This window comes from Cyanistes caeruleus, chromosome 1, assembly GCF_971803275.1.
Source record: "Cyanistes caeruleus chromosome 1, bCyaCae1.hap1.1, whole genome shotgun sequence".
Classification (NCBI taxonomy): Eukaryota; Metazoa; Chordata; class Aves; order Passeriformes; family Paridae; genus Cyanistes; species Cyanistes caeruleus.
In genome coordinates, this window is record NC_141701.1 from 16,155,843 (window position 1) to 16,227,931 (window position 72,089).

At 36.5% G+C, this 72,089-nt stretch overlaps 4 long non-coding RNA genes across 4 annotated transcripts; 3 read left to right on the top strand and 1 right to left on the bottom strand.

The window, feature by feature from the left end:
• Positions 1 to 12,286: 12,286 nt before the first annotated feature.
• LOC147655333 (uncharacterized) lies at positions 12,287 to 27,020 on the top strand. The gene is made up of 2 exons (XR_015284192.1): positions 12,287 to 12,970; positions 15,301 to 27,020. It is a non-coding gene; the product is annotated as an uncharacterized LOC147655333 (long non-coding RNA).
• A 4,110-nt stretch (positions 27,021 to 31,130) lies between these two features.
• LOC147655334 (uncharacterized) lies at positions 31,131 to 33,855 on the bottom strand. The gene is made up of 2 exons (XR_015284194.1): positions 31,978 to 33,855; positions 31,131 to 31,812 (listed from the first exon to the last, which is right to left on the bottom strand). It is a non-coding gene; the product is annotated as an uncharacterized LOC147655334 (long non-coding RNA).
• Positions 33,856 to 40,303: 6,448 nt separating this feature from the next.
• LOC147655335 (uncharacterized) lies at positions 40,304 to 48,989 on the top strand. Its single transcript, XR_015284193.1, has 4 exons — positions 40,304 to 40,554; positions 41,786 to 41,892; positions 46,240 to 46,342; positions 46,659 to 48,989. It is a non-coding gene; the product is annotated as an uncharacterized LOC147655335 (long non-coding RNA).
• A 16,973-nt stretch (positions 48,990 to 65,962) lies between these two features.
• Positions 65,963 to 72,084, top strand: LOC111925042 (uncharacterized). The gene is made up of 3 exons (XR_002862027.2): positions 65,963 to 65,995; positions 67,084 to 67,180; positions 71,742 to 72,084. It is a non-coding gene; the product is annotated as an uncharacterized LOC111925042 (long non-coding RNA).
• Positions 72,085 to 72,089: the final 5 nt, after the last annotated feature.

Below are 72,089 nucleotides of genomic sequence, written 5' to 3' on the forward strand. Positions count from 1 at the left end.
ATGTTCTTTTCTTTTTTTTCCCCTCACTATGTTCATATTTTGGGTTTTATTCATAAATTTTAATAATTAATATATTTAATAATTAATATTAATAATTAATTCTATTTAATAGAATTAATTAAAATAATTTATTCCAAAATAATCAGTATTTATATTTAATAATATTTTGTATTTTGGGTTAATCTTTTATATTTTTTTTTTCACTGTTTTGATACTTAGCAGAGCCATTTCTTCTTTAAGGTACTTAATGTATGATATCAATATTCATAGATGACTTTAGTGGAGTAGGAAATTCACTAGATGCCAGAGTGCTGTAATCCACCTGGAATATTGACTTTAACTGCGTGCCTTGGCAGCCACGAGGGCCAACCATATCCTGGACCACAGCTTAAGTCCTGTGTACATTTCTGGGCACAGCAATAGCCGAAGGTTATAAAGCTGCTACAGGACATTCCAAAGGAGGGCAACAAAGAGAGTGAAGAGTCTAGAGGGGAGCTGACTGATTGCATGGTCTGTTCACCCTAGAGGAGACAGGGGAGACCTCATTGCAATCTAGAGGTTTCTCATGAGGGCAAGCAGAGGGGCAGACACTGCTCTGTTCAGTGACAGGACCCGGGAGGATGGCCTGAAATTGTGCCAGGAGAGGATAAGTTGGATATTAGAAAAAAGTACTTCACACAGTGGCTGTGCACTGGAACAGGCTCCCCAGGGAACTGGTCACAGCTCCAAGCCTGACAGAATTCAAGAAGTGTTTGGACAATGCTGTCAGGTACATGGTGTGGCTCTTGAGGTGTCCTGTGCAGGACCAGGAGTTGGACTTAAATGATCCTTGTGGGTACCGTTCCAGATCAGGATATTCTATGAATCTTGGACTTTGAATCAGTTTCCCGGAGGGGTGGTGTGTAGAATTAACTCAGTTCAGTATAAGCTGTAATTTTAAATAAAGTTCTGTGAATGTTGGGATTTTCAATTATTTAAAAAAAAATAAAAATAAAAAAAAAAGGTTTATAAAGGTTTATTCCCAGACTAATATCAATTGCTAAAATTAATGGTATAACATTCATAAAATAAACAAAATAAACCAATGCAAAATTTAAGCGCATTTTTCCATTAGACATAAAAAAGAAGGTGTTTTCCCACTTCAAATCTCTCTTCTGCTTATTTTCAAAGGATATCTTTCCCATGTGAAACCAACACTTTTACTTCTGTGGTAGACTGTTGATGAAAGAATTTCTTCTAAACCTGTGTTTATGACAAAAAAAGTTGTAAACTATCAAATGTAGATATTCTTTTTAGAACTAGAAATGAGATTCTGACTAAAGTATAAATACTAAAAGACAGCTCTAGAGAATTTTCAGAGATTAGAATATCTGAGAGACTTGGAAAATATTTATCCTCCCATACCTATAAATCCTCACCAGTTTTGCATTCTGTCTGCCCCATTCTGGGTATTTTAATCATAGGTAAGTATAAGAGAGCTCAGTTGGTTCTGTAAAGTCTATTTCACGTTAAATGACAAAGTCAATTCTATATTTGAGGCATCTGACTTGTTCCATTTAAATCAAGTGCTCAGTTTGGTTTGTTTGCAGCAAGTCAATCCTAAATTTGAAATGATATGACAATGCTTTGTTTTCTTTTATTGCCTCCAACAAGTAATGCTTTTAGACTCATAATCTTTGGATTTAATATGTCATATGAATTCTTTCTTACTTTTACTAGAATGTAAGGCACTAACATCATGGTAACTGCAATGCTTAGCTAATGTGAAAAGCATGTTGTATTTTTCTGTTTTAATCCATATTTCAGGAAAATCTTACTTATTCAGTAAGTACCGGTTTAAATTGCTAGAGTTTAGTAGACTCTTAATCTGTGTAAATCCAAGAAGATTAATTACTCTTGTCATTCAAAAAAATTATATTTTGGAGGAACCCAATGCATTTAAATATCACATTCTTAAGGTCATACGCATATTATATTTCAGTATACAGATCAACAAAGGTTTTGTTCCCAGTTGAGAATGTAGCAAAAACCATAAAAATGTGCAAAAAAACCCTGTATGAAAATAATCCAGATCCTTATCTAGAAGAGATATGTTTTCAACAATCCCAAAGCAATGACACACCTCCAAAGTCTTGTGAACTTCCTTTGGAATAAAAAGAAAAAAAAAACAATAAACCAAAACCAGAAACAGAAACAACAGAAAACCCACAACCTTGATCCAATAAACCTTAATTTAAAAGTGGTTTCAGGCTATAATCAGCAGCATGACTCTAGTGAAGAATGTGTGTATCATGTTTGAAGGAAATATGAATTGGAATATAAAGTAGCTTTCTTATGATTGAGCAGCTTAACTTGACTACCTCCCTGACAAGTACCTTTATGGAAATACATGTAGACTTCACAGTGAAATCAACACAGATGGAATACAATAATCAAGTTATTTTTAATTACATTAGAAAATTTGAGTTTTGTTTTTGTCAACTAGTCCCTTTTATTTTTTGGCTTGAATCCCAAATGGTTTCTACATTTTTGCCCTTCAAAAACCAAACATAATAAACAAAACCAAGCAAAATACCCCACTCCTATCCTCTAAGGTACTCTCTCTCAACTCAGTTTCTGTCATATGATGCAACACAGGTCAATATTATAACTCATTCTGAAAAGATTCTTTGGAATTAATTGCAATAAAAGTTAGCATACCTGATTTTTTATAGCTTCATACTCTACATTGAAAATATTCTATCCTGTTTAAAAACAAGACTTCTGCTGAAAATTTATAACTTTTATGATGTCCTGCTGATAATTATCAATCCCTTAAGAAAGGTAAAACAAGTAAGGAATAAAAAATATTTTAGAAACCTGACTCACTAAAATCCATAGTTCAGTGAATGGTCTTGGAATAGGCTGTACAGTAGCCTTCACAGTGAGGTTTTAATCTGTGAATGGTTCTCATTACAATGTAAATAATCCTATAAAAAAAAAAAACCAAAAACACATTACTTTCTCTTTCAAAATATTAAGAAGGAACACATTTTCCCCCAGAAATTCTTCCCCAGTTATTAATAGGTTTAATAGTTCTTGAAGAACTACAGATTCTCCAAGTATCATCACAATAAAACTCATATGCCTGCAAGTTTTGCAGCATTTCACAACAAAGATATTTTGTTGAACAAATGTACCTATCATAATTTAAGACTTAAAAAAAGGAGAGAAATACATTCTAGTCAAAGTGTGTCAATACAGAGTAGTTGACTTATCAGCTTATAGGAAAAGCTAGATTTACAATTGTATGAAAAAAATTACATGAAGTGTTTGCCTAATACCATTAAAATTTATCATCCTCATATGTCAGTTGCATTTTTCTATTCACTCTCTTCCAAGATATTATTAAATATCTCCTATGAAGTTTTTTCATTCTTCAGAAAAATACTTTGTTAATTCAAGAAAAGAAGTCATTGAAAAACATGGGATAATGCAACCCCTTTTCTTTATTAAGCCTGATGTGCACATAAGTCCTTGCTTCTATCATAGACAAGCAAATGAAGGAGCTGTTCTTGGTGGAACATAAGACAAGGTATAGTGACAAGTGAAGGATTTATTCTCCATTTACCTCAAGAATAAAACTCCTGTTGAGCAGGGAGAGCCGAGAATTTCACGAGGAGTGGAATTCAAATTCAGGGAGAGTTAAATTCAGACATGACACTGCTTGTCTTGAATACATTACTAGGGATCAATGACTTTCCCAGGCTGAAAAGACTTTCTTCAGAAAATTTTTTATTCCATAAAATGCATTTGGTGGTTATAGCACAGGCTGATTGTTCAGGTATAGACCCTTGCTGTACCACAGACTCTATATATTGCCAGTATTTCTCAGGCTGTTAATCAGCAAAAATTCTCCATCTGTCATTAAGGCAATTTACGTTTTTATTCCAGTTTGGACTTTGTGAGCTAGTTCCAGGGAAAGAAATGCAGGCCTAAGGATTCTGGATTGTGACTGAGTTCTTCTGTTAAAGGGGAATACAAGGAGCTTGAGCCACATACCTCTGCAACCCTGAGCCTTGCAACCCTTTGCACCCTTAACATCTCCTCCTAAACCCCAGATACCAGATCTGGTACCAATGTGTCCTTGGGATCTGAGGTGAAACAGCTTCTTTCTGTTTCAGTTCCCTGTGCTATGGTACAGAACAACAGCACTTCTGCAGTTTATACGAGTGATATTAGAATCCCATACTATCAGAAGATTTTCCATACTAAAATACTGTGCTAGAGAGAACCATGCATATAAAATCCCTGAGCAAGAATGAGAACCATAGGAGTCATAGACACCGCTGTGAGAGTGGATATTGGAAACTAGAAATGAGTAATTTCCACTTCTCTGGTTATCCTCAGGGACAGGAATTATTTATGAAATGTGGCAAGGAGCTTTCTTTGACTTAGCAAGTCTGTTTCTTGAGACAGAAAAAAACAGCAAAATTGAAAAAGAGACCAATAAGCAAAAATAGCATTTTCAGTCTCCAAAATGTTTATTTGTTTGGGGGTTTTTTGTTTGGTTTTTTTTTTTTTTTTTTTTTTTAGCTTTTTGCACAATAACAGTCATGTCTGCTCTGATGGTAAAGGATGAAAGGAAGGGGAACAAGTTCAAACCAGAGGTACATAATAGTTTACTAACTAATCAGAACTGAAACAAAATGGAATAAAATGCTTAGCAAAGAAGTATGCATATTTCAAAACCAGTTTTTAATACCTTTTATTCTATCATGACCGATACAATTTTGTTTTTAAACTCTTATCATCCTTATCCCAAATACTTCCCAATATAACTAGAACTGAGGTTAAGTGTGTTAAAATTTAGCAATCTGATTTGTATTGTTGTCATTCATTTGAAAACTAGGAATACAAGTAGACTCATTAAACTAATGAATTTTGTGTGAATTTCTAAGTATGTATATATAGATATATAAAGATATAAAAATATATATATTTTCAAAATATCCTGGTTTTAAATAACTAGTACAAATTCTAACATTAAATCTTTAATTACTCACATGTCACTGAACAAAGAATATATCTGAAATGTGTGTGAACTGCTCTCAGAAAATCAAGGAATATACCATGTTGAGATTTGTTTGCTCAGGTCCACTAAAAAGCTACACATAATATTTACCATAGTGGAACTTTTGGACACCTGTTCTTGGTTTCTATGGTGCCCCAGGAAAGTTATAGATAAATCACCAGAGATACAAGAGCAAACATAAAAGGTAAAGATTTTATTCTTGAAAAATGGGTCTCAAAGAAACGAAGCCACTACTTGTCCCACCCCCTAAAATGCCTAAACCAGAAAATTTCAAGCCTCTCATTTTTTTGTTTAAAAGACTTATGAGGGAAATTTTACAGCCCACAATTAAATCACCTGTACTAGAAAGAAAAGTTGAAGGAAGATATGTGTAAAACTTATTTTATCATCAAACATAATTTTAATATATATATATATTATCATTTAATATATATATATTAATATATATATATCAGGTTATGACTTATTTTTGCATGTGATGAACGCATTTACTGAATGATTGCATATCTGTTTAATCAAATTGCAAACACACTGCATTTGGAAGAAAAGAATGGTGTGACTAGAGAGACACTGTCAATCAGAAATCTTAAATGCACGCAGTCGGAAGAGCTCGTCCATGAACCTAGTCTATCACCTTTCTTGAGGATGACTGTTTATGAATCATTTGTTACACTGTTTCCACAAAACTTTCAGTAACAGGAATTCTACAACTCATTTATTTCAGGTCTTTATTTTCTTGTTTTGTTTTTGTGGGATTTTATCTCTAACATGTGATTTAAATTTCCCTTTCTGACACTTGATTCTTGTGCTTCTCAAAGTAAACTCTGAGCAGAAGACACTCTTAAACAAACACTGTTTTCTTTTGGAATGCTAACACTCTTCATACATGCACATATTCTCTTCTCCAGCCTAAACAACTTCATCATTTGGTTTTGCAGAAATCTTATTTTCAGAACTTTTATGTCTATTATTCACAGATTCTTATATGCAACACTTGTCTTAATATGTCCCATGAAAAAGTTTTCTGTAATTACTTCAATTTTAAAACATGTTTAATCCATTTTCCCTCTATAGCATAAACTATTTTTTCTGAACAATATTATTGCACATTAATTTAATCTGCTTTTCATATTAGTTAACGATTCTTTTCCACAAAATCTTCACTGAATGGATTAATTCTGGGACACCACATGCTGTTTTGTTTTGAAATTTTAGAGAAATCTATTACTTATTTTTGAGTAAGTTTTATGAACTGACTTGATAAAATATATCTTTGAAGGTTTTATTTTACTCCACCTTTCAGAATGTTATCTATCAGAAGTGTGATTAAATTCAGATATTTCATAATGATTCCCTTTCTGTCCAGTAAGACATGTACTTGTCAGTGAAATAAATTCTATTCAATTAGTTTCAATTATCCACATAGACTATAAATCTGTAAAAAAGTACAACATTTGAATAAATAATAGAACTCTGCTTTTGTTTGTGTATAATCTGTTAATGCAGACCTATAGTCCTTTATATATTTTGGAAGCAGGGCTAAAAAATATTGTTATAAAACTTAGGTTAATTTTCAAAGATTGTTCATAGATACTTAGGAAGTTACTATAAGTAATTTAGTAAGTAACTTTGGTTGAGTTTCTCAGCCAATGCTCAACCTATACTGTTTGTAGCCATTCCCCTAAAAAATCCTTGTTTTACTACTAGTAAAGGTAATGAATCTATAGAAGTCACCATCACGATAGGAGCTTTATCTTCAGTCATTGATTTCTCTACAAAGAGGAAATGAAGCAATCATACAATTCAACTAATATATATTACTTTTGACCTAACCAGGAGATACACAACAAACTCTTCTGTGGATTCTGTTAGCTTACATGATTAAGTGCTAATTTTTCCCAGAGAAATCTTATTACCCTGAGTCAGAGGCATAAGCCCCTGTTCCCTTGTCCCCTGGGGCTATCCCAGGAAATCATTATGGGCTTGGTGAGTCCCGCACTGAGTCCACAGGGGCAGCCCCCTGGTTTGGGAGATGGCACTCACTGTGCCAAGAAAGAGTGTTGGGGGACTGCACAAGATAAAGAAATGTTCGGGAAAGGTGCCAAAGGTGGGGCAAGGGAGGGATCAAGGTGGTTAGAAAAGTAGGAAATTGAAGGATAAGGAGATAAAATGAGCTGGTCTTTTGTAAGAAGACGATTTATGCTTGTCTAGACCTGGCTTGTTCCTGGTCAATGAGGTCAATTCTCTCTTCCAAATAAACTGCCTATCTACTTTCCTAAGTGAGGACTCTATTAGGCATGTATGTGCAAATGTGGAAGTTTGAGTGCAGCAGCTGGAATGCTCAGAGGGTCCTTGTGTCTGTGTGCCAGAAGCAGAAGAGACAGGAACATATGCACTCTATAGTGTGTGTGCACATAGGTGCCTGCAATTTCCTAGAGAACTTCTGGGTGGACTAGATAATGTGTGGAATAAAAAGGATGGGAATCAGTTATCAGGAGTGTCATAAGTTTACTCAAAGACAGGAGAATACAGAGTTGTTGAGACTGACTAAACTGGACCAACTGGAGTCAGTTGTTCCAATCCAGCTGCTGAGATTAAGAGGTCTCAGGGAGGGCTGTGAGCAAGGCCAGAGATCTAAATCACCCTACTTGTGAGTTCCATTCATGCAGAGTGCATGTTTGGGCATGAAGAAAAGGGGGAAATGTGGGGACCCATGGACTAGCTACTAGATAGACTAAGGTTTGTTACTGGAGGAAATTAAAGGGCCCTGTCTCTTGGCATCCATGTGGCCAGGGTTTGGTGTTTATGTCTGGGTATCAGCTGGAGTGGGGCTGTGAACATTAGAGGATTATGTGTTGATGTGCTGACCATGCACCATCTTAAAATCCAGAGGCAACTGCTGTTTATATATGTGTGTAATTTCCACTGACATTTTCTCCTCAATCAGTCAGGAGGATCAGGCCCTTCATGCTTGTATTTTAGAATGGTGTGGTTTGCGTATGTATTGATCTATATGTATTGAACCATGCAAATATATGCACATGGAAAGAGAGAGAGAGAGTATACCTATTTAAAATACAGGCTCAGCCTGCTGACTGCTGGACATAAAATTATCGAGTTGCAACAGCCTTGCCTCTCTTGGGCTGCAAAACTTGGTAGTTTCTAAAAGACTCACCTTTGGAGAGTGAGATAAACAGGTGTTAAAATCTGCATGGACAAAATAGAGCTGATTGCTCAGCAGCACAAATGTACTTTCCATTGGTACAAATAACTATCCTCAGTTTGTTGCAGATTTATACCAAAAAGTATAAATAAATAACAAATAATAATTAAATTAAAAAATTAATTTAAGATCTTCAGTCTAGTCTTCAATGTGCAGGATTCTGAGCTGGACGTTCTGCAGAGGCAAATGCTGAATGCAGTAAATCTGAGCTGCACTGAATAATAAGTTTTGGGATATTTTGTCTTTGCTGTGGGGTAATTGTCTATATAAACATTGAACAGATATTTTCTGGATTTTTCTGGATTTTCTCAGCTTTGAACTGTATAACAGGTTCAATAAGTAGAAACGAAAAAACTAGAAAGGGCCATGTAGATAATTTTGTATAAAGATGACTCTAAATACTCCACAGGAGTAGAAACTAAAAAGAAAGTTGCAAAGTGATCAAAATATACAGGTCATGAGGATTAAACTCAAAAAATAAGTATTTAACTCTACCAATATAAAACCAAAACTCAGTCCAGATTTGTTAAAAAGGTCATGAACCATTGAACTGGACTTTTGACTCAAACTAAGCTTTTGAAAACTCCATTTCTTCCCAGAGGAGTAATGAAAGAGGATTGCATTAGCTTTTGATATACTTACTTGCTCTCAGCAGGGATTCAGTAGTATCTGAGGAGTTTTGCTTTGAATTTTCTCATTTGTTTACATGCTTCCAAAAGCATTAAAAAAGCCCACTTTTCCTTTTCATAAAGATTTATCGTGTTCTCTGGTAAAGCTTGGATAATTGATATCAAAAGGTTTAATCTTCTCTGAGAGTTCACCACAGATAAACCTTTCAGCTCCAACATTTGGCTACTTCTTTCTGAAACAGCACAATGACAAAGCCAGTCTAAGAAAAAAAAAAAAAAAGCAGGAGTTCCTATTCTGTAGAAATGCCCCCACCCCCACTCTCCATTACATTATTTAAAAAGAAGCTGGACTAATATGCACCTAAGAAGAATCGTGGAAATCAGAGTGAATCTCAAGATATCCCTTATGTAGGCCAGGTTGTCTGTCTTCTAGCTTGGATAAAAGAGCTCTATGTATTACAGGCAGTGTGTGCAAATTTTGACAAGATGGGGATATTATAGCAACAAAACTGTATAAAAAATGGCAATTATCTTCAGCTTTCAACAAAATCTACAGCTGAAGCAGCTCTTCAAAAAGTTCGTAACAATGCAATACAAAAACTGGGAGAAGAGCAAATGGAAGCAGGAAGAGGCAGTTTCAGCTGCCTCCAATAATGGTGAAAAAAACAAAATTTAAAAGTTCATTAATATAGAATGCTATAAATAAAGTAATATCATTAATATCCTCACATTTCAAATAAAAACTGGAAACATTTCAAGTCTGGGAAAAAAATGGCAAATATAACAACAATCTAAATTTGAGCTGTGTTTGGGATTCATCTGTGATGAATCAGCTGTCATACAATGCAAAGATCACTTGAAGTAAAGCCAAGTATACACCAATTCCCCCAGCCAAACAGAGTATCAGCTGTTTTCCTGAGTGAGAAATATGATAAAACTACTTCAGTACTTCTAGTAACAAATGCTGTGAGTGAGCATATTTGTAGGCCTTGGTGAAATTTTATGACAATGGAGAAATTAAAATCCATTTAGTCATGGCCTTTTTTCACTTAAAACTTAGAGGGCTCACAAAGTTCCACTCTAACAGTACAGACATACATTATTATTATTTGGAAAGATAAAAATTTCCAGATTTATGTATTAATTTATTAATTTTGCTTTTTAAAATAATCGAATTAAATATAAGGATTTTTTTGCTGTTACTATATTAATAGAGCAGTGGAAAATGAGAAAAAAAGTAATGACGTGACATGCAAGAAAAAATATATAATTCTGTGCAGCCTAGGCAGCCAAATTATGAAAAGCCAGTCACTACAACACTAAAATATGCCACTCCAGCAAATCAGTACACATTGGTCCACCTGAACCAGTGCTCACCTTACACACATGTAATTTTTGGATTTCTGTGATTATGTGTATTCATACACAGTGGTATGCTCAATACACATACCATTGGAGTCTCTATACATTTTTCTCTGAGGATTCTTCAGGAGAGCTGCTGAGCTCTCAGACAAGCTAGATCTGCTCAGAGGAAATTAATTATATGGGCAACACCCCTAAATCTGTTTTAGATCCCCTAAGATTTATAAAACTAAATTTTTACTGCCCTTTTGAAGGTAGGCCAGGAAATGGATTCATAACATAGATGTTGATTAAAGGAAATCACATGTGAACCATGCTGGATATGATTATACTGAGATAATTAAGTTTGTAAATGTTTACATTTTTTATTATTATTTTAAATCTCAAAAAGTCACTACTTTAAGAAATTGGCTTTCAAGGTCTCTGTCTTTATGTCAGCACTGGAGTTAAAACTACTGGGGTATAAAATAGTTTCATGCATTTGAACACATGATCTTCCTGGAAGGTTTCATGCCAGTTCTTTATGGATGTTCTGGAATATTCTTTGGAATGGACTTGAGATTTTTAGTTTGTGGTCTTCTGCATCATGTCACAGTTTGTCAGTGGTGCTTAAACCATTTGTCCATTCACATACACAGTGGGTATACACACAGTATAAGGCAGGAAACTCTAATTCCCATCTTTGCTTTAGAAAAAATCCTGAAAACGTATTAAGTGACAACTATGTTACCTCATTTTTTATTCAGGAGCATATGTTTTCTCACTTTCCATCTTCTGTGTCCAGGTTTCTGATTCTACTCCTCAAGGTTTCCTTCACATATCATGACTATATATACTTAATATATAACAGAAGTTTCAGCTGACAAATTTGTTAGGTTAAACTAGCTTAAGACTGAAATTCCTGATATCTGGAACTTTTAATTTTCTTCTGTACACATAGAAAGTACAGAAACAATTTTTTAAGTCAGTAATCAGCTGTAATGGTTTAGATTTGCCAATTTCAGTTTTCCAACCAATGTGCCAAATAATGTGGTGGGTTTTAGTGCTGGCTAAAATCATCAGGGCACTTACTCATTTCTCACTGTGAGATATGGATTAAGAGAAGGGCAAAACAAGCTTAAAACTTAAAAGAAATAAAGAAACTTTATTAACAGGACTACAAGAATAAGAAACATCAGAATAAAACCTCCAGAACCCCTTTCTCCCCCTACACAACTTTTTTCCTTTCCCAATTGATACCATAGAGACAAAACCTATGTTAAAACAGTACCAACTATACAACAGTCTTTCATCAGTCCTTGTAGGGAGAGGAGTTTTCTCTTGTCATGCCGTGGAGAGTTCTCCACAAGAAACAGTTCTCTCGTGGCTTTCATTTCTACAAATAGTAGCCACCCAGGCAAAAATTCTGTCATTGTGCCATTCCCTCCCATTTTCACAGCCCTTCTAATGGTGTATTCATGAACTCAAGGGGTATTGTTTTAAGGATGAGTTATTCAAAGGCAAAGGTTCTCTCCATCTGTCTCTGTGATCATCTCTGGGAACAGAGGTAATTTCTTCTTCTCTCCCTGGGGGCAAAGGGTCTTCATCAGCTCTCATCTCTCTCTCTGTACAAGCGTTTCATGGGATCACAGCTACTCCAACATCTGCTTAGCTTCATCAATGGATGCCTCTGCTCAGATCTACAGCTTGAATACTTCATCCCCCCAATACTCTTTCATGAATTAATAATAATTGTCCATCTCCATGACCCTACCAAAAGAAAATTTCAGCCTCATTCAGCATCTCCTCATCCCTCTTCCATCTGAGTCTTGGCTCCTTCTTTTACTGACCTTGATGTTTTCATGCTGCCTTTCTACGTGTCACTCTGTCCTTTTCTCTCCCTGGAGAGAGGAACCAGGTCTGCAGGTCTCATCTGTATAGTGAAAGGGTTAAATCTGGCTCAGACCTGTGGATGGTTATGTGATCTCTGCCGGGGCAGCGGCCGGAGCCGTTTATGCTGGAGGATTTGTCGGTGGCTGCAGTGGGATCTCAGCAGCCAGGCCAGCCCTCAGAGGCAGCACACCGCGGGCCGATTGCTTCCCCTCCCCCTGCCTGGCAGTTTCTGGTAAAACTCAGTGGCAGCAGAATTTCAGCCGAGCCGGGGCTGACCCAGCTTGGCAGCACTGCTGGAAAGGGCTCAGTCCCCCTGGGAAGGGGTTTCGGCCACCCCACCAGAACGGGACCCAGAGGGCTTCCCGGGAAGGGCCAGTGCCGCAGCAGAGCCCGGCTTGGCCTGGAGGGACACCCTCTGCCTCCATCCCCTCAGTCTTCATCCCCTCAGTCTCCATCCCCTCAGTCTCCATCCCCTCAGTCTCCATCCCCCTCAGTCTCCATCCCCCTCAGTCTCCATCCCCTCAGTCTCCATCCCCTGCCCGGGAGCCGCTGGGGTCTGGCCCGGCCTTTCCCCAGGCCACACAGGCCGCGGGGGCGCGGGGCTGGCCTCACCCGAGCTCCGTTCCCTTCTGAGGCCAGAAACAAAAGAGAGAAAAGTTCCCGAGCTTGGCTTTTTTAAAAGGTGGTATTCACAGAGGTGGACCTAATTTTCAGTGGTGCAAAATGTTGTCAGTTCTCAGAACTGGCCAGCTATTGGCCTCTCAGACACAGAAGAAGCTCCCAGCAGCTTCTCTCAAAGAAATCACTTCAGTGAGTATCTCTTACTTCTTTCTCTAAATATCAATCAGTGTCAAACTACCACATTTAATTTACTTTAATTTAATTTAAAATTTAATTTAGTTTACCACAGTTAATACTACCCAATCAAAAGTTCTTAGAGACTATGTTTGCCTTAGTTTTTAATCTATGTGCTAAATGGCTGCACAATTTCAATATTTTAAACAATTTTTGGAGCACACCTTACTTCTTCTCCTGCCTCCTGTAATGCATCTCTGATATTACTGAACTGGTCTTTTTTCTTCTCTTAGAAGCTATTATTTTCTAGTTAATTTTACATTTTGTGAATGGAACAAAAGGCAAGACAGTAAGGTTGTATATTAAAATGGCATCACAAAATCCAGTGGGCCAATATAAATGAAATAATATAATTGGAAAATGGAGAATAAAAATAATCAAAATTTAGAAATATGATTTAAATTTAATTATAGAATTAAACATTTTGTTGTTGTCTATAAACAAAAAAGGAGGATTTATCATAGGAATGAAAAATATATTTTGTTCAGCAATCAAGTTACATAAACCCCAAGTATTTTGTGATAATATTTTAATCTTTAATTTTTTACATTCAAATTTTAAATGTGATTATACTGAAATTTGAGTATTTTTCAGAAATTAATTTTCTCTGCTATCACTATTTACTTTTTGTCTTCAAATATTCAACAAAAGTAATATTATCATTATTTTTTAGTTTTCTATTTATGATTAAACAAAATAGTACCAGAGATGATGCCTAAAAATAGCTTACTTATATAAGCAGTGTTAATAGCTATTTCCAATAATTTTATACAATTTTGTGCAAACTTCCTATTTACTAATTGCTTGCAGAATTTTAATAAGTAAACAATAATCTGATGGATGTGAGATGGCTGTGTTGACAATAATAATTTGACAAATAGGTCTTGGGAAGGAAGCACTTCCTCATGTAATTTTATTGTCAGAATGCTCAAAAATAAAGTGCATCTGAAGACAACAATGTCTCAGAAAAGACCAGTCATAAAATTGATTTGACAGGCTTGTTTTTGGCTTGTTGCCCTCAGTCTCTTTAACATCTTAAATCAGCCTCCAGTTTTTCCTCTGACTAAAAGCTTCAGATTGTTCCTCTATTTTTCTTCTTTTTTATCCTTTTTTTTCCCCCATGTTGGAAACAATATTTTTACTTTTTGAGCGTTTATTTAAACATAAGCAGGTACTCTCTTTCCTCAGGCATGAACCCTAATTAGGATTAAAAGGTTTGTAATTAATGTAATCTCAGTTCCACCAGAAACCTAGAGCTCAATCTGACAGAGGCCTTCAATACCAAAAATAGAATGTGGGTGGAATTGAGTTACCTATATTTAAAGTTGCTATCTTAAAAGCTTGGCAACCTGCACCTTAGCCTACTAAAGGTGAGGGAATGAGGTGCACTTCTGTTTAACACCACTGTGGGGGCTGAGCTGCTCCTCAGCATTTCAGTACCGCGACAGACTCCACATAGAATGACAGTCTATTTTAGCAATATGGCAATGATGTTATAATCCTCCTTTCAAATCATTGTCTCAGGTCTAAACCAAGTTTTCAAATCAGGCACTAAGGATCAGCATCCTTCTCAGTTTAATAAATTCTATGAGAACCACTTGAGATTAATTTTATTTTCTGGAAGACTGATCTACTTACCAAGTACATTTAAAGTATGTGAAGCACCCAACTCCTGACAAAATTGTGCAGCAAAGAAAATAAATTATTAAATTTGTAAAATTAATCAAGCCCTTTACATTGTCAGAATTCTGGAATATTTAACTCTGGAAATTGTTATCCCTGATACAAGCTTGTTTGTGTATCTCAGCAAATGGATGTACATCACAAAAGAAATTCCCAAGTGCATGCAGGAACCTAGAATATTTTCCTTCCATATAAGTGCAGAATACACTAAGCTGAAAAATCACATACTCTCTGGTCTAGAGAAGAAAATATGGATTATCTAAAAATATTTGGATTCTTCATTGTATGGGGGAAAAGCTACAAGGGAATAAAGAGTTGTCCATACTTCTAACACTCAGTCAATTACTTCAAACATAGTCATTGATGAGAGTAGATTTGGGTTTCAATGCTCATTTTAGACATCTCAATTGCTAGCTTGCCTTCAGTCTAGCTCCATTCTGAGCCTAATTCTTAACCATGTACCTAACTGGATGCAGAAAAGTGATACCATTTAGTCTCAACTATGACGCCAGTCTAGGAAGCAAAGTGGAATTAATTACAAGCTATTAACTGGCTTTGGACTTATTGTTTCACACCCCTGCTCTGTTTTTTTTTCCCCCCAGGTCTTGGAGAACATAATAGAGGAGTTGAATGAGAACCAAAATGTGACAGAGTTATCACGCTCTAGTAAAGGTTATGTCTTTATTTAAAAAAAAGATATAATAATCATCAAAAAAGTTTACTAACTCACAGTGTTAAGCTTGGTCATTTGAAATGAGCATACATGAATAGTGTTTTCATTGCTATTAACCAGAAAATTCTATAGCATTTTGTCCCTATACACTTCTATACACTTTACTATGAGCACTGTAAGAATTATTTTATTATAGATTATTTCTTACAGTAATTGCCTTGGGTTATGAAGTCTCAAAATGGGAAGAGTCAACTAATTTTTGAAATTTTTTTAATGAATGTCTATTGAAAATGAAATGTTTATGATATGTATATTTTGTCTAAAAATGCATGTTTGTTGTCATCCATCTTATTTTAAGAAGATATCTATATGTTGGTCATAGATACAAATTTTCATACAAACTAATTTTAAATGACCTGATATAGGGTTTGTCTTGTACCTAATAAATTATTTATGAATGCATTACTGATCATTCTGAAGCACATATAACTTCAGTTATCTTAAGATCTGTCTGTTTACCTTAGAATAGTTCCAAGGAGCTAGAGCTATTCTCTGTGATCTAGTATTGAGAACACATGTAATTATTATCCATCAGAATACTCCTCCATAGAGCAGTAAAATGGGGTTGAAAGCTATATTTTTTCTCTTGACAGAGGAAGTGAACTTTTAAAAAATACCACCAAATTTACTACAAGATTCATTTAGAAGTTTTTTTTTTCTGTGCATCTGTGCATATGTCTGAGCACACAGAGGTGGGAGCTCTCTATCCATATGATGGTTTCATCTGTATTGTTAGAACTGCAGTGCACAGCTCTGCTAAGAGAAAAGATGTTTGCAAGACCTATTTTATTTTTCATATCTTTTTAGAATACTACACTTCCAGTTTCATTATTCCTCCTTGTTGAAATAGATTTATGGCAGTAGCAATAAAAAGTGAATAAATGGCCAAGAAGTAAAAGGCTAATAACTAATGTTGTATCACTGCCATTACCACAATGATGAAATCCAAAGCAGTAATCGAAGGACAGTAACTAGGAAAGCAGCACACACAACCTGATATATTTTTAGTTTATATGAGATGCATCATATTTTGAATATTTTTTCATATAATTCTACTTTCAATTAGTAAATATAGCTGTGGAAGAAAAGAACTTTTCTATGAAAATTCTTCTATGCAATTGCAAAATAGTAAATGGTGTGCATGTACTCATTCGTGAGAGACAAGGGAGGAGGTAGGCAAGGAATGAACAGTTATCAGCTCTATTGTTTATCAAATGTAATGTATGAGGTGAGAGAGAAAAATAATTACCACACATTGTTGTCACTGTTTTTTGGTTGGATTTTTTTTTAATTTTACTACAGTAATTCCATTGATTTGAAATGCAAGTCTGAGCAGTCAGCTGAGTTTATATTGTTCTATCATAACATGATTTTACATCTCATGGGAGGAAAGACTAATATTTCCATAATCAAAACCTGTTCTGACACTCCCTGAAATGACCACACAAATGGAATATTTTGCTCTGAAGAAACTTTTTTCTCTGTAAATGGAGATAGTGCTCCAAACAATGAGCTTAGACCAGCAGAGTACTGATAAACATCACATTGTGCTTTAAGACTGGTTTTGAGTTGTTTTTTTTTGTAGAAGATTTTTGTGGTTTGTGGTTAGTTATTTTCTCTTGTGATAAAGCAGCAGGATGTTTTTAAACTACAACATTAAGAGCTCACTTTTAATACCTGTGTTTCTCTCTGTGCTGGTTGGAGAGATAAGTTACTCTGACAGTTTCTTTCCTCTCTACTGATGCCCATTAAGTTCTCCTGAGTCTGAGTTGTTCTGAAGTTTTCAGTCAGCAATATTTAAGAGTTTACAGATAAGATTTAAGAATATATTTAATATGATCACATGCTAACATATAGCGCTTCATATTTATTTGTTCAAATAAGTGAAGTATGAATGATAATCATTGAAAATATGCATTTTTGTGTTTTGCATATACTAAGTTCACTTTTAATGTGAAAACTTTGAGACACAGGTAAGTAAAAAACAATTTGCTTGAAATATGCCCTCTAGCTACAGCACTTTCTCATATCAGGCATAGTGCTATTTCATTGTCATTGAAATAAAAGTTCACTTTTCATTGCCCAGACAGCTGAAAAATCTATTGCAACCTCAAGTACCCAGAGTTACACAAGTTGACATTTACATTTGCCATATCTTGGTTAATAAATTTCAGATTCTGACTTTCCTGACATTTTCTCATACAAAGTTACTTTCCTTACCTAGAAGTTTAGCAGGTGTGCATTCAAGTCTAAGAAAATGTGGTGCCAAGTTTGGGGGTAAGGTGTAGAAAAGAGAGAGTGAAAGACAAGACAGAGAGAAAAACTTATGGAACATAAACTAATAAAATGAGAAGTGAATTGTCAGAGAGTTTATCTTTGAAGATACATAGTTATACTTTGGGCTTTTTAAAAAATAACAAAAAGAAAAGGCAGAAAAAACTTTTTTGCAATTATTTGTTTTACTAAAATTATAAATCTGCTGATGAGTTTTAATCCCTTGTGTAATTTGTATTGATGCAATGAAGAGCAGTCTAAGTCAAATGATGTGCTTTATAGTCTAACAAAGAACGTTCAAAGACACTTTTGCAGTTGTTGTTAGTAGAGGGTCTAACTTGGGTTGTCATATTGACTATATCTTCACTACGCAATATACCCACAAGCAATTCTATGTGTTTTAGCTGATTATTCACTTTTTAAACGTGTTTTTCCGCATAAATATTAACTTTACTGCTTTGATCTCGCCTCATTTTTGGTCTCGTTGAAAACAAGCATGCATTTCAAATTCTGAAAACCATCTCTTTTGAGGGTCTTAGAGCAACAAGAAACTGTGTGACCACATTAATTTACCAGCATGAATTTTAACATGCATAAAAGAAACATTTCCATGCAGACAGAACATTTCCAAATTCATTTGAATTCCCAATAGCCACATTTTGAATTTAGAAGTTTGGCAAGTACTCACTACTATATGCAACAGCTTTCTCAATTCCAGTTACAATTTCAGAATTCACTTGTATCTGAATGCTGAAAAGATAGGATCTGATTCTGATCTGACTTACCTCTTCATGGTTCTTAAACATACCCAAGTTTCTATGTCTACAGGTAGTTATGAAAACAAAACCAAGTCTGATATACTGGACTATTTTTCCGATAACCTTACTTAGTCTAAAACAAAGATTTTATTTTTAGCACATTCTTTTATCTCATTGAAAACATTTTCTCTCTAGGCACAATTCTTTAGGCATGCTAGTGCTAACAGGCACTTCTAAATCTCATGGTTTCAGCACGAACTTTCACTCATCATATTGCAAATATGTATGGTTTACATATCGTACCACAAACTTCAGTAGTTCTTTAAACATCCTGTGGGTGACTTTGGAAATGTCTGTGCAAATTCTGTTTCTTCTGAAGACACTTTCTGCCTTTCATAACAGATTCCCTGCCATCATCACCACCAGTAACCTTCGTCTACCTGGGCTCTTTTGCCATTTCTATTGTGGCCTGCAATCAATTTTCAAGGTTATGTGGCTCTGTAATGGAATATTAACACCCTGAGAGTAGGCTTGCCAGCAGGAGGTGTGTCAGAGCAATTTGACAAACATTGCTTTGAAGGACTATGACCTTGGAAGCCTCTAGCAGGACAATCCATGAATTTGGAGTAGCTGTCAGATTGAATTGTAAAAGGGTGTTTATTAGCACACAGGATTACAATGAAGACTCATTCATAAACATTAACATCCTGCCAAAGAATGGATCACACAAAAGTTTAATGGAATATCTATTCCCTTATTGTGAACACATAATCCCCCAAAATTATCTATCTGCATTCTTGGAACACCATAACTGTACCAAAGTTTTCAAGTCCTTATTATTTTACATTGAAGCTTTTTCCTTATAACATGCCAAATCCTCCCCAGCTGGGCACTGGCACAGGTCCCACTGATTTTAACAGAAGCAGACTTGCCTTCAAAAGAATGTTATAATGATGGTCATGTTAATATTGGGCACCACAACACATACTTTTAGGCCACAGTTAAGCATCTGAAATTAATTTTTTAAATCCGTATTGTTACTTCAACCTAAATTTTTCTGGCTTTTCAAAGATTTTCAGTGGCCATGAATCAATGGAAAGACCTAGGGGAACGAAAATTAGGTCATATTTATCAATGAGCCTTAATCAGGATTTAAAGCTTTAACTGCAGACATCCAGGTTTGGAAATCTGGGCCTATGGTTATAGCCCAGACATCTTCATTATTTTCTGGGAATGATCAGACAATTATACAGTAAAGACCATGTGCAGCACTGTTGACTATGGCATAATTAAAGAGAAACAATAAAGCATTGAGTGTTCAACGTAAAAAATATTGTAAAATTACATCTAACCACTGAGCAGATTGTTTTTAGATTCTATTGGAAAAAACCTTCTCTGAGAAATAAAACTACAGAAATAAAATATAAATTATAATTATTTAGCCTAAGTATACATTTGTGGGAAATTATTTTCAGTAATTTTGCATTTATGAACATAGTTTAAAAGGCAGATTCACACAGCAGCAAATTCTCAGTTACAAACAGAATCTTCATTTTGCAAATAGAAGTGTGCTGTTGTTAGACAGAAGTACTTATGTTCTTTATGCTCGACACTACAGTTTATCTCCTTATTAAATATACAGAAAATGTGAAAATGCTAATCCTACCAGCTTGCACTGCTCCTCTGTGCAGCACAGTAAGAACTTAATCATGTATTGTCTTCAAAAAACCCCTAGAACTACCTAACATATGTAATTGGCATAAAGAAATATTTCCTTCCCACTGGTGTCCCCGTTCAGTACAACAGGGCCTGACAGCACATGCAAGTCACACAATTCCGAAGCTGTGCCGGTACCCACAGGCTGCAGCAATAATCATCCTATACCTGATCCAAGGCTGACTGAAGTGAAAAGTTATTGCTTTCTGTGGCTTTTGGATCATGCAATTCTTGACAGATATACCCTTCACTGCACTCTGACATAATCCTCATATCACACAAGGTAGTTGGACACAAAAGGTACTACGACATCAGCAGGCATAAGATTTATGTAAAGAAAGTTGTTGAATGATATTCTTTGCATGTCAAGGTTGATCCCCAGAGAGATATGTAATAATAATAATGACCAAGTAATAACCTTGTTTATTATTTGTCACATATCCAGTTTTAGTAGAGAAATACAATTCCTTCTGAAGTAAAATGTTGTTTACTCCACAAATAATATCAATCATTTTTTAAGAATATTTTCCCTCAGAGTTCATTTCACACCATTTTGTAAATGCTGGTATACAACCACATAGAGGGAGAGGCAGGCAGTGCCAGATCACTTGACCTTCATGATTCTCCACTGGCAATATAAAACGGTTTTCCTTTACTGTATTTTTTTCATCTCTCTCTCTCTCTCTCTCTTTAAATTCCTATTCTGAACATATATATAATTTATGATTTTTTTTTTTTGTGAAATCATGGCTCTATTCACTAACATGAAGACTTTGCTATTACCCTCAGCTTTTCAACACAGTTATAAAGAGCTATGTAGACAGTTCTGGGCTAGCATTAAAAAAACCATTATTGCTCAATAACTTAAAAAAGCAGAACCAAGATGGCTTTTTCTACCCACTGTACCAATTTGCATTCTATAAACAGAAGCAGCTATTTTTTATTAGATTATAATTCAATAAATGGCACACTATAGTAAGGGAGGAACAATTTTCTAAAATAATTTTCAATAATTATTGAATTATTATAAACCAAAAAACCCCATTTAGCTGTTTTACTTGTAAGCTTATAGTCCTTAGATAAAGCACATCACATTGAAAGAGGAGAGAACGAGTGAAACAAAATGAAAAATGTTGCACCTTTCAATGGCCTTGAGTCACGTGTTCTGCAACAGATTAATGCTTCACTGCACCTTTACTCCTTATGCTGGATTTTTATTATAAAATAAAGCCAGAGATAACGCAAATAAGAAGTGCAAGCAGATTTATAGTGAGAGGAGCTATTGAAGTAGGGAAGAAACAGACGGTTGAGGGGGACAAAGGACAGCGAGGCAACAGAGAGGAGTGTGGAGGAGGCTGCATATTTTCCATCACACCAACTGAATATTCAGGTAGTTGGCACAAATCACTGTGAACTCTAGCCATGTTTTTATATCTAACAAAATTTAATCTTCAGATTATAAACATGGAAATACAGTACTTGACGATTTTTTTAGATAGAGCTGGGAATTCTACTCCCTGATTGCAATCACAGTTTCAAGTTATATTATTAAAAACAAAAATAAAAGGGAAAATACAGAAAATAGAAACAATTTTTTTTTCCCCCCTGTAATGGGCAGCTTCAGTGGAGTTTCTGGTAATACAAAACTTTTTCCAATGTCTAGTTGAAGTATACTTCTTGTAATAGCATTTTACTTTGCATTTTGCACCTTTTCTTCCTCATTGTTTATAAGGTCTCATTTCAACCACTTTGGTGTGGAGATCAAACTGATACTCTTACAATGAAATGACTGGCTTGCTAGATGAGCAGACAGCAGTCAATATTGTCTACCTTGACTTTGGTAAAGTTTTCAACACTGACTCCCATAAGATCCTCAGAGAAGTTGATAGGTATGGGCTGGATGGGCAGTCAGTGAGGTGGACTGAAAATTGGCTGAATGGCTGAGCCTAGAGTGGGATGATCTACAGTGCAAAATCTAATTGGAGGCATCAGTGTAAACTGACAGTCAATACTGGGTGTGATCCTCTTTATCATCACATACCGATCTGGATAATGGTGAAGAGTGTAATCTCAACAAGTTTCTCTTGTCGCAAGACTGACACACCAGTGAGACATGCCACAATCCAGAGGGACTTCAACAGGGGCAGAAATGGGTGGACAGCAACCTCATCAAGTTCAATAAGGGAAGGCAAAAATTCCTGCACCAGGATATGCTGGGGATCACCCAGCTGGAAAGCAGCTTTGCAGAAAAGGACCTCAGTGTCCTGGTGGACCATTCAGAGGACTACAGAAATCTCTGCAGTGTGTGATGATGTCTGTTCAATAGTTCAACATACCTCAGTTACTCTTTTCCTGTATTGACACACACACATCTTAACATAACTTCATGACTCTAAAACTGCTATTTGAGTTATTGAAAAGTCATTGAAATCTCACTCTACTCTAGGTGATATAAAATAGGCACACGTTCTTCTTTGATCATGAGTCTACTTCTATGTATACAGGGGACAGACTAACCTTATGACATATGTTTACTCTTAACACCCTTTGGGAAACAACACATTTAATGGTATTGTCTCAGTTTGAAACCAAAAATATTCACCAAATGCAATCAGACTTTTTTTCCCTCATTTTTTCCCTTATTTCTCCTCTTTTGTTCAGTATATTTTTGCAATCAGTTACAAGTTCCTTAAACAAATTAGGGTGCAGACTTTCTATTTAAACACATCTCCTGTGATCTTTGTCAAGGTCAGCCTCACTTTTGTTTGGTAGAGCTCATTAGGGATACTGGAGAAGTTCAAGTCCTAGGAATACAAGAGAGTAAACTACCTTCCAGTTATCTAAAATTTAATGATTAATTTGTTGCAAAATGACAAATGCTTACAAGAAACATTCACTTCTTTTATTTAGTACCATCCTGCATGTGCAGTCTAATGCTTTGAGTAATTCACTACAACAATTTCCAAGTCATATCCAAGGCTGCCTCATGGTAACTCTCACTAATAGCCTGTATAAAACAGTAAGGTCATACAGGCACCCTGCTGTCATTTTACCATAACTTGTTTGTCACAGGAAATATGCACAAAACATCAGGATCATAAAACCCTCAGACAGAGTATGCTTATTTGTATGCCCCATGAGGACAAGAAAAGTTTATTTTCTGAACAGCAAAAGTGTCTTATGAAAATCAGAAATATATAAAGAACAAAAAAACATTTATTTTTAAATAATAACATTAGGTTCCTATGTGAAGCTTATACTGAAAAATCTATTAAGAAGAGAATTCCTTCATGTATATTAGTGTATTACCTGTCTGATTTTTAGAATTGCTGAAGCACGTTCTATTTCAAATGCAATTGCAACAGAACAGTTGTGATAGCAGACATTATAAATTTCCTATAGCAATTCTTTTTTCAGCATTTGTAATGGCAAACTAAGAAAACTATTTGTGAGAATTAGAGCACTATGAGTTTCCAAAATAATTGTATTTTACAGATATGAAGCCTCAGTGTACTTTCATGTTAGATAAACACAACTAAAGGCATGTTTTCTCTCTTATTCCTGGTGTACATATAAACACTTGCAAGTAAGCTGAAGATGTGTGGAGACTTAGGAAAACATGTCTAGGTCAGTCTCCTTCCTGGTCCCGAATTTGTGTTTGTTTCTTTTTCTTGTTCGGTATTTTGCCTTCCTTAGTAAAGTGCTCAGCAGTATCACAGGTTTGGGGGTTTTTTATTATCTTATTTACCATTTGGGACATTGTTTCACAAAACTTGAAGTGGCAAAATGGAAAAAATTCTGTTTAAGCAAACATCCTTTTGCCTTCCAGTACATACACACCCAGATTTCTAAAGCGCAGACTGGCCTGTATGAGTAGTCATAGTCATATAGTCAAATAGTCACTCTGTTAGTTTTTCCCCTTCCTCCTCATCTCTTCACTCATGAATCCCTTCTCATGCTTTCCAAATATTTCTCCTTAGACTTCCTATCTTAGTTCAGCAGATAGATATCTTGGCTGTCAGTTCTCACAACAAACTACATATGATCCTGATGAAGCCAGTAAGAGTTGAACAATTAATTCCCTGGAGTCAGCATGTGAATTAATGCCTTGAAGTTATTTAAAAAAATAAAAACTAAACACTTTCTTCAGTATAAATGGTATGGCCCAGTACAAAAAGGCGTAAAAGAGAAACTAATAGTACTGATTTCCTTAGTACCCTTGTGGTTGGATGGAAGTATTCCATCTACCCTGCAGTTAGGGAAATACACTCTCATAAATTTGTACAATAAATTGATATTTAGGGTAAGACTTTGTGATTGAACAAAAGGCTGGTACACTTTCTGAGAAACTATAAGATTCTTCTCTCAGTTTCAAGGCTAACACTTCACATTCATCCTTTGGGCTCAATATATAAACAGTCACTAATTTTGCCATCAGTTGTCCATCTTTCAAGACCATTTGTGTCAAATGACTGCAGCACCAAGGTACATTACACAAATTCTCTTCCCTTATCTTTACATTACCGTTGACTAGAAACACAAGAAAAATATCGGGGAACTAGCTTATGTGGTCTCGCAGCATGCTACGGAGCTCTCACTACTCCAAAAGTAATGATCTTAAGTTGTCTCTAGTAGTTCTCCTTTCCTTTCTCTGAATAATGTCCTTTGGAAACAAGAAGCAAACTCAAACTAGATTATAAGTGCTTTCCCAGTCCCCTTTGTTTGCCAACTGATAATTCTTTTTGCTTTTGTCTTTTGTTTTAGAAAGAAGCAGGAAAGCTGAACATGGGAGGAGGAAATTTTAACAAGCATCTAAAAGTAATCTACCCTCTTTTCAGTAAATATCTGGTAATCAATTTGGAAGCAAAAAGCAGCACAGGATCTATGAGAATCAAACTTGTTTTCTAGTATTCTAAATTTTCCAAAGTATAATATCCAACAGACTACTGAAAGCAGGCTTTAGTCATAGCTCAGGAAAATGGCACAATGGCAATGACATTGCAGGCCTCATAATCACCATTAAGTGATGAAGTAATGCAAACTTGGCATGAAGTTTCAAGCTTTATGGTGCTTAGGGCTGCCTTAAGCCTACAGCATGCTGCCCATTGTGTAAGATGGATCATATGAATAATGCGCCTTTATGTTTACATATTTAAAGCTTTGATTAACATCTGTTTTGCTACTAGAAAAGCTACCAAAAAAGACAAGGACTACTGTGTCTATACAAGTGGATATACCCTGTACTAAGCAAGGAAGCTTCATCTTAATTTTCACCTAAGGCAAATGTAATTTAATTGTTGACACTGTTGTGGTTTGACATATCTTGGTTTTTAGTTAAGGGAAAAATCTATCAGCCAGGAAGTGATATTTTCCTGTGAGGAACATTACAGCTTTGTTTGTGCCTGACAGAACCAATAGATAGCTAGTTCTGAATATTGATACTCTGTTAAACCAATTAGAGAAGCTTGACACACCTCTCTGAATCATATTTAAGAGAGGAAAAAACTGTGAAAAGAGTAAAATTCTCTTTTACTTCCTACTTTCCGCAAAAGAGTGGTAGCGTTTCCCTGCCCCTTCTCAGTAAGGCTGGGCAAGCTGGCCCACAAGATCTGGCTGCCAGGATGGGGCAGGGGGAAGGGAAGCTCCAGCAGGCCGTGTGTGGCTACTGAAACCTGGTGGTTGCTGTGCCGTGCTCTGCAGTTGGTAGGCCGGGCAGGCCCCGCTAGGCCCAGGCTGGGCCAGGCCAGCCCTGCTAGGCCCTGGGCTGGGCCAGGCCAGCTTCCGTTCCAGCCAAAAGCCAGCGAGCCATCCTGCTGGGAATGAGTCTTCTGGCACTGCGAGACACCAGGGGAGGCTGAGACCAAAGGCAGTCTGCACAGGATGTAGTCCCATGGCTAGAGATGAAAGTGACCAGGGACAAGAAACAGCCAGAGAGGCCACCACTGTTCTAGCTCAGGCAGTGAGAGGCTTTGCGTGCCTATCTGTTTCAGCCTTTCAGCACTGAAACATTCCATTTGAGAACACAATAAATCTGTAAAAGCCAATTTTCTCCTGAGTCAGAAAAGGAAAGGTGAAGGCACATGAGGAGAACAACATGAAGACACCAAGGTCAGGGAAGAAGGAAGAGCCAAAGCCCACAGGGATGAGAATGAGGAGATTGCTGTCATGTCACCCTGTCTTGGAAATTCTTGTGTAAGGCTATGGCAAGGACATGATCCATTAAAGTATTTCCCTATAATTCATGAAATGCATGGGGATGGAGCATTCAAATCACAGTCTTTGAGCAAAGGCACCCAGGCTGAAGCAAACAGATACTGAAGTAGCTGTGATCTGATGAGAAGCTTGAACAGAGAGAGAAGAGAACCCTTACTCCACGGATAGGAGAGAACTTATAATCCTAGAGATAGAAGACCCTTTGTTTCTATACTAGAACAACTCATCCTTAAAATTGCATCATATGAGCTGAGATGGCCCTCAAAAACAGCTGTGGGAAAAGCTGTTTTTGAGGGCCATCTCTAAGTCAATGGGAGGGACTGCCACATAGTGAGCAGGTTTTCTTTTCCCAGGTGAACTAGTTTGCAGTGAAACCAAAGCCACAAGAGAACAGTTTCTTATGGAAAAGTCTCCATGACATGGCAGGAGAGACTCCTCTCCCTAAGTGAACTGATGAAAAGATTTATTTTGAAGTGGTAAACTGACTGAAAACCCCAAGTTTTGTCTCTTTATGTTGTCTGTGGGAAAGGGAAGAGGAGCTGGGGGAAAGAAAAGTGTTCTAAAGGTTTATTCTGATTATTATTCTTCATTTAGTTCCGTTAATAAAGCTTTCTTTCTAACCTTTAAAGTTTTGAACCTACTTTGCTCTTCTCCTGATCCTTATCTCACAGAGGAAAATGAGTACATAATTTCAGTGGGTGCACTGGCATTTGGCCAGCGCTGAACTCACTACATTAAGGGGTGCTGTGATTCGGGTGGTGAACCAAACCCACTACATTAATTGATGTTTTGGCCTGGTTTTCAAACTGAAACCACTACATTCAGGAACATTTTTTCAAGTGAAAGTAGAGACAGAATATAGCCCAACTCACAGCTTGACAATTGAAATATTCCTGAGTCGAAGTTAACAATTAGAAAGTATGATTTGAAATACAATTGAGAAAATAGGTTAAAGATATGCCTTTGTATTTTGAGGAATATAATGGCTTCCTTCTAAGTAAGTTATAAGTACATTTATGCCAGTTTGTTATTAATCAGTGTCCTCTTCTGGTTAGAATAATCAAGTTAAATCCATTTTGTAGACAGCATATAGGAGTTACAGGTAAGTGAAATCAAGCTTTAGTTAACTTTAGGTCTTTGTGGCAGTGACATTCCACGTGAGACGAGAGAGACCTATAAGAGTGCAGGAGTGAAATGTCTTAAATAACTGATGTCGTGTTGCACTAAGACATTACACTGAGTGTTTTTTCCCTGTGCTCCCGCCCTGGGTTTGTGATGTTGGTTCCTTCCCCTTGCCCCATCGCTTAGGTCTCATTCCATTGGCTGTAATTCTACTCTCCCCCTTCCCCCCAGTGTAAAAGTCCCTGCTATTTCCTGTTCTGTGTCTTTTTTCCCTGGAGTGGTTCCAAGAATAAACTGAGGGCCGCTGGTCACAGAAGAAAGAGCCTCCCTTGTCTTTTACCTGTACACATCATCGTACCCTCCTCCCCCCCGGTACACAAGGAGCTAGCTAGCAGACCCCTAGGGCCGGGAGTAGAGGATTACAGCAAACTGAGTCCTATAAAAAGCTTGGAGCAAAGTTTTACTTTAGGCTATTTAAAACTAGTCATGATTTTATTATTCCAAAATATAAGAAATATCTATGTCTAAAACCAAATTAAAAATACAGTGAATGGGTCATCTTGTTTCTAGTAACCTCCAAGTTTCTCATCTCTCAACTGCATAACTATAAAAAATATCTACTTTTATATTTTTCTATGGCTGCACATGAAAACCTGAAACAAATTCCATTTTGAGTTCTGATTTTCTGCAAGTTGATAGCCCAAATATTTGAGTGAAATAAAAGAAATAAACAATAGAAACTTGTGATTTTTTTTTCCCCTGAGAACTAACATGAAATCATGGATTTTAAGTCATGGAGGACAGAGGGAAAAAATAATCTATTTCCTCTGCTTCCTCAATGATGCCTTCTTTAGATCAAGCTTGAGATCTTCAAAATGGACTTTTAACAAGCATATGTGGAATAACTATATAAACTATACATAAAAGTAAAAATGATGATTTTTTCCTTTGTTTTCAGAAGTGTTACAGGTCAAAAAACACCAAATAACATCTACCAAATACTTATGTTAAATACGGATTTTTCACTTTGTGGCTTGATTTTAAAGCCTTGCAGAGATATATCAAAGAATCACAGAATAAGCTGAGTTTAAAGGGCCTCACAAGGATCACTGAGTCCAACTCCTGGCCCTGCACACCACATCCCCAAGAGTCACCTTGTGCCCAAGAGTCACCTTGTGCCTCAGTGTATTGCCCAAATACATCTTGAGCTCTGTCAGGCTGGTGCTCTGACCATTTCCAAGGGGAACCTGTTCCAGTGCCAAACCCCTCTGTGGGTGAAGAACCTTTTTCTTATATCCAGCTTACCCTCCTCTGACACAGCTTCAGGCCATTCCCTTGGGTCCTGTCACTGCTTGCCACAGACAGGAGATCAGTGCCTGCCCTTCCTTTTCCCCTCATGAGGAGGTTGCAACTGCAGTGAGGTCTCTCCTCAGTCTTCTCCAGCCTGAATGGACCAAGTGACCTCAGCCTCATATGGCTTCCTCTCAAGGCCTTTCACCATCCTCATGGCCCTCCTTTGGTCGTTCTCCAAAAGCTAAATGTCTTTCTTATATTGTGATGAACTAAACTTCTCACAGTATTTCAATTGAGGCCCTACAGTAACATTGCATATGTTCTGTAGGAGTTACTGGGCTAAATAACACCACCAGCCTGTATCATTATTTCATCCATGCTATATATTGATAGTAGCATAACAGCTGCTAGGGAGCTGTTATGATGTCAGTGCAATAAAATTGGGGTTTTGTTGGCTCATCATTTTAATGTGAAGCATTTTTTTTGGAAATAATTCTGTCAAGGAAAACAAGTGGCCATCCTTGCATAATTTTCTTTGAATGGGAATAAGGGGAAAAAAAATATGGCTAAGTTCTTTAAGGAAGAAGAATGGGTTTACTGAGAAATATGTCTGGAAGAACTACCAAACAGGTTATACCTCTTTTGAAGAACCCACCGAGGCCCAGGTATTTCCACAGAAGGTTTAACTTAGTTTATGATTTTTGGTGACCACAAAGTTTTGATTATGCTCTCTTTTGCAATATAGTCTACAATGCAACACTATTTAGCCATGATGCATATTCGTATATGTATATACATACATCCTTACATATGTATTCATAGATGTACACAGAGGCAGTTTATTTTATTTCTGTTACATTATATTGTAAACTGAAACATTGTCTACTAACCAGTATAGAACTCCGGTATCTGTGGCATTCTGGTCCTCTAATATTCTGTTATACATTCAGAAACAACTGAAGCTCTTATTTATAACCTTTTCAAAGCATAACCACAGTCCTATTTTCATACTGTGTTTTGGCTTCCAAGGCTTCCTGCTAGCAGATATAATACTTTTCCAGCTCTCTGCTTCTCCCTTTGATTCTAGATATTCTTTCTAACACCAAACACACAGAACAGAAATTTTGGATCCAAACTTTTGGTCAACTTTTTTTAATGTCCATCTTTATATAATAGAATAAATAGTAATTATAAATAGATGCAGCACAGATCATACATGTAAGTTTAGACCTGAATGAGAATTTCTGTTTCCAATTTCCAATAGGTTATTGTTCCAACAGGCATTATAGGCTATTTTTCTCCAAGATCATACAGAAAATTTAACATAATTTGATATAATCACCTTCGTGAATAAATCATAATATCTGTTTCTCAAAAAAGAGAGTCCAATGGACATAACTGGAAAAGTGAGAAGAGACTAATGTCTGAAACAGGTTAAGTTGATTAATGATTAGGTTGTTCTTCCTGATGAAGTCACTGTAATTAAATGGTGCTAACCATGGTCAACTTGAAATACAGTCAAACACTGAAACATTTTAGAGAGGAAAAACTTAATTCAACCAAAGCTGGTGAATAATATTCAAAATATTTGGACTTCTTTTTAAATACCACATTAGTTAATTATTTTAAATTACATGGACAGAAATATTCAGCAAACCCACTGACTGTATTGTTTGTGTATCTTTTAATTCTGTAAAAAATAAGATGATTAGCCTGATGCAGATTGTCACTAACCTTTGATTTTAGGCCTTGTTATTACATTTTTAGAGTGTTTATTCAGTAGAATCTTCAGTATCTTTGCTATTGCTATATAAGGAGAGATTACTTTTATAAATGACTATTTCAACATTATAAATAGCCCCACTATGTTACAGTTTTCCCATGAGTATCCTCAGTATTGAGTAAATTGACCTTATACAGGACGGTAAGTCATTCATGACTGGGAACCTTAAACTGCAGAATAAATTTGGAATCACTCAGTTCCCAACTAGGCACTCTGTATTTAGCTTCAGCATAACCATAAAAATGCTGTAAAAAGTATCCAGCTGAGATCCTAATACAATTAGTCTCCTAGTCAAATCTGTATTTCATATATTCTGCTAAACTACACTTCCATAAATGAACTCTCAGTGTGGGAAAAAAGTACTGGTAACTTTTCATGCTCTGAAGTGTAACCTTGCTATGTAGAATCAAGTGATAATTATAAGGACTTCTTCACAATTTTAGTGATGAACCTAAAGTGCACAGAAAGATCTTGTTCTAGAAACAGTTTAGTTAAACAAATAGCTAAAAACTGAGCATTGTTTGCTTCATCTGCATTTTAAGAGAACGGTGAAAATTAGGAAAACAGTTCACTCTCCAAATTCCTTTGGTCATTTGTCTGGTGAGATTTCTAGTATGAACAGTAGCTACAGAGCAGCTTTGTGATATGTGACATGTGATGATATCATGTGCTTGGCTTGAAAGTCCTGGTCTTGACCAAGGAGTTAAGTTGCTAACATGCTTTGGATCAGTACCATCCATAGATGGATAACTGTCATGATGGGAAAGGGTCATTGAGCTGTTCCTAGACCTCAGAACATTAAAAAAAAATTTGCTGAGTGTTACTTTTTGACTATTCAGATTTAGAATTGATGTTGCTAAATGAGAAAGATGAAAAGATGAGCAAATATTTTCAGTAATACCTTATGTATACGAAGTTCTTGGCTCCTCCTTTCTCATCAGTATAACACAACTAAATCACAAGTAAATGGGGCTACTGCATATAATCCAGCACAAATAATTCATCCTTTAGGCTTTTCTAGGTTATCACATATTTTTTTTATATACAAACCCTTTTCTTAAGGTAAAGAAGGGTATATTCACTGCAGCAAAATAATCATAGTCCTTGCCATACTAACTTCTTTAATTCTAGGTCTTGTTATGTCTGTGGTCACAGATGGTTCCAACTTCTCTTGCTGACCACCAGAAATCTCTTTCTTTATGAAACACCAGCTGCAATGAGACTAGAAGCAAAAAACAAGAGACAATTCAGAAATGTACTGGCCCCTACAGAGATCTGACACTGTTGCAGGGGTCTGGATTCCTAAGCCAACAATGCTAGTGTCTAGACCTAACAGGTTCTCATCATCTCATTTGAGAAAAACTATGAAACAGAAGCTTTTCCAAACCTGGCTTATGCAACAGAGTTTCAGATGAATTCTAAGCCTTGTGTCAAGTACATCTTCTCTTCTATGTAGGCCGTTAAACTGCTCAAAGCAGGTCCTATTTTCTCCTTCAGTTCACTGAACATTGACTTAGCAAACAAACCATACAAAGTCACCCATATTTCTAGAAGACAAAATTAGGAGTAGAAAATAATAGAAAGAAAGTAAAGCAAGAGAGAAAAGCAAGGTATAGCTACTGCCTCTTTGATTGAGGTATGATCTCAGCTGCCATATAATCCAAGGACAGGAAGGACTCAACATGAGCTTACCTCATGCTTCGGCTTAAGGACCCTTCTGCTTTCCTGAGCCCTTCCTCCAGGTGGGGCTTCTGGTCTGGTGGCCACTGAGGAGCTGGGTTAGGGGCTTCAGGGACAGGAGTGGAGTATTGTCAGCAGTGTACCAGGGCTTGTGGCCATTGTGGGGCTGGGCTCTAGGGCAGCGTGGGGTGGGATGGGGTGTGTGGAACAGGCCCTGCCTTGCCAGGGCAAGACCTGTCCCCTCACCCAAACCTGCATCTGAAATATTTAAAGTCAGCAATCCTTCCAGTCACTCACACTGTCTTAAAAAAATAGAAAAGAGACAGGATTGCCTGTATGCTTCTCATTCCTAAAGCTTCCCATTGCAAAAGTTGCCAGAATTTTGACCTGAAAAATACCTGAAATCAACATCATTCTAATGGCTCCAGAGAGAGTATAATATGACCTGCATCAGATGAAGTACAGTTACTCTGTAGGAAGTAATTTAAATCAATACAAAATACCTCAGAATTCTCAGAGAGACTTTGCCATCCTACCTGCTCTCTATTGATGTACTATTAAATGAAACTAAGTAGTAGTACATCAATACAGGATTTAAATTAGGATGCTGGGGCCTAAGGAGATGTCTGACATATTTTTGATGGGAGAAGAAAGTGTCAAGTCTAGCAAAGGGAAAAACAGAGATACAGAAAAAATCAGTGTCAAGAGAATAATAAAAGTTAACAAAATCACCAGAGCTTGAACAAAGAAACAGAAAATAGTACAGGTGAAGATCAATGTCTCAAGGCAAACAGAAAAAAAAGGGAGAAAATGGACTGGTGATATTGACAACAATAAAACTTTGTGCCTCTAGGTATTTTCTAGGGTGGTTGTAATTTCTTATAATAAAAATGCAAATATAGATTTGAAAAGAGAAAGAAAAAAATGTTAGCTGAAAGAATAGAAGTTTTCTGCAGAACTGTTTGACATCCAAGACAGAATTAGTTGCAGGTAACTTCAAATTCTTTTTCTAATATAAGTTTTGCTTCTTAGAATAGGAAAAATCAATTATAAATTAATTGGCTGCATTAACACAAGGTCTTCTTTGCTTCGACTAATCAGGAGATTGGGAGATATCTTCACGCAGTAACATCTTTCTTAGCACCAAATTACCCTTTCTTTTTTGTCAGTCTTACTGCTTAGCTTTTTGAGCCAGGAAAAATATATTATTTACAGTAGTGGCTATTCTATTGACCTAGATTCCCTGAATTTCGGTAGCTTGCATACCTACATGCAGGGTTGGGAGGTTGGATAAAATAATAGGGTTGTATTTAATCAAATAAATATTCAACTATCTAATGATTTCCTGTTTTGTGTCTCTTCTCCAGGACCATCAGAAACACCAGCAGGTATTTATCACATGTATAGCAACAATCTTTTCATGTTTGTCAGTGCTGAAAGTATGTATATGTGGAATTTTGACCAAGGAAACCCAGTAATTAAATTGAGTTTCCTCAGAAGTAATTATGACAGAATTTTTATTTTAAAAAGTGGACATATTTATGAACAGAAAAAACCCAATTAATTAAGTGTGGAAATTACTTTAGAAATTGAGCAGTTTTAGCTGAAAAAGATTCTATGTCTGTGACAAATAAGGTTTACAATTGTAAATTCTGTTGCTGTGAACGATGAGTAATGACTGAAACCTGAGCTCAAAGTTCATCATAATAGCAAAACATAGTTAAATGGACCATTACTGTTTTGCCTGTTTTTCCTTTCAGAAAGTGTCGGAAAGAAAGCTAATAATTTTTAAAATTAAAAGCATGATTTTTGTGCCAAAATTAATCAAACACAGCATAGTTTAAAACAGCCAAAGGAGTATTCATGCCTCGTGTGGAGGAGTGTGTCTCTGTATTTCAGACAGGCCAATCATGAGTGTGATGGAGAACTGAGGAAGAAGCTGTTCCATGAGGGGGTCAAGCTGAGGGTGACCCCACCCAGGCTGTGTTGTCACCAGTGATGCACAGTGCTATGGGGGATGAACATGGGGAGGCAGAGACTTGGGCTGGTAGCAGCTGGGATCCCTCCAGGAGCCAAGGTGGAGACAAAAGGAGAAAGGCACTGGAGAGGAGCCTACCGTGCATGCTCAAGATACCCATCCAGGAGACAGGAATGGCCACTCATAGTGTTGGTGGGGCAGCTGGAGGAGAGGCCACAGGTGGGGCTGGACAGGGTCAGGAAGGGTTGTTAGTATCCTCAGGACACTGAGAAATTTGATTGTGTGCATCTGTCATCATCACATCAGCCTTTCAGGTATAACTTTGGGAAAGATGGTGTTTATGTGGAAGATCTCTTCATCAAACCCACACAGTTTTTCATTGGAACACCATATAACCACCCCTAAAAGATTTCTAAAGTCAGGGCACACTGACCGTATTTTGTGTTCTCTATTTCCTTGCTAGACAAAGGATTTGCATTCAATTAAAGATAAACCAGAAAAAAAAAAAAAAAAAAAAAAAGAAAAGAAAAGAAGGCCACAGAATTTCAGTTTTTAATGAACTCTTTACAAGTATTGTAACAAAAATGGCAGGTACTTAAGATCATATGCTTGTTAAAAGAATTAATAAAGAGAACTGCTCAGTGGCTTGACTGCTGCTCCTCTGATAACACAGAGCTTCCATCAGTTGCCTTATTTTTTCATTAATATAAAAGGCTGGCTCCAGTTTGCTGCTCCATTGGCATTGAAGGACCAGTTTTCAGGCTTGATTGCATACGATGCCAGTAAGCAAATCACTAAATTAATGCTTAAAGTGGTATTTAGGCGACTAAATAATGATCTATTTCCAAAATTTTTCTACTTGACTGCTTAAAATTAGGAAGGGTAAATAAATCCCTAGCCAAAAGACAGTTATTCATGCAGAAGTGGATTGATGTTCAAGGCTGGGAAAAAAACCCAAAAACTGGTGGATGTCCCTGGAAGGGTTCAGATATGCATGCACTTTGCAGGATTAGACCTTCAGATCAAGTAAGTTGCCTGAATTTGACTAAAAAGCTTATCTTCCATCAGACATTTTTTGAAAACAGGAACAAAAAAGATATAAATGATAAAATACAGAAGTAATATGAGGTGGCTATAATGCAATTACTTAAATTATTTTCTAATGACATAGAAAGATATGGATTCAGATTCACTTGTGTGTAGCGTTCATTTCACTCAAACCTAGGTATCCTAATGTAGGTCCCTACATTTGGAATCAATTGCTTAGTTTCCTATTATAGGTAATAAAGATCTAATCAGCATATTCACTGGAGTGAATGGTCTTAAGTCCATTGTCCAGATGTAGAAGTTTAATTTAGAAAGAAGTGAATTATACCTTAGCTTCCACACTAATCAATTATTTGACAACAGTGAGGGATCTCAGGTGATTTTAACATTTTAGTCGCCAACATTTAACCAGATTAACCCAATCAAATTATAATACTCATAATTTAATGAAGTTATTCCTCAGTGACAATGGAATGAGGAAAGAAATTACAGCTCTTTGTGAATGTATAATGTAATACTAGATCTTTTCCCCATTATTTTATAACAGCTTCTTCAAAATTATCTAAAATGAAGTCCTAAAAAAAATCAATTTAGGAATTTTACCTTTTCATTTTTTTTTACCCAAGTGTACTCTCAAAAAATACTGAGCATATTTGACTTTAAGAGGAACATGAAAAAAAAATCAATATTAATTTGTTCAGATGTTTTTCTGATTTTTAACAGCTTTGTGATGTGGTCAGCATATAAGGCAGAGATCATTTTCTATTCATCAATGCACAGTTGTTTGAATGTTTGACCTTGCCATAGCAGGAATTAACTAGATTCAGCCTTGAAAATTGCATTTATTTGTCCTGTATCCAATTATATAATGGGAAAATGGTATGATGTAGGGCAGTGATGAGTGATATCTATGAGGATAGAAAAACTTGCAGTCATTTTTGCCTCGGTGTTTGGTTTGCAGGGTCAAGAACAGGTGACCTCTGGAGAGCATTTATGACATGGGCATTTCTTTACAGGTTAAATAACATAATCTTGTCCAAATTAATGATTTTCTATGGTCTAGTCTTCATTCTGATTGGGCTGTTCATGTTGTCACACTGATATACTGTGTACAATTTTATTTTTTAAAATTTTTAAATAAATGTCATTATTTCTTTTCACATCTCAAGACATGGGATATAGACATACTTCCCACCCCCAGTCTCCATAATAACTGCAGAGCTTCCTTTTCTGCTGACTACAGTTCCAATAGGACAAATGCTGGTGATTTGGATTTTCTGCTCCAAGAAACATGTTCTATTCACGAGTTGTCAAAGATCTTTCTGAAGGCAAAATCCAGAAGAAAGGCACTGTGGGGAGCCTTGTTAGCAAATCTAGGTCTTTCTAGATCTGGAAAAATATTCATGATGTTCAGTGTTGACAACAGTTGCTGGAAAGGGTATGTTTTCTCCCAGTGAGGCTTGCAGCCTGCTTATGTCAAGAAATGGAATATTTAGTTGTCAGACAAAACACTCCAAAGGTTACCAGCCCATGTCATTAGTTGCTAAACACTGAGAGAGAAAAACATACTGAACAATATTATCTGTCAACAGGGGAGGTAGCTTGTAAGACCTTAAAATCTCAGTGCAAGAGTAAACAATGTGTTCATATAGTATATTAATTTTAGATTAGGAAAAATAAAAGATGACACTGGAAAAAAGCTCCTTGGATTTGTGGGTAAATACTGTACAATTTGCATCTCATTCTTTTGTTACAAGCTGTCTGTAGAAGGTATCTTATTTGTAGTCAGAGGAGTAAATTCTACCAGGACATTACAAAGACTTTAACATGGAAGAAATGAATACACTTTTGTGCACATCTGTGAGACAAAACAGATGACTGGGTTTATACTTATCTGCAGTGCTCTTTTCATTCCAGGATGATTTAAATTAGAGTTGCTCTTAAGAAACAAGGTGTGTTTGCATTGCAGTACTTCTGCCTCAATTTAGACATCAGCAGCAAGATGAAAAGTATCTGAGTGTAAATACGCCTTTTTATCTTCATGGACTAAGAAACAAGTCTTGAAGACTGGCTCAGATTTAGATATCTACACTGTAGAGATTGATCATGGAAAATTTCCTAGCAGAAGTAGACCAGGCCACAGATTATCTGACATGATGTACCACAAGTCTATTTCCCACAAATATCACTGTGTGACTATTTCACTAGTTCATTTCATGACCATTTTGTTTGCTGCTGCATGTCTTGAATGTAATAATAATAAAAAAGTAAAAGTATAAGCAAAAGGACATTTGAAGCAGAGATCCAGGCTTCATTGCAGAGCTATTCATGTGATTAACCAGTGTAAATAGTGCTCCAGTTACATTTATGCTATATAAACCAGATTTTCACAATTCAGAAATGTATCAAGAAATACTGCATGACAGTTTTTACCTCTTCCATTACTGTACAGGTTTCTTTCTGACTTTTGAGTGACCCTGTTAAAGGTATACATTTTTTAAAGAGCCCTATCTTACTGTAGTTACCTACTATAAGTTACTATTTTTAATCGCTTATTTTCTTTTTCAATGCCTAAAAGCTGAGAGCTGCCCAGCAATAATAACTTAGATGAATCTGGATATGTGGAACTGAAACTCAGAGCCCGCAGGAGATGGGCCCAGTGGCTGTTCTTTGTGTTGATAGAAGTTTACAAAGAATTAGAGTACCCTCTAGGCTTCAAAGTTATGCATTGAATTTTACTTAACTGAAGGCTGGCACAGGTTTGAAGGGAGAATGGAAAATGTGTCCCACCTTTGTAAAGCATGGTGGCTACAGCACATCTTCTGTGAAGTAAATGGTTTAGCTCTATATTTCAAGGTGGCCATCTGTGGCATCCTCTAAGCTACTGTTGAAGAGGTAGCAGCAACCCTTCCTCTAAAGTTTTTAATAAAAATAATTGTGATTATTCAGGATTCCAGAGAGTATTAAATGTATAAAGATTCTTCATATCAGTTTAATTCCTTTGGGAACTGAAGTCAGTGACACTGGTTCTGTAAATCCTGAACAACTGGAGGCTGGATGGGGCTCTGAGTAGCTCGGTTCGGCCGAGATAGCAGATACTCTAAGTATTTTGTCAAACTTTGGCCATTAACATTTTTTCTGGTACAATTTGGTTGCCTGCAGGCTGTCAGGCACCAAAGTAATTAAGTGGAAATTGCTAACCAGCTTTTTGGATTTTCACATGGAGATAAAAATTGACATTTTCTCATATATGTATATATATATTATTTCTCCCTTAGCTGTTTGGAAGACAAGAACATTGGTTTAGTACAACCATTCAATAAAATGACTTACTGCAAAGAAAAAATTTTGTTTATCATTAAAAAACACACACTGAGTGAATTGAGTTGCATACTCTGCATATTGCAGACATCTGTTTCATATAATTTTCTTTGAATATGTATTAAGTATCACTATGAAATTAAAACACTTGATCCTTTTTTTCCTTTTTAATGTATAAATATATGCATATGAGCAATATGTACATTTGTGATTTTCAATTTGTGAAACCAGCTTATAAATGCTGCAAGTGAAACTGTTCTCAAACAAAAAAGCAATTAATAAAAATCAGCAGGCAAACATATTTTTAAAATTTTTATCCCAAGGGAAATCAGACACCTTCTTGAATTTCAAAAACTTGAGAGTGTTAGTGATGGTTAGATAGTTTCAAGGAATCAGCCACTCTAAGCCAATTGAATTGTTCTATTTTTTTTGGATTATGCATTAAGAATTGCAGTGTAAGTGTTATTGGAAGAAAAGCTCTTAGAATTAATAAGATTTAATTCACTGATTCATATCCACTGCAATTTTGTGCTGATCATTAACTGGATAACTTATCTTGGCTGAACTGCCTGTCCCAAAAGAAAATTGCTTGATCCTACAGTGCTATTTAGGGTAAAAAAAAAAAAAAAAATATAAAAATCATAGAACTGGTTTGATTTTTCAAGAACAAGCAGTATTGTTTTTAAATTTATACACTTACAGGAACACTTGATTGCTAATTTTATCCAGTAGCCCAAGATTTCCCAAATGAGGCACATCATTTCAATACAAAAAAACAACTAAACTGAGATGTTGCAAGAGGATTTTCTCTTTGCAGATGTCAGACAAAGAATACACTAAATAATATCATTGGCATTAAATATGTGCAAATATATATGAATCAGTTTTTCCCACAACAGAGGACCTTGGAGTTTCAAATAAATTCATGGGCAGAGAATCTCCCATAAAATTTCTGAGCTGGATGTCTTCTCATACGCTATGTGAGCAACTTGCCAATGAATGGTGACTGATGAATGCAGAAAGAAGGCAAGATGCCAACTTACAAAGTATCTGTTTATCTATATATTTTTAACATCAGCACCAATTTCCCCATAAAGTTAGTCTTAAAAACATGCTGTTGCAGAATGTAGACTGATGATGAAAGCTTGAGAAAAACAAATAGAATTGCTGTTTAAGATAGCATTGCAATGCTCACTGGAGGTTTTAGTGTTAAAGCTAAGATCCTTTTGATGAGCTATTCACTCGAGTCGATCTTCTCGAGTGTGGCCCGGCTAGCTCAGTGATGAGGTTTCTCTTCACTCGAGTTTCTAGGCAGCATATGTTTGTGAGGTTCATTGATTTTCTTCAGGAATTCAAGTCTATAGAGCGAGTAAAGAAATCGGGGGGGGGGCTCTCTCTCTGGTTTGCATTCCACAGTTTATTTCTGTGAAGGGGAATCCAAGGGACGAGAGAACAAGGATTTGGGGTCTGGGGGGTCTCTTTTAACAGGGTTTCTCGGAGGGAGGGAACACCAGAGAGAGAACCAATTATTTTTCTCAGTTAGTACATCTTACAAACTTTCTACAAATCAAGGTTACACACACCAAGATAAGAAATAACAGACACCAACTTCTTCAAATGCTCACAAAGGTGTAGGAGTATTGTCCATAGAGGGGAAGAGGGGGAGAGGAGGGGAGGCTGCTTTCCTGGCAACCCAGGGGGGAAAGAAAGGGAAGGCAAGGTAAGCCTGGCCTCTCAGCTTCCATAGCTCAGAGACATTCTGGGACAGGAAAAACAGAGCTACAAACTTCCGTGTTGGAAAGAAGGGTTCTCTTCTCTCAACCCCGTGCTTTCCTGGGCTAAAGAAACTTCAAGCAGCTGGAAATGCCAGCAGGGTCTTCTCTTTACTCTATCCGGCCTCTCACCGTGGGGCTGAGGAGAGAAACTTCAGTAACCATGGTAACCTGACTCCAGATAAACAATTAGGAGAAAGAGAATTTGGGAGGGGTGGGGGGAGTGAATCACAACTAAAAGAGGAGAAAAGATATATTTCAAGCTATCAACTACTAACAGAAACTAACTTAACAACATTCTAACAACTCTACCACAACACTCACTTTTCTGCAATCATTGCTAGAATATCTACCAACATGGGAGATAACAGTGTTTTTAAAATCAATATATCCTTGCTAAATATTTATTTATTGACAGGGTTTTTTTTTACTTTATGTGAATCATATTTGAGAAAGTGAAAAGATTTCTTTAATTTTTCCAGGCCACACACTAATTCAGCAGCAATGATTGGCTCAATCATTTTGAAAAATAAAACACTTTTTTTTTACTTTAAAGATTTCTGTAATGATTATATGAATTTCATACCATATATTCTGTTTTCAGAAATTACAGTCCATTAATTTTTTGTTAGAGACCCATGAAAATAGGTCTTTTCATGTTGAAATGTGAAAAATTTGAAACCATTATGAGCCTAATGGATATTTATTGACATGGACAGAAAATTGTTTTCCCTTTACATGGCAAGCTTTGAGACTTTTAATTTAGTCACATTTTTAAATGGAACAAAAAATAAACCAAAAAAGTCTCTTTCATCAACAAAAAAGAAGAAAAAAATACATTTATTTATTTCATTGTCGTTAATGCAGAACACTTTGATTAAAATGGTTTTTGCTGATTTTGTTATCAATTTCAAAGGTTAGTACCTATTTTAAAACTATTTGAAAGCTTCATTAATTTTATTTTCCCCTTTTTATTTTATTCAGCTATTGATTGAGTTATTTCTGTGAGAAATTTAGATAAAAAGTGTTATTTTTATATGTTTCATTTATAATGAAACAATTAGAATCAAAGGTGATACTATAAAACAAGTAAAGATATAGGTACATTTAGAATTAGGGGGAAAAGCTCCAGTTTTCCCACTGCATTCCAGAGGTAATGGAAACTTGATTTCCCATTTTATCGCTGATAAAGACTTTCTGAATAGAATTATGTGAGCAATATAATCTCTTAACATTTCATTGGCAAGAAAAGCAGTGAGGATTAATCAGCTGCTATTTGGTAGGGCTAGGAGGCTGAAAGAGCAGGGCCACATTTGTGTTTGGATAAAACCTTAATATGTCCTAATTTGTTTATGACAGCAACAGGCCTAAAGATGTCTTTTGAATTTTGTTTACAGAAAGTATATTCTGAGCTCAGCCTGGGAGACTGCAAAATAATCAGACGTTTATGAAAAGTTTTTGAGAACCAGAGCTGAATTCTGGTCAGTTCTCCCCTATGGACCATGTGAGCATAAATGAATTCCTTCCTCTGACAAAATATCATAATTTTTAATCTGCATGTGTTTTTCAGTTCAAGAGCTTCCTTCCTTCCTTCCTTCCTTCCTTCCTTCCTTCCTTCCTTCCTTCCTTCCTTCCTTCCTTCCTTCCTTCCTTCCTTCCTTCCTTCCTTCCTGCCTGCCTGCCTGCCTGCCTGCCTGCCTTCCTGCCTTCCTGCCTTCCTGCCTTCCTTCCTGCCTGCCTTCCTGCCTGCCTTCCTGCCTTCCTGCCTTCCTGCCTGCCTTCCTGCCTGCCTTCCTGCCTGCCTTACTGCCTTCCTGCCTTCCTGCCTTCCTGCCTGCCTTCCTGCCTGCCTTCCTGCCTGCCTTCCTGCCTTCCTGCCTTCCTGCCTTCCTGCCTTCCTGCCTTCCTTCCTGCCTGCCTTCCTGCCTGCCTTCCTGCCTGCCTTCCTTCCTGCCTTCCTTCCTTCCTTCCTGCCTTCCTTCCTGCCTTCCTGCCTTCCTGCCTTCCTGCCTTCCTGCCTTCCTTCCTTCCTGCCTTCCTGCCTGCCTTCCTGCCTTCCTGCCTTCCTTCCTGCCTGCCTTCCTTCCTGCCTGCCTTCCTTCCTGCCTTCCTTCCTGCCTTCCTGCCTTCCTTCCTGCCTTCCTGCCTTCCTGCCTTCCTGCCTTCCTGCCTTCCTTCCTTCCTGCCTTCCTGCCTGCCTTCCTGCCTTCCTGCCTTCCTGCCTTCCTTCCTGTCTTCCTTCCTGCCTTCCTGCCTGCCTTCCTTCCTTCCTGCCTGCCTGCCTTCCTGCCTTCCTGCCTTCCTGCCTTCCTTCCTTCCTTCCTGCCTGCCTTCCTTCCTTCCTGCCTGCCTTCCTTCCTTCCTGCCTGCCTTCCTGCCTGCCTGCCTGCCTGCCTTCCTGCCTCCTTCCCTCCCTTCTTCTCAGCATTATCAGGCCATGCACTTTTTGTATATTAATCATGAGCAAATGTTGACAGGCTTATTCTGTGTATGAGTAATAAATGAACTACAGAAGGACAGAGGACATAGAGAACCATATTTTCTCTGTACTTTTTTCCCACTTAGACAAAAAGTGCTTCAATGATTTAGGTTTCATATAGGATGAAGTTCACCATATACATGCATATAAACATATAAATACACATGTATTTTCTCAAGTCTTTAAATAAAGATCAACAAAACATTCAAAGTGTTTGGATTTCTACTGGTGTAAATGATAACTTTCATAAGTTTTATGTGAGCAGGCCTTTGGATATCAAATGTTTTAATTCACGGTACTTTGGTGGAATACTGAGAAACTTGATCGATGGTGAGCTCTCCTCTTATCAAACAAAATTCAAAGCTGGGATTTCACCTGCTTTCATCTTAGACTGTATAAATTTTATTTTAGATTATGTTTTATGTTAGAAAGTTAAACCATTATTCATGGCCTGATTTACACAAACTACACCCATTAAAAGCTAATCAAGCCCAATTTCTAACACGGACATCTTCTGCAGCAAATCATTTGGATGGAATAGTGGAGCCAATTTGCACAATTTACAATTCAAAACAGTCAAAGGAAATTTTGGCAATTGTTGAAGGATTATCATATTGATTGATTACTTTGTTTTTAAAACTATGTAACTGTGTCAAATCAAACAACAGAGAAAAGAGATGCCAAAGATAGTAAGCTGGATTTAACATTTCAGGTATTTGTTAACATTTCAGCATTATTTCTTTATATGCAATATGATTTACAGAAAAATAGAGGAGCAGTAAGGAGAAAAAAAATGTGATATAAACAGAAGCATGCAAAGATAATATTGAGTGAATATAAGTCACTGTAAAAATTCTCCATCTCTAATGAAAAACAAGGATCTAACTAAGGACTCTTGAAGTTAATAAGAGTGATTTTATTAGCTACAGAAGTATTTTTAATGTACATACATTATTATTTAGTTGTTATGTCCTGGTATTGCCTCAGATCAGTTAGGATCACTGGTCTTCATTGTGTTAGGTATTTAATGGTTAATTGAGAAAACATGGTTCCTCTCTTAAGGACCTGACAAGTCACCTTTTATATAAAGCTAACATTCTGCAGAATTTGCAAAGACATTGGATACAACAGGAAACAAATTTAATTTAAGCTTTGGGTTTGGTATTCTATCCTACTCTGACAGAAATTAATGGAACTTCTGCAAATTTATCCAGGGTGAAGTATAATGAAAAATGGTTATATAAAGAAAAAGCCACATCTGTTTCTAAGAAAAATAAGACAGGAATAAAAAGTAACTACAACAAAAATCCAAAATGCTGCACAGTACTACCCAAATTTATGCAGTGCTAGACAAAGTCTATTGTGCTCTGGTTTTGCTGGGAGTATGATTCATTCTAAAAGGAAGTTAAGTTGGGAAGTGTCCCAGAGGGAATAAGGAGGGGGTATCTTTGCAAAACTGTGCTGTTTCATGTACTGGTGGCCACAGTTTCCTCCTGAACACATAAATATTGGGAAAATGCATTGTTGGACTTCAGCTGGATAGAAACAAATACTTTCTGTCTGTGGCAGTGCAATAATTCCTGCTCTGAAAATTCTCATGCCTATGTAGCTCATCAGCTAATCAATCTCCTGCATCTCATAGTATGTGATGAAAAGCTGGAGAATAGCTGCAGCATTGTAATGGGAATATAGGAGCTGACAGAAGAGCAGCAAAGAGAAAACAGGTTAATGCCTACAGGACACCTTAGCATAACGTGGCATCCAAGAATGGTTTCTGTCCTCGTACTTCTATCAGTCCCCTAGCCATGGAAGTGTGAGAAATCTTGAGGCCAGCAGCCTTTTGGATCACAGTTGTGGTGAATGACACTTTCATGATCACAAAACATTCTGGCAGCAAAAATTATTCATGTTATGATTTATTCTTGCTTGTTGCATGTAAATTTTTCATGGCAGAAAGCATACTGTGAAGACATTCCTCAATTTTCCAAGCTCAACTACTTCTCTCCTGTTCCTTTGAACACTGTCCACTTGCCAAACTTGCCTTTATAAATAAGGAACAAAAGTGAAAAATACCTACAGGACCCATGACAACAGTAATTTCTAACTTGAATTTATTTCTTTTTGGAATTATACTATCTTCTAACTGGGCAAAAGTGTGTACATATTTTTTACTTGTTACACAAGATGTAGAAGAAAATTACAAACAGCATGAACAAACACATTGATCTAAAACACCTAAAACATTGGTCTGAGCTCAGGAGTCAGGCTCAGAACTACTATGAACTAGAAATACATTTTTGATGTTGGTGTATCAAAGGGCATATGACTGGATTTTAGTGATTAAGAATTCTTTTGGGTATTTTATTTTCTAAAAATTTAGCTGTTATTACTGCAGCAGGCTTTCCCAGGATAAATATATGGTCACACATGTTCCATTGTTTTAAAGTAAATTGACTTTATTTTAGTAAATTGACCTACTATATAGGTAAAGCTCATTGTTCAAATCAAGAAAACAGGACAGAACAGGAAAAGTTCTACACACAAAACATACATGCACATATATAAATATTCAGTGTCTTGGGAAGGTTGCTTCTACTAAATAATCTACTAAATAAATTTTCTGAGAAAAAGGACATTTTGTCCAAGTGTTTCGTCTTATGGTTAAAAAAAGATATCAAACGTTGGTTTTAGTAAGAGTGTCTTATGGTAATTGCAGTCAGTGTTCAGCAACAGATAGCATCAGACACATATTTCAGCTTACGTCTGTAGTAAAGAGTTATCAGCTACTTCATACATAAGTAAATTATTCATGTTTCCCTATTTATAGGAAGCCATTGTGCCAAGGTGGATGACCTCAGCAAATATCTGTATCTCAGCATCAGTTCTGCACTAGACTTCTGCATCAATGTGCCCTTGAAGCACAAAGCCTTCATGTTTCAGTTCTGTTTTCCAAGTGAGAAGCTTTGTTCTTACATTGAAACAACCTTAGTATGTCAGGTGAAAAGTGCAGAAAGGGGAATAATTTTCACAATACATAAATAATAATTGCAATTTTCTAGAAAAAATTATTGGAAAAAAATTTAATAGAAAATTGTGTTGAATGCATTACTTTCTCTTTCTTTCTTCTTTTGGTAAGTAATAATGAAATTTATTCCAAATGCAGCATCTGGATTATTGGCACAGTTAGTTGGGGAATTTTGCATTTTCCACAGGTTATTCATTTATTTGTAACCATTCCCCTTTCCATTTGAATTCATTGCACCAGATCCTTTTTCAGCAACGAATGCTCAATCTAAAACCTGTTGAGTTCAGTGGAAAGTGCATTTCTGACTTCTGTATTGGAATCAAGGCCCTTAAAAATTTCTCTTGCAGGCACCAGAACAATCTTCTAATTGATTATAGCCATCAACTGGTGAATAGACATCCATTTGCCAGTGGAACACACCAGCTGGATCTCACTATAGAGAGCAAACAGGTAAGACAGGACTGTTTTGAAGTTAGGATGGCTGTAGACAGTCTCTACATATGGTATCTATCATCCAAAACTGCTAAAGCAATTCCTTGTTCAATGTGAGCAGTGTGTAAATGTTTTATAAATTCAGGGACATATTTTCAGTGGATTTTACTGCATGAAGTGTTATTTTTTGGATTTGAAAATTTGGGAGGCATTGGCTGTCAGTATCTCTTCCATATTAACTGCTGGCTAGATAAAAGGAACGCTACATCATGGAAAAATAATAAAATAAGCTCAAGCCCAAATTTCAGGTATCACAGAAAATTGTTTGTTTCAGTGACATCCCCAAAAACAAGCAAGCAGATGGGACTGCTTCCTCCTTCCTCTTCTTCTCAGTCAACACTTCTATGGTTAAGCCATTTCTTTGTCATGGGACAGAGCAAGCTGAAAGTTCCTTCAAAAGGAATGCTTCCACCAGGGTTCTTCACATCTGCAGTGTGGAGGGATGCACAGCTGTATGTTCTGGAGTAAGGCCTGAGATGTGAGGAGTAAATTGGCCCTGCATCCCCATCTGGGCAATGGGACAGGGGTGGGAACTCAGTGCTGCAGCCAGAGGACTTTCCTGCTTCATGGCCAGCGGGACAGGGAATCTCTGGGCTGCTGTGAGCTGCCAGTGCTAACCAGGGCAAAGCTCTGACACCCACACCCATACAAATGTATTCAATTTAGCACTGATCATTAGCCTGCTTCTCGAGTAAGAGACTGACTCCGGACCTGGGAACTATTCTAGTTAAATTTTTGTGAAAACAGACACATTGCGCTAAAATTACAGTTGATATATCATTGCTATTTAATGAAAAAACATTTTTTTTTAAAATTCCTTTCTGTTTTCACATCAGAGCATTTAACTGGTAGAGGAAGTGGTGGGTGTAGAGGGACAGCAAACTCAGCAAATGCTCAGAGGAAAAATTAGCTGGGAGCCCAAAAAAATTCATGAGCAAGTAAGGGATGTTTTTCAAAAATAAGCAATAGGAAGTCAGCGTGACTTCTGCTCCCAACTTTTTTACTCTTCTTGATACTGCTATCTTAAATCTTTCTTCTGATCAGCTTTGTGTCATTTGAATGTTTCCACAATTGATGATGATTTCACTTCACTGGGAAATATTATTCTGTTGCTAAGAAGTAAATGTGGTAACCAGGATGCTATAAAACAACAAGTTTATAATGGTTTTCTTAAAGCATGATATTCACATAAGTTAATAGTGCCTGCTCACATGGGAAGTCTGTGATCATTAGGTAAAAGAACAGCCTGAGACATTTGTCTCCAGAAATGAGAAATTGTAACACTTTCTCACAAAGCGATTACAGAAGAAGAAACATCTGAGACATTGGCAGGCACATTAATGTGCTGGCTCATACAGTAGGTGATTCTGAGAATGAAGTGGGTGATATACAGAAGAAACCTTTGGAGATCAAAGAAGAAAACTAAAGAAATAAGCCCTGTTATAGGAGTAAGGATTCTAGTTAAGGTACTCCTTTAAAAGTCTCAAAAAGTGGTGCTGATTGAATACCCCTCTACAGTTAGAAAACTGCCTGGCAGACACAAACTATGTTTTCACATTTCTCTTTCTTACCCTTTGTCTAGTAATTACATGAATCTATAATAAAATATCCCTGACTTTGGATGGTAATTTTTTCACAACCACTCTGCAGAAATGTCAGTACCTTCACAGGTACAAGGCAAGAAAACCATCACATGTAATTTCTGAATTTAACTTATACGGGAAAATTGCAATTGTTTCTGGCTAGTATCTCACACAGTCCTAGGGGAGTGCCAAGGCTATTTCTGTTTTAAGCTTTATTAGTATAAGATGCAGAATTATTATTTTCCTGGAAGAATCTTCGGATAGGACTTTGTGGTTGTTTGCTGTTAAGTGGAATGTCTAAATAAAAATATACTGGTTAGACAGATATAATGGAATATGTGATTTGCCATATAAGGAGTTCTTCTTTTCTCTCTCCTTTTCAATTGTATTGTAGCTAAATTTCCACTTCTGTGTTTGCATTTTCAAATCTGCAATTAATTGAGGACTCATTTTATTGTACATTTGAGTCTCATTACTTCTTTGGTGAGCCCAATCTGGTATTTAGACATCTAAGTACTTGAGAAAAACCAACAATTATTTGCAAGTATAATTACTTGCAATCAAAAAGAAAAGTGGAAAGGTGACATTTTCTTTGGAAATTAGCCCTTCTACATTATCTTTTTATTTATATAATGTGCACAAGAGACCAAGTCACTTTTGGAAAATAAAGTGGAATTATTGTGAAATCCTAAATCACTCTTTTTCTTTCCTCATTGATGCTGTAAGAAGCAGTCAAAAGATAATATTCATAGTCGGCAATCCTTCAAAACATTTATGCATTACAAAAAAAAATCACTATATACATCAGCATTGAAGATATTTAAGTAGCTAATTCTTTTCTGAAAGTTTGGCAAATATCAAATTCTCTTAGAGAAACTGATATGGAGGAAAATCCTACTAAGGGGTTTTCCAGAATTAGCTATGTGGGAAAAAAAATATTTCTGTGGATATTTCTTTAACTATGCCATAAACATAATACATACTTACATCTATATTTAAATAAAGGGGTTTTTTTCAGAGTTCAACAATTGCCTCTGAAATTATTTTGTCATATATTGAATTTTATCCATTTCTTATTGTATTATGGAGCAACTTCCCTTCTTTACATATAATGACTTCCATTTAATCCACTTATTGTCAATTTGATCTGCTGTCCAAAGATCTGGAACTGGATCATGAGAAAATAAATAACTAGTTTTAACCATGTTTAATTAATGTTTGGTTAATTTGATTTAACCATGTTGATTTAAGCAAACCTATCTAGAAAATTCAAGAATCCTCAGCAGATTTTAATTCCTTTTTAAGGAAAGATTAGTTTGGAAAGTAAAAGAAAAAGAGAAAATAGTATGACAGATGCAAAAAAAAAGATTATTTAAAATAAATTATTATGCAGAACCTTGTCCAGAAGATTGTCCTTTAGATAACAGGCCATTTATTTCAATTGGAAGAACAAGAGAAGACCACATGAATACAAGAGAAGACATTCTACAGGTGTGTTATTGATAGACTAATTCTGTAGAAATTACTGTCAATCAAGCTTAGACAAATATTGTCATATATTATTCTTTAGTTTAGCAGAGAAATTTGATATCCTGGCATATGTCTGTGCCACACATACACAAAAACCCTAGAGAGAATTTGACCCATTGTGTACATCTTGAATACACAGGCAACAAATATGAATCCTTCATTTCCTCTAGGGTAAAACTAGAGTTCACATTTTCATAGGTTCTGAGTATTTGAAGAGATGGACATTTGCACCATTTACACTTTTATCAATCTCCAGTGTTATGGGCACACAATTCCCTGTGAAGAAATTGGAAATTACCCAAGAGCATTTCAAAGAATGACCATCCAGTGCTTTCCATGCCAATTACACTTCAAACTCATCACAATCTGATATTTCAGTCCATCTAGCTGGAGACAAGAAAATTTCCTAATTTAGCTGTCAATCTTTTCTTCAAAAGATGGAAAGACAGGATAATCAAACATAAATTTTAATCATTATAACCTGGATCCTATATTTTTTATAAGCTTTTACTAGTTATTTAACCACCTAAACTATGGAAGAAAATGTCAAAATTTAACTCCCATTACCTACCTATTCCTTAGTGGAAAGCAATTTAGGAAAAAAAACCAAACAATAAGACCACATTAAAGTTCTCACCTATTAGTCTGACAATCTCAGTCTTTTACTGAAAAAAACCCTAAAACTTGTTATTAGATGGGGCAAATTTGAACTATATGGGCTGAAAAAATATCTTTAAATTCTTATATTATTTATCAAGTATCTCCCTATGAGGTACATTAAATAATCTCTGAGGAATGTTGAGGAGACATAATTTCTCTGGCAGAATATATCACTGAGTGGGTCAACAGAAGTCTTGGAATGAGTTAAGTGGTCAGCCCACAGACATGAATAGAATCCAACTGCAGTGGGGATCTTAAGGCCCAACATGAAACATGGGGAAATCCTATTCTGAAGCCTTTTTTTAAGTTCAACAGAAAATGGTTTTAAATCATGACCTTCTTCTGAAGATGCCTTTAATTTTTGAGTTTTATATGGAGTTATATTTTATTTATTTTATTTGGAGTTATATTTTTGTCTATTTTGGTTGAACCAGGATACTGAACAAAGCTGGTATAAAGGTGAGCTTAGAAAGATTTTGAATCACTTGTCTGCCAGAAAAAAGAAAGAAAACTAGGAACTGGATTAGACCATGCTGGAGTCTGCTTTTAGGTACTAGCATTGTCTGGTTTTGAAATGCTTAACACCTTGCAAAGAATTTTCATATCATAGTCAGGTTTATTTTCTTGCATGAATCTAAAGTGACAGCATGAGCTGTACAGTATATCCTTGATAAAGTTACACTTCTCATAGGAGAAGAAATGTCTTCTTACTGCATCTGGTTACCAAGTGAACATACCACAGGAAATAAAATTTAAAATTAAATAATCAAGAATTATCTCTAAGCATGTTAAAAGAAATTATTTTGACAACAATAGTAATTGTTCAGTACCACATATCTCTAAGAAATATATAATGGAAGCTGAAATTATACTGGGAACATAAAGAAAATAGTAACATAAATATGTGATTGCCACAGTTTGCTTGGGTATGAAAATACTTTTCCCAAACCATTACTGGCCCAAGAGATGTTATCAGCTAGTGAGTATTTGGTCCCTAGAGCTGTGGTAACTTGTGCTGTATGATTTTAAAGGAGCAGAGATATCCAAAACAGTCATTAAGCATTCCTTTTAAGTAAAAAATTGGATACTTGTTTTAAAATAGGTACTCTGGGAATACTTTTGCTTGGCTGAAATATAGGACCAAATGAACTGACAGATACAAGAATAAATCCTCTTTGTGGCTGACTCATATAGTATTCAGGTTTCATTTAACATTCTTTTTGAGAACACAAAACATTTCAATTTCATCTTCTCTGCCTCCAGACCACACATTATTGCATGATATGAAACATCACCTTCAGATTTACATATTTTTGAAGTATGGGCAGAAATGCTTTAGTATGCGATAACATGTACTTTTAAATTTAATCTGGAGAGCAGCAGAAATGGTAAGATTAGGCACAGCTGTTGTATAAGTTTATTTGCTAGATTTCTTAGGTTTCAGTGCTCAACAGACAACAGTATATACTTTCCAATTTCACTATTCTAGTGCACCGATTTTTTTTTCTTCCTTCTCTCTTCCTTCTTCTTAGCTTGTTTGTTCCTTCTCTGCATCCCTGAGCAGCTCAACATTTAAAATTTCTGAAATAAAAAGGAGCAGCTGCCTGTCTTGCACAGCTGCTGAAACTGATTGTCTTTTCCAGCCCAGGCTTTCTCCTTTGGTGGCCTGACTGCTTTAGTATGGACTTTGAATAATTAGCTGAAGATTGCATTCTTGAGAAGAGTGCACTGGCACATTGGATGTCATTTTATCAGGTTCAATCAAATCAGCTGTTACAATAGTATTGCTTCAAAAAATGCATGCTGCACTTCTGAACTCAGTTCCCCTGCAGGCTTAATACACTTTAAGTATAAAATACTTTTGACCCCTGGGGTATACCACCAGTGACAGGACTCCAACAGAGCACTTCACTGTTTACCATAACTCTCCTGACCTGGCTGTTCAGTGGGTTTTCAATTCACCTCACTGTCTCCTTATCTTTGTTAGCTTCTCTACAAGAAGTTTATTAGAAATCATTATGAAAGTTTTACTAAGTTGAGGTTAAATAGCATGAACTATTCTGTCAAAGCTATCAAACCATCACTTCACTGAGGGTGTTGGAATATGATTTTTTTTCTTATATCCATACTGAGTTCTCTGGACCATCTTCTTTTCCTTCATGTTTTTGGAATTAGATCCCAGGTAGGTTTTCTCCATCACATTCTGAAGAACTAAGCTTAAACTATCTTCTCTTAAGATTGAGAATGCCATCTCCTGGCTACTCTAGCCCAGGGCTACCCTGACTTTTACATCCTTGAATAGTTCTTTCTTGTTCACATGTCAGATCCAGCAGAGCACCTTTCTTTGCTCGTTCTTCAGTTACCTGGAACAGAAAGTTTTCTTCAACACATCATAAAAGTCTTTCAAATTACCTGAGTCCTGCTGTATGTCTAGCATATGTTAGGGTGTTTGAAAACCTCCATAAGAAGCAGGGCCTGTGAATGTGAGGCCATATCTTCTTCCTGATCAGGAGGAAGATCTATATTGTATTCTGACTATAAAAGCTGTCTGCTAGTCTTTAGCCATAAGTTCTTGACCAATTCCTAGACAAATCATAGAGGCAGACCATCATGTAATCCAGCTGTTTCACATAAAAGACAAATCCCTCTTCCTACCTTCTCAAGCCTTCCCCTCTAGAGAGCCTGTATCCCTCCACTGAAGCACTAAGCCATGTGCACCTTTCCACACGTTCAGGTAATCTGTGTATTGCAATGACAGGGCTGAGAGGAAGAGGAAGATTGGAGGAAGATGGTTGCTTTTATGACAGGTGAGAAAACCAGCCTGGCTTAAGGCAATCTTTTGCTTTGCTTCTTTATGTGATCAAAATAAGATTTAAAAAATGGAAACAGCTAGTGCCTGTTTTGTATTAGTATGACAGGTTTAAGATGTAAGGAGTACAAGACTTTGGCTAAAAACTGACTAGCTGATTAAATTTGATAGCCTTGTAATAGAGTTTTATAAGACTTTGCAGACGTGTATGGTATAGAAATGTGACTGAATGCTGAATAGGCTTTTTGTCCTCACCTTTTTTTTTTAATACCAGTACTCCAAACCAGGCTCTGAAGTATATTCCTTAACTATTTAATTTATGCAGAGGGAAAAGCCCTTGAGAAATATAAATTTTTACAGTTATCTAAACCAAAATTACTAGTAAAATGTGCACTTTACAGATTGTACAGGTTGTTGTACCTTATCTTTTAAAAATTACTTAGAACAGATACAGCTGAACTGCTTCCTGCTTACTTCTTTTTATCAGCAGTACTCTCATTCCTGTATTACTAAAACTTAAGTCAAGTTAACTTTCATCAATCAAAGTTCATTTAAAGGATATTTCAGCTCTAGAGCTAAAAGACCAAACTAAGGCTAATCCAATCACTTCTGAAAGTGATACATGACAATTACAAAATTATTTTCTCTAGGTATAAAACAACTCTTTCCTTTTTTATTTTTTTTATGTTTTAAATCTATTATTTATTTTCCATTTAAAACAGATTTTGCAGACCACTGTACTAAAAAGAACCTGGTATTTGATAAAACTATTTTTTTGTAGCAACATAGTGTGTTATTGTGCTAGTTAATTAGTTAATATTAGTGTGACAATTAGGGACAATGACAGAGATACTTTGAGTGATTTGGGAATATATTCAAATGTAAACAAAATACAAAATACTGTAAAGCAGGAACTCTATCCCTGGTGAATATATGCTGCTGTGTGTTTTGCAATACTAGAAAATTTAGGATGCAAATAGAGTAATAGTAATAGTAAGAAAAAATGAAATACTTTGTATTTAGGTAAATGTTCCAACAAGAAAAATATTTTTGGAAAAAACCTCACAAATTAAATTAATTTATCAAAATTATTAATAGCAACAGTATATTCCACAAGGAACAGAACAGTTCATATTGAGAGATCTAATAGACAGAACTCTAACTGTTCTGGACATTTTTCTTTACACAAATTTATATAAATGTATTATATAGGCATACATGTGTCAACATTTTTCTTAATGGAATAGCTAATTAAAAACAGGATATAATAATATTATATGTGTGTGTATATATATATATATATATATATATATATATATATATATATGTATGTATGTATGTAGTAACCAAACACTTCTTTTTCACTTGAGCATTTTGTAAATGCCTACTGTACTAAATCTATTTAGCCAAATTCGAAGACAATGACAAAACCCTACTAACAAAACTGATGGAATGAAGTGGGAGTAACCCAAATTTAGAGACTATTTAGAGAATATAGGATGGAAAAGTATCATGAAGAACCAAAATGCTGTTCAGCAAATGTTGTTCTCAACATGTGTGAAGTAATTTGTAGCACTACAGGAACAACTGGTTTCTGTTGTCTGTTTTCAGATTCATGGTATAGGAAAAAATGCTGGGGACCATGCAGTAGAAGCCATTACTTATAAATAGCATATTGGTAGAAGCTCAAGGATATTACTGTAGCTCTGAACTTCTCTACTTTTTGGTAAAAAGCAGAACGAAAGGCATTATGGGAACAGCGGAATAAACTCAAATGACAGTGAAAGCAATTTCTATTATTGAATTTTCATTTCTAATGGTTTAGATACTTGTATTGCTAGTTCTTACTAGTGTAGAGGGATATAAGTTTTGCAATGAAAATCCATTTTTAAAGGCGTCATGTTTCATGGCCCTCAGTAATGTGATGTGTCCCATGCCTGTGGAAAAGTTTATCAGAAAACCAGGAACAAAGATCTTCTAGACACCCAATCACTAATCCAGAAAGAGTCAAAGTCACAGTTAAAGACACTGAATAATAGGGGTGGGAAAAAATATCTGAATCCCCATCAAAATAAAGAATCCTGCTGTCTCTTCTTGGTCATCTACAAATAATTAACAACTGAACTTCAACAGAATAAAAATTATTTATTCTAAAAATGTGTTTCAATTGCTCCCTGGAGTTTTGTAAATGTGGAACATTTAATATGAAATCTGGAAAATTTGTGATGAGTATTTAGCTTTCAGTGACATATATGTGTCATATTTGGCAGAGCTTTTTTTAATTCTTGCTTTCAAGATGCACCAGCTACCAAATACCCACCCAACTGGTCTCTCCCTCATTTTTCTCAAGAGGTCAAGCGGAGAAAATAAGAATCAAAAGATCGTGAGTTTCAAGATATAGACAGGTAGATTAGTAAGAAATTACTATCCTTGGCAAAAGAGGTTTGATTTAGGGCAGTTAGGTACTTAATTGCCAATTAAAATAGACATGCGTGGTGAAAAATAGAGACAAATTAAAACAACAGCTTACCCCTGCCCCATTACTTTCACATCACTTTTTCACTCACAACTCATCTGTGTCCTTCCTGTAGCTCAAGCAGTACAGAGGGTATGGGGATACAGTAACTTCATAACTGTTCCCCTCTGCTGCTCCTTCTTCTTCTTCACACTTTTTGCTGTTGCAATGTGAGTCCCTCCCATGTCCTTCAGGATAATGTTTCTCTGGAGTGGGCTCTTCACCAGATGCAGTTCCTGTTGTATCAAGGTGCTTCCACAGGGCCACCTCCATTCTGGTGCCTGGATACTTCCTTCCCCTTCTTCCCTGACCTTGGTGTTATCACTGTTCTGTCTAACACTTCATTTCCTCTCTGCCTTCTGATGTTTTGGGCATTTCTTAAATGTTTTCTCATTTGATGTTTTCTCATTCTCATTCTCATTTCTCACCAACGAGGCTGCTGGGTTCAGCCTTGTCCCTCTGTCTGGCATAGGGCAGCTCCTGGTCTCTCAGAGAGAGCACTGCAGCCTCCACATGTCAAAAACCTGGACATGAACATCCAATACACACAGCAAAAATGTTTTCTAAAGGGCCTTTAATCTATAACTTTACACTTGCGCTAGAATGGCTTCAATAATATCTTGAACACTGAACAATTGGCAGTAAGACTGAAGACATCTGAATGTTTTAGCCATATTGTTTAAGACAATGTGATGGCAGAACATCAATCCATAGGGATGAGTCAGAATCTTCTGGTATTTATTGTCCCCAGACTGTGACTGCTGAGCTGTTGGAGTATGGAAACAAAGACCCCAAGGTCCTCAAGTGTAAATACTATTCCTTTTTGTGACCTTGGCTTCAGACTGAAATTTTTTATCTATGTTACCTAATGATTGGCACTGGCTATTATTTATTAGAAGCAAAGCAATAACTAAGTTTTTCAGAACATCTAAAAACATCTACCAATAACTTTCAAAACTGTTGCTCCAGTATATCCGCAGATATAACATATATTACAAAGGGTTATGTGAATGGGAGAAGTTATTTAAACAGTGGCTTTGACTATTATTTGCTTATGTTTTTGTATTTCCTCCCCCAGCAAACCTGTTTCCCTGAAAGCTTGAGCTAAATTTCATGGGCTTCATAAATTAATTCACTAGCCTAACCTGTACCCTATTATTGCTTCTCTCTGTGCTGTGGGAGAACTCAGCTTTTCCATGAAGGTAACAGCTAAATTTTAGCTGCTCAAACCTTCAGCCTGTCACTGGTTCATTGCTACTGCTCTCTTGACCTTGCAGATAGAGTGGAGGCAGTGTGTAATTCCTTATCAGAGAGGGAACAGAAGGGTAAAGAGAAAAATAATACATATATAAAAGAAATTAAAGGTAAAACTTGTCAGGCATATTCCATTTCTTTCTGGTACATGAGATTAATTTCTAAGCAATTTTTTTTAATTTATCTAGGTTTTCACAGAGATTTGATTAGGAAAGATTGGGGAGTTCCTGAATGTGAGTGACTATAAGAGGAGGAAAACATGAAAAACATTTAAAAATCTTACAATTAGTATGCCAATATGTTCAGAGGAGGGGCTGTTTGATTTTTTTTTTTCAAGGAAACAAGCAAAGACACAACAAACAGGTCCAGAAGAAATCAAAATCATTTGTGCTTTGTGATCCATTATCAATCTGAAAACTTCAGAATATGATTTGAAACCAGACTTCCAGCTTTCTGACCAATGTCAGATAAGACAAAGTTCTTCAGAAATTAAGCTTAAGTAGTAGAACATAGTGTTTAACATGGCTTTATTGCATGTAACATACCCAATAACTGTTTTCACAGTAAATGTAGATGTTCTCCCAAACAGCAGCACCATTTATATATACTCTCCCTTCTTTCCATCTTTCCATTCTTTTCCATATTTTTTCTTATTTCTACATTTGATTCTTCCTTCCTTCTTTTAAAAGTTTTGGATGGAAATCTTAAAAATTGTATCCTGAGTTTATCACATCAATCAAGAATAATTTCTATATAAACCTCAAATAAACATGACCAAAAATAAAGAAAACATGGAATTAATAACTTCTAAAACTAAACTTGGAACCTTCCAGTCAAGCTGGTTTATTTGGATTCATTTCTGATTGCTGGACTACTTTTTCCTTGGGAACAGTAAAATCCATTCCTAACATGACATTTCAACCTTCTATGAAATCTTTCTTAATCTCATTTCTGTCCTGCACTAAGCAGAGAAAACTCAAATGCCAGCACCAATCTTGGCAACACACACCCAAAGAGAAAGTACACACTGAACCAGAAGGAATACTGCCAGCTGAGATTTCCACCAGCTGGCAAGCAGGGGAGCTGCCACAGCACAGTCAGTACTGGAGGTTTAAACAAGTTTATTGATCATTAGAGCAATTTTACTGCTATATCTCACATAAATTATGAGTAAAACATTACATGAAAATCTACAAGCCTGAAAATGTGTTTTGTGGATATACATGAACTTATTATGCAAATACAATAAATATTTTTGAAAGATAATATAATATATGCAATGTATTATATAAATAATGTGTCATAGTAATACACCTTATAAAAATATTCACTATAAATTTGTTATACATTTATGTTTATGTTTTTTATGAATATTATGTATTCATATATTCACTTCTAGAGAAAATAGAAATGTCTTCTGAAAGATATGGACTCTATAACATTTCACCAGGGGTTAGAATGGGTTGGATTTGCAGCAACTGTAGGTCAGCTCTGTTCAACTGGTTCATTTTAGTCACTTTAATTCATGTATTCTTAGTTAAGGATTTAGCTTTTTCTGTATGTTGCTCTGCTCTTTTACCAGGGACCCCATACAGAAAGTCAATTCCTGCATTTTTTTTCTATGTGCATTCAGGTCAGTGACTGTTACTTGGTTTATTAGACAGATTCTGCTTGTAAGTAAAAATACCAGACTCTTTTTTGCATTTCCCATTAACTTTCTGGCCTCAGCTCCATTTCACAAGAAATACTGTTTTTAAAATCACAAGATCTAATAAAAACTAGCTAAGAACTTACTCCTATAGTTACCATGTATTACATTTCCTCTCTTTCATTCTGATATAAAGAGATAATGTTGTGGAAATTAGGTCCACTATGCAGCACTCTATGTACACTGGGGGGAAAAAAAAAATTCCTTCTTTCCCAATATGAGCCCATAATGTAGCAACATGCTAAAAAGAAAATGTAATTCTGATTGTTCCACCTCCCAAGGTCACTCAAGGACAGAGAGAGACAATGGAACTGCAAAAGGCAAACAGGGTAAAGTAGATAACTGGAAGCATAGGATAAGTGAAGATTAAGTTAAGATTAAATGGGGTAGCCTGAAAATAAAAGAGATGAGTAAAAAGGAGCTGTGATGCTGGTCTGCCAAATCAAGAACATTATAAAGAATTTGAAAAAGCAACGATCAGTATTTGGTCAAATGCAACAATCAATATACACACAATGAAATTTATAGGAGGAGAAATAAAGAGTATTTTTTCACATTGCATGCATTTCATGTGTTTATAGTGTCTTAAGTGTAAAAAAATATGAATAAAATTAGAAGTGAACTAATTGAGAAGAGGTATCCAGATTATTAAGCATGGTGATTGCTTCTTGGACGTGATTATGGGTACAGTGGGACAGATATCCTTTTTTATTTTTTCCTTTAATATCTGCTGGTGCTCTTGGAGAAAGAAACAAGGTTAAATCTTTAGCCTGACTTGGTGGTTCTATCCTTTCACATTCTTAGGCAGAGCTATCACAGATAATTTTCATTAATTACTAAAGTGTTGATCAATGATGATGTAATTAGATGGCCTGAAAAGCTCTGTAAGTATTTTTTTTAATGGGGGAATTCAAGCAAAAGGTCACACTGAACTTGTATAAGTCTGAAATTAATTTTTTGTTTGCTTGTTTTATGAGCATGTGTTATTCTGTAGTTTTATAAGTATGCACAGGTTTAAAATACCAATGGTATTTAGGAAAATGGAAGAAAACTGAGGGAAAAACCCAAACAAACCAAAAATTTTTAATGGGATACTCTTCTGAAGCTTGCTTTTCTGGAACACACAGAGTACAAATAGCCACTGACTACTGGTGAATCACTGGGAGAGCTGGACTTAACAGTAGATCTCTAGTCAGAGTTTACTGTTTTCCTGGACTTTCCTGGATGGTGTTCTAGTTCTTTCTTTGATGCTCCTGTGTTCACGAATCACATGCTTTTAAAGTGTTTTTATCCTTTCCTTGAGGTATGCAAACAAAAGGAGAAAAGTGGTTTTTTAAAGAGTTTTTATCTCAGCAAAAGCGGGTGGCAGTGCAACTAATACTTACTTTCTTTAAAAAGTTTTAGAATAGGACTAGATTCAAGACTCCAGTGCTTGTGGCAGCTCACTCAGTTTTACCTACTACACATTTTTCCTGATAAATGGCAAAATCAAGATAATTGGTCTGGTAGACATTAGGTTTGATACTCCCAAATTTTTATTTATGTTTGGCTGAGCACATGGGAATTCCAGTAACAGTCATGTTATTCATCTCTTTCACAGTTAAGAAAGGCAGGATATCTAAGCTTTACAAGGTTTTTCCTGCATTCTCAGCAGAAATCCTGAGATGGAGAGAGAGCTGAGACAGGCCCTGACCTAAAATAAATTCTTTATGCTTCCCACTATGCCTATGTGTGCAAGCACATATCTGTTTCCCTTCTAATTAAAATGTAAATAGAGTAACTAAAAGTAGCTGTGGTTAAAATTTGATGTTAATCTGTAAGAGGGGAACAATGAAGCATCACATGGCTAGTAGCAATTGTGGCTACACAATGTGAGGTTAGTTCTGTGTCTGACAACACTTTAAGAAAATGACCGAATCCTACTTGAAATGCTGTTCTGGTTGAGACCTACAAGTCATTCATGGGTGACTGTGAATCTACACAAGTTACTTTCCCTTTGGTGTACCTAATCCTACCAGATCTCTCACTCCTAGTTCTGAGTCCTAAGTGGTAGGTCAGGTGTATTTCACATCCAGGGATGCCTTGGTTAAGCAATTTTTGTTCCATAGCTCAGCACGTTGAGCAAATAAAGTATCTCTGATTATGCAGAAGAGATCTGCAGATCCATCCTAGGGGAAATGGCAAAGTCACTGGAGAAGTGGTTTTGACCTTAAATCAGAGCAGTATAAGGGCTGATGGAGATGTATTTTGAAGGACTTCAAATTACAGAGTCAGTTTACTGCATGTGAAATTGCAGTGAAATGTTTGAGGCTGACCTACAGACAGGATGTCTGCTTAAATAAATAATTCAGACACCTCATGGAACAAAAGCTGCTATAAGGATTATACCTAAGCACATAACATCATCCTGTGCTCAGAAGTCTTCTTGCAACTGTCATTGAGCACATTTTGAACAAAGAGTTTTAGAAACATTCCTGCTATACACTTACAATATTTCAAGTATCATCTCATTCTTCTGCAGATCTACAAAAGTAAAATGTGTCAATTTGTGTGGCATTTATTATCATCCCAACCCTGGTACTGTGTTCTGCCTATTTAGAGGAAGATCTTGACCTCAAGCAAGCACATTTAAGTATTGCCGTTCAATAAAATTGATATAGGGATGTACTCAGTCTGTGTTCTGAAAAAAAGTACAATTGCAGAAGACAAGGAAGATCCTCTTCAGAAGGAAGGTGATACTTGAAAACACCAGTAACATTTTAAAAGGGATGAGGAGATCATCTGCCCTCACTCAGGCTAAGCATGTGGCTTTGTACCCTTGTCATATTTTGAAAGAAGAAATTTCATCTTGAAAAAGGAAGCAGTAGTTCAAAGCTAAAGCCAGAGAAGAAAAGAATTTTCCCTAACTGGAATTACTAACACAAGAATATTCATCACAGTTATTTTCTTTGAAAGAAATAAAAGAAAAAAAATAAGAGGTAGGAAGGAAAAGTGGTTCCAGAAACAGAGTTCTGAAGGGTAGCAGGAAGGCTACAAAGGAGATGGGAAGTTGTGAGCCAGGAAGCTGTGTTCAGCACTGCATTATTGCCTCTTACAATTGTCTCCTTTTACCAGAAAAGGCACTGAAATTCCTAGGTACTGTTTACATAAAACTGAATGCTTATATTTTAATTTTTGTACTTAGATTAACTCTCTTTGGTACACCAAACACACTCTGTGTTTCTCCTATAATGTTTGTGTTAGTATGCTTTTGCTATTTTCTCTTATATGTAATAGTTGCCAAATACTGAGAAGCAGAGAAGTTCATACTAAAGGTATGACCTTTGCCACCATTACTGTGTATTAGGCATATGTTCTTTCAAGAACTGGCTGATTCTTTAGTTGCTTGTTCACACCTTTTACTAATTATTTGCTTTATTATTAATGATAATGTGCCTGTATCCATCTTGTAGTTTCCTTTTTATTGACTGGAGTTAGTCCTCTTATTGCATGTATATATGCTCATGTATATATACATTTCTCACAGTTTAATCTCAGATGAATCATTTACTGAGACAATTTCTAAGGCCAGATTTTGCTTACAGTTTCATTTGACTGCCTCTCCCATTATCTTTTTTACCTTGATTCTGTAAAACCATTATACAACTTGTGCTCTACATGGTTTAGACTTTCCTCATGTGCATAGCTAAACCGATCTTAAAAATGCTTTCCTGCCCACCCCTCCCTGCTTCTTGAGCTCAGCTTCATTCCTGATTTCTCTACCTCCTCCCACCCATGTGGTGCACAGAATGGGGGTTTTGGTCAGTTTGTCAGATGCCTTTGCTATTCCTTCCTCCTCACTCTGTTCTCCAGCTCCAGTGCAGGGTCCCTCCCACAGGACACAGTCCTGCCTTAACTTCTCCAATTCTGAGTCTTCCCCGTGGGCTGCAGTTCTTAATAAACTGCTCCAGCCTGGGGCCCTTCCCTGGGTTGCAGTCCCTTCAGGACCAGGTGCTCTACAACTGATACTCCAGGGGCTCACAAGTCCTGCCAGGAGTCTGCTGCAGAGTGAGCCTGTCTCCATGGGCCTGCAGGTCCTGCCAGGAGCCTGCTGCAGAGTGAGCCTGTCTCCATGGGCCTGCAGGTCCTGCCAGGAGCCTGCTGCAGAGTGAGCCTGTCTCCATGGGCCTGCAGGTCCTGCCAGGAGCCTGCTGCAGAGTGAGCCTGTCTCCATGGGCCTGCAGGTCCTGCCAGGAGTCTGCTGCAGAGTGAGCCTGTCTCCATGGGCCTGCAGGTCCTGCCAGCAAACCTGCTGCAGAGTGAGCCTGTCTCCATGGGCCTGCAGGTCCTGCCAGGAGCCTGCTGCAGTGAGCCTGTCTCCATGGGCCTGCAGGTCCTGCCAGGAGCCTGCTGCAGAGTGAGCCTGTCTCCATGGGCCTGCAGGTCCTGCTAGGAGCCTGCTGCAGAGTGAGCCTGTCTCCATAGGCCTGCAGGTCCTGCCAGGAGCCTGCTGCAGAGTGAGCCTCTCTCCATGGGCCTGCAGGTCCTGCCAGGAGCCTGCTGCAGAGTGAGCCTCTCTCCATGGGCCTGCAGGTCCTGCCAGGAGCCTGCTCCAGCACAGGCTTTCTGTGGGGTCATGCCCTCTTTTGGGCACATACCCCTCTTGTGGTGGAGGTTCCTCCAGGGTCTGCAGGTGGATCTGTGCTCCACCATGGATCTCCACAGGCTTCAAGGTCACAGGCGCCTCACCATGTTCTACACCATAGGCTACAGGGAAATCCCTGCTGCAGCACCTGGAGCACCTCCTGCCCCTCCTTGCCCCCTGACCTCGGGGGCTGCATCCTCACTCCTCCCTTCTGGGTGCACATTGTGCAGAAACTTTTCCTCCTTCTTAAATACATTTTCCTAGAGGTGCTGCCATCATCATGGATGAGCTTGTCCTTGGCCAGCAGTGAGTCTGTCCTGGAACCAGCAGGCTGGCTGGCTCTGTTAGACACTGGGGAAGCTTCCAGCCACTTCTCACATATATATTATATCAAAAATAATCAATTTGTAGGAAACAAATGTTATGTTCCTGATCATGGGTCATGGAGAGCTAAACTATGGTTTCTCTTCAATAATTTTATTTTTGGTAGATCCTCTACAATAATCTTTGTAGTAATTCCTTCAGAATTAATACATCTCTGCATTTTAATAGCTGTACAGACTACAAGGAGGTTTCTATTTAAATTTCTTTTCTCTTATGTCTTATTTTCTTGTGGTATGCATGCTCTGTGTAGCTCTCCTTATATTGTGCTGGAATGGTGTGCAGGTCCAAAGTGCATTCTCTCTTTCAAACAATTCCCTTCTCTAACTGGCACTTGTATGCATCTAATCTTTATTTTATTCTTCAAAAAAACAAACAAACAAAATGAAGACATAAGTATGGGCACCCTAAGTTAAACTTTTCAGCTACTGTACAAACATTGGATTCTACCAGTAGTTCTACTCCAGAATTTTTATGCTGCAGGATGGATACCAGAGAGTCTGGCACACATGCAGTGCTTGGCATTAGTTATTCATTCAAATCTTGAATGTTTATAAATGTCTCTTACTGAATGATTAATGACACTGAGTCAGTTCCAGTATAAAGCTTAAATTCTCTACAATTTATTTCCTTTATATGCATCCTTAAGCCTGTCTGCTTTGACATCATATTCTCAACAACTTAGAGTGTACAGCCTGACCTGAGAAAACTAACTTCTTCACTTTCCCACTAGAAGGGTTTTGTGGACAAAAAGAAACTTTAGCAGGCAGAATTATCAGCATATGAGGGGCAGTCCTCAGTGGAAGCTTTGATATAGCTCAGTGAATAAATTTCTTATTAATTTCCTATTCCACAATGGATCAGGATGAAAGAGCAGTTTCTTCTTTAAAAACTGTCAAAATGCATATATTTCTAGGTAATTGGAAGAGCAACACATCAGTCTTGTGACTGAGCTGGGAAACACTGGACTTAGTGAAATTTACATCTGTATCCTGATCTGCAAAGCCCTCTTATTCCAACTCTGCCTATGTGTTACAAACACACTGATCCTTATCCATTGTAATTGCTTTATCAGAGTGAACATATCAGATTATAAAATTCAAACATCCTAAGACAAAACAAACCTGCAGTCACAAAAATATAATTAAAATGTAGGCATCATTTCCTGATGAGTGGTAGAAGGTGCTCAGATTATAAGTCCTCAAAGTACTTTTTTATGAGGTTCAATTTTACACATTAAATTGTGTAAAATTTTAAAAGGTGAAGGCTTTTGTCTTAACAAAGAGCTTGATAGGACAATTTTACAGACAAAAATGGTTAAAGTAACTGACTGTAATGTCAGAGGAGAAGAGAAGAGGAGGAGGAGAAGAAGAAAATAAGGGAGAAAAGTGGAGTAGGATGAGAGGTCACATAGGATAAAATAGCAAGGATAAGGTAATTTAGGAAAGAGAAGAAACTTAAAGGATCCTATCTTTTGATTTATTGCCATACACAGCAGAAGAACACGTAGGGTTAACAAAGGTTACGTAGCATTTGAAACCACAATATATCACACTACACCACTGTAAGCATATTTTTCAAACATTTAAAAGGCCACAAATCCAAAACACATTGTGTGTGTGAAACTGAAACTGCTTTACACTTTGCAGTACATGAAAAAGTGCATCATTTCAAATGACATTTGGACCAGCTGTCAACCAAAAAACTCCTTGTATCAGTTGCAGCATATTGGATCATCCTTTGTTGTCTGCAGCCAGGATGATAAAGTGTTATGGGAAGCAGCATTTAGAAAATCTTACTGTATTTCCTGACCAATTTGATGTCAGACAATATCCTGGAGGAGGTGACTAGAAGTTACTGGTTTGTGTAATGAATTTTTTTTTCAGAATTTCTCAGTTGCAGCCAGATCTATGTATATATGTAATATAACCATATCAGGTGCTTTAACTTGCTCAAGCTTCTTGGAAGTAAGGAAGCATTTAACGATCTTTTTACGAGTTCATAGCAACACTACCTATTTAGTCACCATAAGTTAAAAATTACACTCAGATGGAAAAGAAATAAACTTATGTGCCAATATTGCCATAACCACTGCAATCTAGTCTCTAATCACAGAACCGTCATTCCATAAAACTGACAACTGCAATGATGCTCATAGAGTTGTAAATGAACAATGCTGCTATCATAGAACTTTTCACAGAAATATCATAATGTCGCAGTTTTACAGAATTTATTTTAAGAATGTTTACAAAGCTTAAATTTACTATTAACTTAACTTTTTTTGACCTGAATCCTGGAAGAGCAAAAAATCAGCTCTTTATCTAAAAGGTGTATCAGATATACTTTAGAAGAGACCACTCTAAAATTCTACATGTAGAAATCTGACTTGCATAGAAATATTTAAATAAGTGCTTTTCTTCAACTAAATGCATTCTGTCATCATCATATTTTAAGAAATATTTTCACTACCATTCAGAGTAAAAATCTGTTTTCTATGTATTTGTCTTCTGCTTTTTTTCAGATGTCTCTGCTACACCAGGACCTGAAGTAGGTCTTGAAGTTTCTTTATGTATTTTTATTTGTATTTTCTGTTGTCTTTGCCTACCAATGCCTATTCATTAACTTATTTAATTTTGTATCTAGTTCTTAGATTATAAACTCTGTAAATGAAACTTCTTTCTGTTCTTACTGTTACTCCTTTGGAAGAGAGATAGAGCTACTAGTGTACATAACTTTATTAAAGGTTCTGTGTCCAACTACTATTCCCCATTCTGTTCCCAATCCACTTTTATAAAGATAAAAGTGCTGTGATTATTGCCATGATGCAATTGTTACTGAAAAGAGTGAAGAGAACTTGAAGAGATATAAGGAGAAAAAGTAAAGAAATATATTCCTGTGTGATTAATAGTTCCGCTACAGTTACATATAGATTTTCCAAATGTGACCTCTGGGTTGTCCTAAAGTTTTGTTGGTAGTGCTGCATGTCAGACAGAAAAAATGCTTTATCTTGTGCCTGATGATTTGTCTTGGATTTTTCTATACTAATAATTTTCTACAAGGTTGAAAGGCCTTTATTATTTTCAGTAAAATCAATGAACAAACAAAAAAATTTGATCATTTTTCCTTTATTCATTCTCAGGCATCATGCATATATGAATTATAAAGGGACTTAGGGAATATTTAATATAATATTTTTGTTTGATAAATAAACCCAAAATATTGTTTCTCCGTGCATGGATGATTAAACTGAGTATCTGAATTTTTGAGACACTTTAGATTTAGGATAAAACACATAAAATTTATTCAAGCTGACTGTTACTACAATATGATTGATACTAATATCAAGGGTAAAGAAATTCTCAGAAAATTTGGAAGTGGTGATAGGTTTGCGGTCTGTGTCTGAAAGGTTGTCATGGGAAGAAGCTATGCGGATCCCCTTTCATTTCTTACCTTTTAAGCCAGTTCAGTGTTTAAGCAAGATTTTACTGGAAGAGATCTTTAGGATTTGATCTTCAATAATAAGAGAATAATTGTGGTCTTTTTTTTTCATGTTTCTTTCTCTATACCTTAAAATAAATCTCTAGCTGACTTTGAACATGATTGAAACTTTAAGATTTCTGTTTCTTTTCTGACAGTTCAAGGTAGATAGAAGCAATTTCTTAGATGCAATGCTAGTCACTACTGTGGGATACTTCCATTGACCACCTTTGGCCAGGCAGTTGTTCAAGACAGGTATGTGAATACTGTCTAAAATTCCTGAGGGCACATTTTCCCAAACTGATCAATTTAAAGGTGGATATGACTATCAGACAGTTTAGACTGGTCTGGGTATTGAGACTTTAGAAATTAAGAGTTATTAAGCTGGAAAAGGTATATAGAAATGGCATGAGAACATGCAAAATTTTAAATTGTAAAATTTGTGAGGGAGAGATGTAAAAGTGCAAAGACCAGTTTTCAAAATCCCTTTATGCACTGCAATAAATCTCCTAATGACATCAGGACCTCTGTCTCGGCCAGCCAGAGCCATTGGATGCCATGACAACTTGAATCTTGTCATCCATGGGTGAGTGTGTCCTCACTGGGGAACAGCACAGGTACACAGAAAGATGGACACCCACATCTCCCCAGAAGGTGTGTGCACGTGGGATAACACCTATGGTCAGGAAAGGGAGAATTTGTGGCTGTAGCCTACACTGTCTGTGAGGGAATGTGCATGCAGTTCTATATGTGCATGGGTGTGAGCTACAGCATTTTGAAATTGCCTATAAAGTGTTTCTTAGCATTTTTTAAGCTTCTACCATGGAGATTTCTATATTGCACTCCTGATATCAATCCTAAATGAATCACTAATTGATTGCTAATTATGAATCATTAATAAATCAATAAATCATTTTGATCTTGAGATGGTTTAAACACACATGAATCAAGAGGTTTTTCTTTATGAAAATTTTCATTATGCTGGTTACATCAATACTTCAATAATTTAATTGATTCTTATAATAATTTCGAAAATGCATATATATATTTTTATATATAGCATATTTCATCGGTTATATGCATGTTCCTTTATGGAAAGATCAAAAGCTGTACAACAGTTGCCTCTTTGCTTTTGTCTTAAAAAAAGCAAGAAAAAATAAAGAGGCGTGGTGGCAGTTACTTGTGTCCTTGTTTAACTGTTAGGGCTAATGTTACTCTAAGAGCTGCAGGAAATACATGTCCTTATTAAATTTTCAAACTCTAAGACAGGAGTGTGGTCTTTTTGTGTGATTGAAGGTCTCATTCATTTGGATTTTAGGACACTGCCTGAAATTCTAAGGTAAATGTTCCACAATTTTAGACATTCCTACATTAAAAAGAAACAGCAATAAAAATTTTAATTTTAAAATATATATAGAGTAATAAGGTTTAATTCTATATTTGACAACTTTCAAGTCAAAAGGTTAATTTAAGTCCAAATCTAATCAACATAGGCACTATTGATTTTCATGACCCACGTGAAAATTCTGTGTAGATAACAGAATTAATTTCTTGATTTGCTGTAAATGTTGATAAAGTTTACTGAGATCTTAAAAGATTCTGAAGGTAGCTCTAAATATGAAGATAAAGCACTTAACACTTTTCCTCAGATCACCAAGAATTAGAGTAGCCATTTACTTATTCTATAGGACCCCTCAGAGTGTCTGTTTCATATATGTGCCAGGAGGGGTAAAATGTGTCCTATCCTTGTTGTGGGGAATCATAGAATAATAAAACATCCTGAATTAGAAGGGACTCATAAGGATCAACTAAAGGCAGCTCCTGCCCTGCACAGAACACCTAAGGGTTCACTCCATGTGCCTGAGAACATTCTTCAAGTGCTTCTTGAGCCATCAGGCTGGTGGTGTGAGGCTGATGGCTGTTCCAATGCCTAACCACAATTGGGGTGTAGAGATTTTACCTAATATCAAACTTAAACCTCCCCTGACTCAGCTTCAGGCCTTAGATCCTGTCACTGCTCATCAGAGAGAAGAGAGCTGTACCTGCCTCTCTGCTTCACCTCATGTGGAAGTTGTATACTGCAATGAGGTCTCCCCTCAGTCTCCTCTTTCCTAGGCTGAACAGACCACAGCTGAAATTGTTATGGCTTCCATTCTAGACTTCATCATCTTCACTGCCTTCCTTTGGACACTCTCTAACAGCTTCATGTCTTTTTTTATATTGTGGCACCCAAAGCTGCCCCCAGCACTCCAGGTGAGGCCAGAGCAGAGCAGAGCAGAGCAGGACAATCCCCTCCCTTGCCCAGCTGGCCATGCCGGGTCTGATGCCCCCAGGACAGGGTTGGCCCTCCTGGCTGCCAGGGCACTGCTGGCTCATATTCAGCTTGACACAGACCAGGAACCCCAGGTCCCTTTTGGTGATTCTGCTCTCCAGCCTCTCATTTCCAACTTTGTATAGCAAAAAACCCTCACCCTACTCTCTCTGCCCCCCTCCAAAATACCCCAAACACCACAAAAAAAAAAAACCAAAAAAAAACCAAACCCAAACAAAAACCCCACCAAAAACAAACAGAAACAACAACAACAAAAACCCCAAACAAATAAAAAATCCCCATGGAAATGGGGCTCAAACAAAAAGTGATAATATCAAACCACCATAAAAATTAAGGCAAAATACTGGGTCTTTAAAATGTCATATGGACAAGGAACAAGCATGTGAGAAAAGTATGAAGGAAAATACAGGAGTCAAAGACAAATCACAATCTTTAGATAAGCGATCCTACCAAAACCAGTGTAGAAAAAAAGACATTGAAAGATTATCTTTGGCTTACACAGAAGTTACCCAAAACAAACATATACTCCTATCAAATAAGTGTCTCAAAAATCCATTTTGTTCATACTACCAGGAAGATTTCTTTAGTTTTCTTTTCTGGTCAAATAAGTTTAATAAAATCTCTCCTCCATTTGAAGCATTCTTTTTTACTGGTTTATGCGAATGCTTTCATCTTTCTTACCTCTCAACAGTTTCAAAAACTTTATTGAATCAACTTTATTTAAATCAACTGAAGAGATTCTGTGGTTCTAAAATAATTATCTTTTGGTCTTTATTGTAATACAGTAATAGAAATTGTGTTTTGCACCTTGATGCAAAAATGTGAACTATAAACATGATACTTCCTTAATTGCATAAGGGTTTGGTTCATAGTCATAGTCACAGAAGAGCCATAGTAAGAATTTGATACTTGTTACTGTTAATTGTGATTTAGAGATTCTCTGTCTTGGAGACAGGACCAACAAAAATATGTTTTATTCTGCTTTTTATTTATGCTTCTTTGTAAATATTCTGGAGTTATATTAGTGCATACAATATGGAAAACTTCTGGAGAACTTGGCCTTTACTGAAAGTTTTAGCAGCTTCTTACTTCCCTTAAGATAAGAAATAACTGATGAATCATTTGTTGATTTACACTAATAAAGTTTGAAGATGCTTTTTTTGATAGCACAGTTTTAAAAAGCATTGTACCTTACGCATCACTTTTGTTTTATTTTTATGCAAACCAGATCACTGTTTCTATGCTAATCACTAACTTTTTAATGGAAAATAAAGGGAAGACAAAAGGAAGAAAGGCAACAAATATTTCTGTCAGATACTGACACTGAATATATTATTTTCATAGATGAATGTTATATGCATATATTGGCATGGTAGATGAATACTCAATATTCAATTGACTATATTGGAAAATGTATTCAGTGTTGTGGTAGGAAAGTTGAATAAAAATAGGGGAAGAGACTGTAAAATCACAGCTAATAGGGAGAGGCAAGAACTGTATTAGCATTAAGTGGTTAACTCCCACAAGATTAAAATTGCTAACATGACATCAGCAAAGAAAACATTGTTCTGTCATTTATATTGAAACAAAATGTGCTTGATGCCTCATAGGTGGTTCTTATAAAGGAGATTTAGTGACCTATACCAGATGTGCTCTTATTTATCAATAGGATAGGTAGTTAGCATAACTTTCTTTCTAATTGTTTTTGATTGAGAAACTGTGGAAAATGTAGAAGATGGTATCTTTCTAAAAAGTTAGCTGAATTAAATTTTTTAATCTTCCATTTCTGGTAGAGTTGTAAAAAGATCAGCTGTAATATTAAGAGATTTTGTAGAATCACTTGATATTTAAGAAAGGTTATGGGATAAAGTTTTGATAACATTAATTCATTGGGAACCTGTGGTGTAATTCAATGAGATAATGAGGATGACAAGAGGGGAAAGCCAAAGAGATTGCTCATTTCTTTCTAAGTAATGACCTACATTGTCCTTATATTCATTTTGCACCGCTGCTCTGAAAAGGAGACAAGTCAAATTTCTTAAAGTAAAGTAGAATCCATCTTTTAATCATAAAAATTACTTAATGCAGTTTCATTTTTATTTCTTGTGGTGAATTTCATACTACCTTCTGGTACTATGTTTGCAATTGATATGCAAATTTTTTATTAATGAAATGGTGATGTTTTTGAGGGAGAAGACACTACTTAATATTTACTGTAATTTCTTTTTTCACTTTTGTACCTTTTAGTTTAACTTGGCAGTTTCTGATTCGTCAGCTTCTCTCTGACTCATCTTTTTAACATGACTGGAGGTGAAAATAAGATGAAGAAGCTTGTGGGTCAAGGGATCTCTTACCAATTACTGTTGTGGGCAAAAGAGATTCAAGTTAGGGAAAATGAATGTAATTTATTGCAAAGTGGAATAGTGTGGCGAGAAACAAGAACGAAAACTAAAACACCTTTCCCCCACTCCCTTCTTTTCCCAGGCTTAACTACATTCTTCTATTCTGACTCCCACCCTGGCTGGCCCTGGGAGATGTGAAGAATGGGCATTGCATTTAGAGGAAATTGGAAGGCCCTGGCACCCTGTCTGCCATGACTTATTTTTGTGCAGAGAATGATGAGAAGATGTGGTGTAGTTGTGTTCTGTATTCCATCATGTTAGTGAAGCAGGCTTTTTTGAGTTGAAAAGCAGGTTCAGGAAATATGTTAAAAGTTCCTATGCATTCATGTATCTGTGAAGTATTTGAAGGCTCTCCTTAGACCTACCTGGATAAGCTGTGATATCTTGTATGGAGTGTAAAAAGATTCACATGAGCAAGTTACAAGGTCTT